At 36.7% G+C, this 61,593-nt stretch overlaps 8 protein-coding genes and 1 non-coding gene across 14 annotated transcripts in view; 7 read left to right on the plus strand and 2 right to left on the minus strand.

The window, feature by feature from the left end:
• Positions 1 to 2,849, plus strand: part of LOC111801995 (elongator complex protein 2) — a 6,276-nt gene extending 3,427 nt beyond the window's left edge. The window contains exons 8-10 of the mRNA XM_023686256.1: positions 326 to 543; positions 1,032 to 1,209; positions 2,279 to 2,849. Of these exons, the coding sequence (XP_023542024.1) occupies positions 326 to 543; positions 1,032 to 1,209; positions 2,279 to 2,769 (887 nt within the window). The 3' untranslated portion in view covers positions 2,770 to 2,849. The remainder of the gene's footprint in view (positions 1 to 325; positions 544 to 1,031; positions 1,210 to 2,278) is intronic.
• Positions 2,850 to 6,703: 3,854 nt separating this feature from the next.
• On the minus strand, positions 6,704 to 9,347 carry LOC111801745. The gene is made up of 2 exons (XM_023685882.1): positions 8,038 to 9,347; positions 6,704 to 7,893 (listed from the first exon to the last, which is right to left on the minus strand). The coding sequence occupies exons 1-2, from the start codon at positions 9,255 to 9,257 to the stop codon at positions 6,996 to 6,998; spliced, it is 2,118 nt and encodes a 705-aa protein (XP_023541650.1). The 5' UTR covers positions 9,258 to 9,347; the 3' UTR covers positions 6,704 to 6,995.
• A 7,873-nt stretch (positions 9,348 to 17,220) lies between these two features.
• Positions 17,221 to 22,083, plus strand: LOC111802184 (lipid phosphate phosphatase 2-like). The gene is made up of 9 exons (XM_023686451.1): positions 17,221 to 17,394; positions 17,463 to 17,681; positions 17,905 to 17,992; positions 18,104 to 18,213; positions 18,829 to 18,919; positions 19,113 to 19,301; positions 19,390 to 19,449; positions 20,713 to 20,829; positions 21,884 to 22,083. Exons 1-9 carry the CDS (start codon positions 17,350 to 17,352, stop codon positions 21,958 to 21,960), a joined length of 996 nt encoding a protein of 331 aa, XP_023542219.1. The 5' UTR covers positions 17,221 to 17,349; the 3' UTR covers positions 21,961 to 22,083.
• A 1,195-nt stretch (positions 22,084 to 23,278) lies between these two features.
• On the plus strand, positions 23,279 to 29,449 carry LOC111802751 (lipid phosphate phosphatase 2-like). Of its 4 annotated transcripts, XM_023687236.1 has the most exons (10): positions 23,279 to 23,446; positions 23,677 to 23,770; positions 25,349 to 25,576; positions 25,689 to 25,776; positions 25,877 to 25,986; positions 26,115 to 26,208; positions 26,930 to 27,118; positions 27,203 to 27,262; positions 28,835 to 29,060; positions 29,179 to 29,449. In XM_023687236.1, exons 3-9 carry the CDS (start codon positions 25,361 to 25,363, stop codon positions 29,011 to 29,013), a joined length of 936 nt encoding a protein of 311 aa, XP_023543004.1. In that variant the 5' UTR covers positions 23,279 to 23,446; positions 23,677 to 23,770; positions 25,349 to 25,360; the 3' UTR covers positions 29,014 to 29,060; positions 29,179 to 29,449. The 4 variants fall into 4 exon arrangements, with proteins under 4 accessions (XP_023543004.1, XP_023543002.1, XP_023543005.1 ...); XM_023687234.1 differs by having other exon boundaries at positions 28,835 to 29,377; XM_023687237.1 differs by lacking the exon at positions 23,677 to 23,770 and having other exon boundaries at positions 28,835 to 29,377.
• A 2,056-nt stretch (positions 29,450 to 31,505) lies between these two features.
• LOC111802760 (amino-acid permease BAT1 homolog) lies at positions 31,506 to 34,797 on the plus strand. Its single transcript, XM_023687251.1, has 8 exons — positions 31,506 to 31,848; positions 31,952 to 32,212; positions 32,596 to 32,614; positions 32,713 to 32,932; positions 33,007 to 33,188; positions 33,269 to 33,558; positions 33,646 to 33,775; positions 34,143 to 34,797. The coding sequence occupies exons 1-8, from the start codon at positions 31,757 to 31,759 to the stop codon at positions 34,488 to 34,490; spliced, it is 1,542 nt and encodes a 513-aa protein (XP_023543019.1). The 5' UTR covers positions 31,506 to 31,756; the 3' UTR covers positions 34,491 to 34,797.
• Positions 34,798 to 36,765: 1,968 nt separating this feature from the next.
• LOC111801815 lies at positions 36,766 to 39,738 on the plus strand. Its single transcript, XM_023685987.1, has 6 exons — positions 36,766 to 36,906; positions 37,021 to 37,096; positions 37,279 to 37,346; positions 37,466 to 37,596; positions 38,285 to 38,504; positions 39,394 to 39,738. Exons 1-6 carry the CDS (start codon positions 36,904 to 36,906, stop codon positions 39,559 to 39,561), a joined length of 666 nt encoding a protein of 221 aa, XP_023541755.1. The 5' UTR covers positions 36,766 to 36,903; the 3' UTR covers positions 39,562 to 39,738.
• A 629-nt stretch (positions 39,739 to 40,367) lies between these two features.
• LOC111801814 (putative zinc finger protein At1g68190) lies at positions 40,368 to 43,379 on the plus strand. 2 transcript variants are annotated; one of them, XM_023685985.1, is made up of 6 exons: positions 40,368 to 40,688; positions 40,963 to 41,518; positions 41,749 to 42,105; positions 42,189 to 42,416; positions 42,693 to 43,009; positions 43,087 to 43,379. In XM_023685985.1, the coding sequence occupies exons 2-6, from the start codon at positions 41,051 to 41,053 to the stop codon at positions 43,205 to 43,207; spliced, it is 1,491 nt and encodes a 496-aa protein (XP_023541753.1). In that variant the 5' UTR covers positions 40,368 to 40,688; positions 40,963 to 41,050; the 3' UTR covers positions 43,208 to 43,379. The 2 variants fall into 2 exon arrangements, with proteins under 2 accessions (XP_023541753.1, XP_023541754.1); XM_023685986.1 differs by having other exon boundaries at positions 40,370 to 40,497.
• A 596-nt stretch (positions 43,380 to 43,975) lies between these two features.
• Positions 43,976 to 44,049, minus strand: TRNAN-GUU. The gene has a single exon. It is a non-coding gene; the product is annotated as a tRNA-Asn (tRNA).
• Positions 44,050 to 50,114: 6,065 nt separating this feature from the next.
• Positions 50,115 to 61,566, plus strand: LOC111801315 (DExH-box ATP-dependent RNA helicase DExH5, mitochondrial-like). Of its 2 annotated transcripts, none has more exons than XM_023685261.1 (20): positions 50,115 to 50,546; positions 51,230 to 51,384; positions 51,474 to 51,561; positions 51,858 to 52,100; positions 52,831 to 52,926; positions 53,837 to 54,025; positions 54,116 to 54,275; positions 54,350 to 54,480; positions 55,183 to 55,350; positions 55,435 to 55,707; positions 55,988 to 56,182; positions 57,458 to 57,661; positions 57,818 to 57,887; positions 57,988 to 58,136; positions 58,928 to 59,233; positions 59,517 to 59,576; positions 59,707 to 59,859; positions 59,999 to 60,109; positions 60,464 to 61,010; positions 61,310 to 61,566. In XM_023685261.1, exons 1-19 carry the CDS (start codon positions 50,223 to 50,225, stop codon positions 60,929 to 60,931), a joined length of 3,543 nt encoding a protein of 1,180 aa, XP_023541029.1. In that variant the 5' UTR covers positions 50,115 to 50,222; the 3' UTR covers positions 60,932 to 61,010; positions 61,310 to 61,566. The 2 variants fall into 2 exon arrangements, with proteins under 2 accessions (XP_023541029.1, XP_023541030.1); XM_023685262.1 differs by having other exon boundaries at positions 61,316 to 61,566.
• The last annotated feature ends 27 nt before the right edge of the window (positions 61,567 to 61,593 follow it).

A 61,593-nucleotide genomic window follows, 5' to 3' on the forward strand; every position in this document is an offset into this window, starting at 1 on the left:
CCCCCCCCACGCTAGATTGTGTTCATTCTGGATAATTATGATGTACAAGTATTTTTCAATATCTTCGAATCTACATAATGTACAAGCTGCAAGAATTTTTAGCCTAATACCATTTACCATTAGAGTAAGAAATTTAAGCTTGAGGCCTTTTACCTTCAATGCTTCATTTGTTCACAGAGATCATTCGGAATGTAGAACCATTGCTTGATGGTGAAATTTTCTATTATATTATCCTACAAAATTAACTATGGGGAAACTATGGGGCAAGGGTGGATGCACTTGAGTACAATTGAAATGTTCTAATCAGTCAGTCATCTTTGTGCAGCTGCTAATAAGACTCCGGACAGGAGTGGAAATGAAGGTCTTGACACCCTTGAAACCATTCCCGATGCAGTTCCTGTTGTTCTGACTGAACCTCCCATTGAAGATCAACTAGCATGGCATACACTTTGGCCAGAGTCGCACAAACTTTATGGTCATGGAAATGAGCTATTTTCTCTTTGTTGTGATCACAAGGGGAAGCTTGTTGCTTCATCCTGTAAGGTATAATCTATCTGTTCGTTTATTTTTTTATTTATAGAAAATATCTATTCATTTCTATTTAAATGTTACCCGAAAAATGATGTCTTTCGTTTCTAATCTTGCATGAACAAAAGACAATAGTTTTATAGATGTTGTATCTGGTCATATTGTTGCTTTGTCTATTTATTTTTCTTTTATTTGAAAGGGTGAATGTTTTATTACTAAACGCATATGAAGTTCTTACAATTTAAATCGATTCACTATTTGACTAAGAATTTGTTAGCATGATTAAAAGTTTAATGTTCAATACAGCTAGAGGAAACTTAGTGCAAGAAGAGCGGTGATTTGGGGTTCTTAATTGTGATTATGATATTGAAGAGAGAAATTGTGGAGCCTATAATATTCACATTCCAAGGACACACTGCTTTGGAAGAAATTGATTTGCTGCTTTGATAATCATAAGAGTTACGTGTAGTTTATACTAACTTGAAACTTTATAAAATGAACAGGCACAAACTGCATCAGTAGCAGAAATATGGCTTTGGGAAGTTGGTTCGTGGAAGGCAGTTGGTCGTCTGCAATCGCACAGCTTAACAATAACACAAATGGAGTTTTCCCGTGATGACAGCATGCTGTTGGCAGTCTCAAGGGATCGCCAGTTTTCTGTTTTTAAAATCCAGAGAACAGGTACCTCTGACCTACTTACAACGTGTAAAGATTTATACTCTTTTGGTTAACGCTGCAAATCTCTAATCTCCAGCAAGACTGTCGTGAAGCAAATAACAGTTTCTTTCGGTCTGAGATAATTGCATAGACATTTTGACTATGGGAGATGAGTAAGCTAGCCCTTTATGGTTTAATGCTCTGAAATGATTTGATTCGTCTCTCTCTGTAACGGCCCAAGCCCACCGCTAGTAGATATTGCCCTGTTTGGACTTTCCCTTCAAGGGTTTTTTTAAATCACCTTTGCTAGGGGGAGGTTTCCACATTTTTAGAAAGAAGGCTTCGTTCTCCTCCCCAACCGATGTGGGATCTCAGAATCCACCCCCTTCAGAGCCCAGCGTTCTCACTGGCACTCGTAACCTTCTTCAATCTATGTGGGATTTCCCAATCCACCCTCTTTTGGGGCCCAGCGTCCTTGTTGGCATACCGCCTTGTGTCTACCCCCTTCAAGGCTCAGTCTCTCGCTGGCACATCGCCCGGTCTCTAGTTTTGATATCATCTGTAATGGCCCAACCCCACCACTAGCAGATATTGTCCTCTTTGGGCTTTCCCTCAAGGTTTTGAAAACGCATCTCCGGAGGTTTCCACTGTTCTCCTCCCCAACCGATGTGAGATCTCAAACTCTGTCTAGGAAACTAATAGTATTTTAGATAAGGATAGGAATACGAGGATGAAAATCCCTATTAGCCAAAGGGATTTACTATCACTTGGTGTGAATAAGTGCATATTTTAGTTACCAAAATAATTGGGCTGCAGGCACATCTGACCAAACCAGGAAAACACATCCAAGGGATAGAGCATCTGAAAATCCTTCAGCTCTTCTCCAACCTACGGCTTCCTAAATAGGGTAAAAATGGCACCAATCCGAGTGCGATGGCTCCTCCCTTCATAAAGATGGCATCATAAAATTTACCACACCCTTCCAACTTCCACCTTTTAGAACCCAATCTATAGTTCATAGAAACTCCTTCCATCTTATTTCTCTCAAACAATTTTTGTTTCTTTAATATAATTATATGGTGAATCCGTTCAGGCTCTGATGAAATCCACCATGAGCTTATATCAAGGCAGGAGGCACACAGAAGAATCATATGGTCATGTTCTTGGAATCCATTTGGTCATGAGTTCGCAACAGGCTCTAGGGATAAGACTGTGAAGTTATGGACTGTGACACCTGATTCTTCAGTGAAGCAACTAGCAACTTTGTCACAGTTCAAATCTAGCGTCACCGCCTTATCATGGGTCGGTCTTGATCCTGAGAGCAATGGACTCCTTGCAGTTGGAATGGAAAATGGCCTCCTTGAGCTGTGGAGTTTATCTATCAAAAGAACCGAAGGAGTTAGCTCAAATGTGGTTGCTTCAGTCGTAAAACGTCTCGATCCATTTGTGTGCCACGTTTCCTCGGTCAACTGTTTGTCATGGAGGGAACCAGAGGAGGAGATGGAAGAGTGCAGGAAGCTGCAGCTTGCTTCCTGTGGGGCTGACCACTGTGTTAGAGTGTTTGAGGTAAAAGTTTCTGTATGAAAATGGATGTATTTTTGTATAATAGGATGAAATATTGCTCATTTCATAAGTTAAAATATACTCTTTTTTTTACGGTTGTATTTTTGGCTATTGATCCATATATTTACTTCCATTTCTGATTTTTTATTTATTTATTTATTTATTTTTTTTGGAGGAAATAATTATCATTCAATAACTTCACTTCTAACAAGTTTAGTTGTCATGCTCCATGATATGTCATTTCCGTTGCTTGAAATAAAAAGGGTTTTGAAAATATGTGTATCGAAATGTATTCACGAGCAACCTCTATATCGCTACTCGAGTTAAATATGCATGCATACATACACAACAAAATTGTATAGTAAATCAAGGGACTTGAAATTATTCAAATTTGAATCAATTCCTTAAAATCGTTCGTCTAACTTGGGTTAGGGGTGAAAGACTAATCGAACCGTCTAGTAGCTGGTTCCCTCCGAAGTTTTCCTCAGGATAGCTTGAGACTGCGAGCGAGCTTTATCAGGTAAAGCCAATGATTAGAGGCATCGTGGATGCAACGCCTTCGACCTATTCTCGAACTTTAAATAGGTAGGATGACATGGCTGCTTTGTTGAGCCATGTCACAGGATCGAGAGGTCCATGTGTGTCATTTTTTGTAAGCAAAATTGGCGATGCGAGATGAATCGAAAGCCAGGTTACGGCGCCTAACTACGCGTTAACCTAGTTCCCACAAAGGGTGTTGGTTGATTAAGACAGCAAGATGGTGGTCATGGAAGTCGAAATCTGCTGAGGAGTGTAACAACTCACCTGCTGAATCAAAAGCCCCGAAAATGGATGATACTAAAGCATCCGAACTATACTCGGTCGTCAAGGCAAGTGCTAGGCCCTGGGCGGAGCGGCCATTGGTGCAGATCTCGATGGTCGTAGCAAATATTCAAATGAGAACTTTGAAGGCCGATGAGGGGAAAGGTTCCATGTGAACGACACTTGCATGTGGGTTAGTCGATCCTAAGAGACGGGGGAAGCCCATCTGATAGCGCAATAATGTGAGCTTTGAAAGAGAATTGAATTAAAATTCTTAAACCGGGATGTGGCGACTGACCACAACGTTAGGGAGTCCAGAGACGTCGGCAGGAGCCTCGGAAAGAGTTATCTTTTCTATTTAACAGTCTGCCCACCCTAAAAACAGCTCAGCTGGAGGTAGGGTCCAACGGTTAGAAGAGTACTGCATGTTGCGTGATGTCCGGTGTGCTCCTGACGACCCTTAACAATCTGGAGGATCGAGTGCGTACCACGCCCGGTCATACTCATAATCGCATCAAGTCTCCAAGGAGAACAACCTCTAGTCGATGGAATAATGTAGGCAAGGAAAGTCGGAAAAATAGATCCATAACCTCAAGAAAATGATTGGCTCTGAGGGCTGGGCACGAGGGTCCCAGTCCCAAAATCGCCAGCTGTTGGTAGATTGCTCGAGCTGCTCCCGCAATGAGAGCGGGTCACTGTGTGCTAGCCGGGGGAGGGACTAGGAACAGCTCCTTCAGGGGCCTTCCCCAGGCATCGAACAATCAACTCAGAACTGGTACAGACAAAGAGAAAGCCCAAATAGGACAATATCTGCTAGTTATGGGCTTGAGCCATTACAAATGATATCAGAGCCAGACATCGAGCGATGTGCCAGCAAGAACACGGCCCCCAAAAAGGGTGGATTGTGAGATCTCACATCAGTTAGAGAGGGAAACGAAGCATTCCTTATAAGGTGTGGGAACTTCTCCCTAGCAAACACATTTTAAAAACGTTGAGATGAACCCCGAAAGTAAAAACCCAAAGAAGACAATATCTGCCAGTGATGAGCTTGGATCGTTACAACATAACTACAATAAAGATGAGTACTTAAAATCAATCGAAATTAAAAATTCAAAACGCAACCAAATTGAGTCAAGCATGATGCACAAAATAATTCACAACTTTGTAAGCCTCTAAGAATCAAGGATTAAAATATTCATTTCAATATCGGTAACAAAATTTCAATTTTATTGATATATTGATAAAATATCATTTTCAACATATATTTTCATAAATCAAAAAATTTATAAAAATCACTTAAATTAATAATTACATTTACCGATAAGAGTGTGATTCAAACCTCAAATTCCTTAGTCGAGAGAGCATATCTTAATGAATCCAGTTATGCTTCAGCGAACCTTCAAACTAAGTTATAAATAATTCTTTCATGTTTTATGAGAATTTAGAAAAGACATCATAAATATCATTTAATCTTCGACAGATATGTCGATATACCGAACGATATTTTCATCCTAACCAAACACTTCGTTCGCACCCTATTTCTAAACCTTGGCAACTATAATTAAGTGGCTACAGTCCGGACGAATGATCTAAGCATACGTTTGATTAATTCAAGTTCGACCTTTATATCAATGAATAGCCGTAATGAAATGCAAATGCAAGAGTCTTTACCAGCCGCCAAAGGAGCATTTTCCAACAAGGTTGGCTTGGTCCTCCAAGAATTGATAGACAAACCAATGACGATCGGTGCTTTAAATGAGTCTAATATTGAGGCAAAGTCATGTCTGCGCACACATTAATTAATTCCCCTTTGAATAATATGCTTTTCCTGCGTGGATCCTGCATTGCAAACATTGAATATTAGATCATCAGAGATAAGGACTGAAAGGGAAGGGACCCGGGCTACATTTCAAAAGTCAGATTTATATCACCATTCATCATTGGTGGCTTTGAGTTCAAATTTTCATCATATGCATCAACTTGTTATGTGGTTCATCTGAGTTGAAATTCGATTAGGCCCTTGATCGAGTTTGAGCATCGTTTCACCGATTAGCTGAAATCCGAGTCATAAATCCTGCAAACTGTCTCCATCTGCAAAAACAAAAAACAAACCTCGTACGTAATGTAAGAAAAGTTTCACCAAAAACTAAACCTGACATTTGTATATATTATATGACAATCCGGAAAGGAATCCAAGCACTGAAACAGCAGATAATCACATGAAATTTATAGTATGCAACAACAGATAGCACATGAATGATTAGGATTTCAAGATGAGAATAGTTTTAAAGATGTAGTTGATGCCTGTCAAATTCTCACCTGAGTACCTGATAATCTCAGTAAAAGCAAAGGGCTTCAGTCCAAGAATAATTTCAAACAAGATCTTGACCAAAAAATCAAGTTTCATTGGATTCTGATGTCATTTTAATGAAAACAAAAAAGAACAAAGAGCAATAGCTATGAGATGTATTGAGTAAGAATATGTGCATTAATTGGATACCATACTTTACAGCTTGCGAGTGCCAACAGGTGCCTGACACAGTGTCTGAAGAAGGAAAGAACTGGTTTGGGAAGGAAGTTGAACAGCTTTCGGAGAACATAAAAAGCAGCTTCCCACCAACTTTACCACAAAAGCATGGAAAATATCGATGGGAACAAGCCGGTGGTAAACACCCTTCTAAACAGGATTATACATCAGCCTAATGAACATGAACCAAAGCCGATACGAAGGATTCATGCAACTCAGCTGGACGCATACCTCTCTAAAAAGAAAATGTAACCGTCTAAGCTCACCACTAACGGATATTGTCCTCTTTGAGCTTACCCTTCTTCTCTTCAAGAGGGATCTCACAGAAAACCTACAATTTTAACTTGTTCCACCCTCAGTAAAGCAGATGCAAAATTATCGGCAACAATGAATCTATGAACACAAACAGAGTATAATAAAAGTTTTCAGTCAGAAGAAATGTCGAGGTGAAGGGATTATCTGCCAGGAAAGGATCATCTTTTGTTGAAGCTAACTGGTGGATGCTATGAGCAATTGAGTGGCAGAAAGAGCCTTTACACAGCGAAATACTTGTACAGCAATTAGAAATTAAACAAAACAACCATATATGATATCAGCAGAAATTGTAAAGGCAAGGAAAACAGGAGATTGATGCAAAAACTTGCTAATTCTATAACACATATTGACTGCACAAACACACGATGTTTAAGTTCAGAACTTTTACAGTATAACTATAATCTCCAGACCACTTTTTCATTCTCTATGACAATAAACAAATAATATGGCACACGAAACAAAAGACAACAACAATTACTTATTAACTCTACCTCAGATACATGCACAAACCAATAGATACCAATCACAAGACAGACAATAAAATATAAATTTGTAAACAAAACCAAATACTTTATTCCAAAATTGTTTCTTCTTTCTGAGCAGACTATAATGGTTGAGAAGTTCTCATCTGCTGCTTCATGTTGTCAGTGGGAAGCTGAGCAGAATTTTCAGGCAGCATTACAGCAGGTGCGGGCATTGCTTGGTACTGAGAAGGTGGTGCTAGAGGCTGAGTATAATATATCTGGGAATGAGCAGGCTCTGGAAATTCGTAGGCATAGTTTGCAGGAGCGGATGTAGGTGTGACCGATTGGGATGGATGCTGAATATGAGAGTAACCCTGGTTGTAGCCAACGTATTGTTGTTGATGCTGACTTGTGGGAACCTGAACTAAAGATTGAGCAGGTGTAGTTGTCTGTTTGTACGCATTGGCAACCACTTCGGTTTTCGCAATAGGAGCATTCCTCATGGGGTTGAAAGCTGCACTTGTAACCAGAGTTGGATTGGTAGGGGTTTGGGGCTGGCCAGGAGGAATAGCTGCAACAGCCTCGCTCATGGTAGATTGCTGTACAGGCAAATTGCCATAAGCTTGGGCCTGTCTAGCAGGCAGGTAGTAGACTGGATATTGGTGCTCCATCCGATGGGGAAGATGGGGGTGCTGAGGAGAATATACAGGGAAAAATGCTGGCATGGGCATTGCGCCAGATGGGTGCTGCTGGATGTAGTGAGCGCCCGCATGTATGAATTGCTGTGGTTGAGGTGGGTGTTGTTGCTGTTGCTGAAGTTGTTGCTGAAGTTGATGCTGATCATAATGAGATTGTAACACATACCCTGCTTCTTGGACCTGTTGTGGAATATGAACCCGAGTGTTCTGTTCAGAAATATTGGCTTTTGGATCTGCGGGACTACCAGGAATCCTAACGGCAGAAGAAGGGATTTGATGAACTTGTTCTTGATACATCACAGGTATTGAGCGAGACATCGGATTGTTTATACTACTATCACTGAAGAACCAAAACGTGACAGAAAATGCACCAAATCAGACTAACAACCAATTACTCCTCCAGAATTAGTAATACCAAAATGATAACAAAAGTAAAGCAGAATTAGTAATACCAAAATGATCATGAAAATCATTCAATTGGTACCTTGACATCGAGTCCGGGGAAGGTATATCAACAAGTCCACTTGATTTCTGCTGCAATTGGGGGATAAGGGATTGTGGTTGAGGTGGCAGTGGTTTCCGGTAACCAACCGGCACCCCGTGGTCCGATCTCTCGTCATCGGAGATCGCCCGATTCGAATATTCTCCTACACCAACTCCAACAGCTGCGCTCACAGGAATTGCGGAGCCTGCCGCCGTAGCCACAATAGTTGTAGGCAAAGGAGGCGGCGAAGAGTGTATTGCGAAAGCTTCCTCTTGCTGCTTTTGCCCAACACCACCAACACTCATCTGCGAAAATTGCTCCTCAATTCCCACCTTCTGATCTTGGACTCGGACTGCACCAACACCACCGCCACCGCTATTGCCGGTATCCTCCAAATGAACTCGAATCGGCGGCAAATTCGCCAAAGAAGGCGAAGAAGAGGTGGAACCAAAAGACGAAGTTGTCTCGATCATCGGCGAATCAGGGACAGAATGAACATCCTGTTTTCCACCCTTGCCATTTCCAAACGAACCAGGCTGAGAACCCTCCGCCTCCCTTGTACCTGAATCGAGGTTGTTAACACCAACATCATCATCAAGCCCTAACAAGCAATTGACCGATGCAGTATCCGAAAAACCTCGATTAAGCAAACCGGCACCATTCAAAGCATTCAAAAACCAGTCATCAGAGCTAGTAGAGCTCTCAAGAATTGGGCCAATTGACTGAGAAACATCCGGCTGAATCGGGAACAAAAACAACCTAAGTCGCGAGGGTTTTGCGGCAGAATTAGAAGAATTACTCGCCGTCCGATCATACTCATCAATCATATTCTCCAAATCCTCATCAGTGGTAACAGAAATCAGAGAATCCAAATCCTCATTCGGAAGCTGATATTTCAAGGTAAACGGCCTACCATTGAGAAGCGTCTTCGACAAACGAGCAGTCAGGTCAGATAAAGAGGTATGACGGTCGACAACCACGATCCGTGTCTCACCAGAAACATAGCACAGAGTCTTATCATGAGGACGAGGAACTATATGGCCGCCATAGCTGCACATAAAGCGAAGCCGACTAGCGAGTGCGGCGGGGGCAAGAGGCTCATCCCACGTATCAGCGTTGCGAGACCTCGGAGAGGAGTCCACCGACTCCGGATAGTTCAGATGAGGCGCTACCGCCGACGGAAGCGGCTGAGTTGGCGGCGGAGGCAGCGGTTCCGTCATGGCGAGCGGCGGAGTAGGAATTCTGGAGCACAATGCTAAGAAGAGAGAATGGGAAACCCAAGCTTTTGGTCTTCCTTAAAGAACACGGAGGACAGTAATTAAAAATAATAATAAATAAATAAAATAATCATTTAACGCATTTTCCTGAAAATCCGATTGTGGTACAATTAAAATATCGAACAAATTAGGGAAAAAAAGGTAAATAAAGCTAAAATCAAGGGCTGGTTTGGGAGTTACAGTTCTAATATTTTCCGCAATTATTTGGGCATTTAGTGCAATTCCTTATAAATGTAGGGACCAATTATGCAAATATTTGGGCGAAGTTTCTTCTTTTTTTTTTACTGTGGTAAAAATAACTAAAATAAACCGGGTCGGGTCGGGTCGGGTCGAAGTGGGATGACAGCTAAGCACACTGATTGGTTCCAGTTGGGGTTGCATGGGAAGGTGTGTGGGCTGTAGCTGTTTGCTGAATCATCATTTTTTTATTTCTTTTCTGAATTTTTGCTTTTATTTTCCTTTTTAAATATATTATTTCTTTATTTCTCTTTATATTTTTTTCCACAATAAATTCCACGTGGAAATAGTTGATTGGGATAAATGTATTTTCTTCCCTTAATTTCTTTTTATTTCTCGAAAATACCTTAAAATTTTAGGTCCATAATTTCTCTTTGATTACGCTCTAATTCTTTAAGACACTACAGATTGATGCTACATCCATTACTTCGATGCCTAAGAACAACGGTTTATAAGGGTTTACGAATTTCAGGATAATGTTAGGAATTAGCTCGTGATTCTCGAGTAGAGGAGAGGTACATGAATGAAACGAGACTGCATTCAATTGAGAGAGATCTCGACAACTACCTATTTACCAACTATGTGTCTCTTATTTTCTAGTGGCTCAATCATAAAAACTTCAAAATTAAGCGTAATTTTATGTTAAATAATTTCGTATAAATTTTTTATATATAAAATTTAAATTAATTAAAATAATAATTTAGCTATAATTCAATTAATTAATATATTTTATTTATAAGGTATTTCGTTATGAATTTTAATTATATAACTGCCTTGTCGGAAATTCCAATAAAATAAAAACCAAACGCAGTCTCGGCCGCAATCTGGTGGCGCCGGAATCTTCAAATTAAAATATTAAATTAAAGGACGAAACGAATAAAAGCATAAACCCACACGCAGCATACGAGCATGTATCCACGCGCCGGTATTGGTCACACGTTTTTTCCAAAACTCCCACAAGCGCGTGGCGAAAGATAGCGCGTGGATTCCATAATAGTGTGTTTTGCCAACTGCCAAGCCAATGTTACATTACTTAATTAAGCCTTTTTCTTTTTGCCTCTTTATTTAGAAAACTGTAAAAATGGAGATTCTGGCGAAGAATGGAATCAGGTGGTTTCTGGTGTACAGATCTTTTCGGTGTGACTGACCTGGCCTTGCGCCACGTCATACCTTGGAATTTCAAATCTGCCACCGGCTAGTCAAAGGTACTCAAATGATTCCCGAACCAACCTAGACTACCTAATCCAAATTAAAACTAAGAGTTGGGTCGAGTTAAATTCTTTTCGATTTGGGTTGGGTTCAAATTTTTAAAAATTGAAACTTCGAGTTAGTTTAGTGGTTGACATTTTTTTGTCCGGTCAACTCAACCAATCCAAGATCACAGTCCGACTCTATGCTACTCTACCCTAAGGTTTGTAACGTTAGTGATACGTTGTGACTTGTGCGTGTTTGATATTAATAAATAAATAAATAAATAAAAACTCGACAACCAGGTTTGAGTTGAGTTGGGTCGTGAGCTATTGCTTGGGTCACCATCCCAACCAACCCGAAATTTTGGTTGTTCGGAAAGATTTTTCAAACCCAACTTACGTACACCCTACAACTACCTAATTTTTACCTAAATTCTTTCTAATTATTTTAATGGTAGAGGTTTTTCTTTTTCCTCAATATTTTAAAATTTTGTCTAATGATTTTTTAAAATTATTATCATATATATATTAACATAAAAAAATACAGTTAATTAAGTAAAGCTACTCCAAATTTGAAATGCCTTTTAAAATAATTAATAAGAAACATTAGAAACTGTATTTTTTAAAATAAAAAATTATTATTCAATGAGATTAAAATAATAATAATAATAATAATAATAATAATAATAATAAAATCATCACCAAATACAATCAAATAATTCACTTATTTATTTATAAAAAAATATTTTATTAAATTATAAACTTATGTCATTCACGTAGAATTAGACTCAAATTAAAAATTTCAAAACCTAATTTTTATAATTTTTAAATTTAAATTTGAATAAGATTTAATTTCTTATTTAATAAAATAATTAGCTAAGATAATGTAAAAAAGTCCTCTTTTAAGTGGGGCCCACTCCGAATTATTCTGCTTAAACATTATTATTTTAATTAAATGCACCATTTAAAATTGCTCAAAATTATTTTAGAGAAAGAAAATAAAAATTAATAATAAATTTGCTAAAAAAAATGTATTTTAGAAAATAAATAAATAAATAAGAGAAGAAATATTCTTCACCACAGGGTGGAATGGAAGCTTTGAGCATTTTTTGAATCACAACGGTCAAAATTTGGTCACTTTTTGTTTTTGTATTTTAGTTTTTAAAATTTCTTTTTTTAAAAAAGTTATTTTTAAGTTTGGGTATATAGGTGGCAATCGGGTCGATGGGAAATGTGACTGTGTCTTTAATCTTGTACTAGACGACGAATGAACGAATATTTGGTAGAAATGACTCGAAAAGTGGATAGTATTAAAATGAGAAAGATACGTATGATATGATGATTAAAAATGTTTAAAATGATCGATAGTTATCTGTAACAGCTCAAGTCAAGCTCACCGCTAGCGAGCGGTGTGCCAGTGAGGACGCTGGCTTCCAAGGGGGTGAATTGTGAAATCTCACGTTAATTGGAAAGGGGAACAAAATATTCCTTATAAGGGTGTGGAAATATCTCCCTAACAGACGCGTTTTAAAAAATATGAGGTTAATGATGATACGTAACGGACAAAAACAGACAATATAAAGCATATTGAAACGACAAGTACTGGTATGTTACGATAGTATTCAGTCTTAAAAACGCTTCATTACAAGTAGGTAATGTCGGGTCATCAAATTTGTCATATAATTTGAAATTTTTTTTAAAAAAATTAAGAATTTGAGGAAGAAAATTGAAATAATAGGTAGGAGAATAGCAATAATTTATAATTGACCTCAACAAATAATTGATTACAAGCTTAAATTATAAACATTATCTTTAGTAGGTTTGAGTTGTACAATTGCATTTAATTAAATCAATTTTCATTTTTATAATTTATATTTATTCTTCTAATTTTCATTTTTTTTTTCGTTGTGCCCATATAGCTTAACCTGTGCTCGGGTTGACGTTTCAAAGGAAGTACTAAAATTCAGTCAATACTAACAGTTCAAGTCCACCGCTAGCAGATATTGTTCGCTTTGACCCTTTACGTATTCTCATTCTCCTCGCTATTTTAAAACGCGTGTACTAAAAAGCACCAGGCAGTGTGCCAACGAGGACATTGAGGACACTGACTCCTAGGGGAAACAAGATAGTTAGTGTAACGACCCAGATCCACCGCTAGCCACCCTCCTTCAGGGTTTTCCCTTCAAGGCTTTAAAATGCGTCTGCTAGGAGAAATAAATGGTGAGCTTCCCCATTTGTTCTCCTCCCCAACCACCCTCCTTCAGGGCCCGGGCTTCCCTTCAAGGCTTTAAAATGCGTCTGCTAGGGGAAGGTTTCCTCACCCTTATAAAGGGTGATTTGTTCTAAGGGTGATTTGTTCTCCTCCCCAGCCAATGTGGGACATCACAATCCACCCTCCTTCAGGGCTTCCCTTCAAGGCTTTAAAATGCGTCTGCTAGGGGAAGGTTTCCTCACCCTTATAAAGGGTGATTTGTTCTCCTCCCCAGCCAATGTGGGACATCACAATCCACCCTCCTTCAGGGCCCAACGTCCTTCACTGGCACTCTTTCCTTTCTCCAATCGATGTGGGACCGCCTCCTTTGGGGCCCAAAGTCCTTACTGGCACACCACCTCGTGTCTACTGTTTTCCTCCCCAACCATTGTGGGACACATCACAATCCACCCTCCTTCGGGGCCCAGCGTCCTTCGCTGACACTCTTTCCTTTCTCCAATCAATGTGGGACCGCCCCCCTTGGGGCCAGAGTCTTTACTGGCACACCGCCTCGTGTCTATCCCCGAAGTGTCTACTGTTTTCCTCCCCAACCAATGTGGGACACATCACAATCCACCCTCCTTCGGGGCCCAGCGTTCTTCGTTGACACTCTTTCCTTTCTCCAATCAATGTGGGACCGCCCCCCTTGGGGCCAGAGTCTTTACTGACACACCGCCTCGTGTCTACCCCCTTCGGGGAATAGCGAGAAGGTTGGCACATCGCTCGAAACTTGGCTCTAATACCATTTGTAACGACCCAAATCCATCGCTAGCAGATATTGTCCTCTTTGGGCTTTCCCTTTCGGGCTTCCCCTCAAGGCTTTAAAACGCGTCTATTAGGGAGAAGGTTTCCATACCCTTATAAATGGTGGTTTGTTCTCCTCCCCAACCAATGTGGGACATCACAATTAGGTTCACAAATTCAATTTTAGTTAGGTTCACGTAATCGTATTTAAATTGTATAACGAATAATATTAACAAATTCATAGTTGAACAAACCGAACCCAACAACCCTAAAATGAGTTCGTTATACCAACTCGAGACTCCACGACCCTACTTCGAAACATTAATATAGTTATCGATATAGTTTTTTAAAAAATAAAAAATAAAAAATAAAAAAAAAATAAATAAATTATAAACCCATAGAATGAATGGAGTTGAGTTTGTAGGCATGTAGGGAAGCATCTTGAGTATGAACCCTAGGGTAGGTTTTGTCCTTTTCCTCTTTTATATTTTGTAATTACATAATATGGTGCCTCATTATTCACTATTTGCACAAAAGCCCTCCAATTTTATGAGATTTTACTGACATGACAGCTTTTTTTCTTTTTTTTTTTCCTTTTTTACCATTTTCATATGCAAATTTACCCCTTCAATTTTTTTGTTTTTCTTCTTTTTGCCCTAAGATCCAAATTTATAATTTTAATTACTTAAAATTTATAATTTAGATTTGTTAAAGGACTAAATTGTTAATTTAATGAAAGTTTAGGGACCAAAACATTAAATGATGTGTTTTTTTAAGTCTAATAATTAAATTTAAAATATTTTGTGGAAAAAAAAATATTGGGCTTGGAAATTGTACCATTTTGAAAATGGGAAAGATCCATTTTTGTAATTATATATTATTCTTTTTTTTATTTTTTAAAATAAAAAATCGTTGAATTAAGAAATTATAATAAATTTAATCTTATATAATACTGATTTTCTTTTTAATTATTTTTTTAACAATTTCTTCTATTAAAAAATTATTAAAATAATAATGTTTTTATTTTTGGGTGATAATATTACATTATTATTATTAATGAAAATTTAAAAATATATTTATAATTTATCTATAAAATATTTTGTGAAAAAAAAAATTATTAGGCTTCGAAATTGTAGCCATTTTGAATTTTGAAAATGGAATATATATATATATATATATATATTAATAAAAAATCGTTAAATTAATAAATTAAATCTTATATAATACTAATTTTTTTTCTAATTATTTTATTAACAATTTGTTATATTAAAAATTGATTTAAGTTATTTGTAGGTGATAATATTATATTATTATTATTATTATCATTAATGGCATAATTTAATTATTGGTTTTGAATGAATTAGAGGACATTATCCCATGACTATGATTTGGTATATTTATAATTGTTATTTAATATCTGAAAATAAATTGTTATAAAATACATTATCTGAAAAATATATAAAATAGTTTATATTATTTATTAGGGACATTTTATGTAACTATATATAAACTATGAATTTACAACCTAATTATAATAATGATCATTAATTTTATTATAAGTAGGACAAAATAGGTCACGTGAGCCTATAATTGAGCTCAATAATACTAATAATACATTGAATAATGCGACATTTAAGGATTTTATTACTATTTTATTCAATTTTATTGTCGATAAATAAGTATATTTTCTAGATGTGACAAAGGAGATGTATGGGTGTATGTAGGTCGAGTTGGGTTGAGAGAGTTTTTTGGACTAACCCAAAAGTTCGGGTTGGTTGGATTGGTAACTCAACCCAACCCGAAATTTTTTACAACTCAACTATCTATTTTCAAGATGGGTTCGGATTCGATTGTTAAAAAAAAAATTATTTATTCAAAATTCATAATTATTAAATATAATCTTAGATAAAATATATTAAAAGTTCGCAAACAAAACAAGTCAATTTATATTCATTGAAACAAACAAATTTTTTATCAACAACAAACTAAAATTAAATCATATTAACATAGTTCAACATTGTCATAGAATTACAGTAACTAAATACCGATATTCATGAGTTTAAGTAAGAAAAATAGAACGATGATCCAAATAATAAAAATAATTAATTAAAAATATTTACAACCGTTTGAGGCCCATTTCACTGCTAACATCGTACAACTATAATTAACTGTCCAAACCCATTATGGAATATTATAAGAATTAAATATTAATTAATTATAAATAATTAAAATTTAATCATTATGTTTTAAAAATTAGAACTCGATGACATTTTGTAATATATATATATTATTAATCAACCCTTTAAAAAAAATATTATTACCTATATTATAAAAGCAACGAGCAATTAATTATTTTTAAAAAATTATTATAGTTATTATTTTCTTAATACAACTATGAATTTAGTATTTTTTTGTTATTAATATCCTATATATAATTTTCACGTGTAAAAATGTTTAAAATATTCTTTTTCATGTGATATAATTGAATAGACGAGATACCTATTATTTAATCCCTACCTTTAAATATTTTGAACTATGGTTTATATTTATTAAATTTATTTACATTTTAAATAGATATTTGAACTTCTTATTTATTATACATATAAATAAAAAATAAAATCACAAATTTATTGCACAAATTTTGAGCTTCGTATATAGTAAACATAGAATTTAAATTTAAATTTAATATATAATTTTTTAATTTAAGATAAAATAATTTTTGTGATATGGGAGAAATTTCGAAATTGGAGGATTATGTAAGCATTGACATTTATGCTTCCATATATACCAGCACACTTTATTTTATACTAACTTATTTTACATGGTTTCCATATAAATTATTAAAATTATTTAAATAAAAAAAATATATGAGTATAATTCAACTATATAAAAATATGTACCAATTTGCAAAAAAAAAAAAAAAAAAAAAAAAAAAAAAAAAAAAAAAANCTTCTTTTTTAAATTTATGATAATTTATCACAGTTCTCACGTTTTTTAAAAAGATTTAAATTTTTAGTCAACTGTAAAAAATAGAAAGTAAATTGTTTAAAAGTTAAAACTATATAGTTTAGTTTTTAAAACTTGGTTTGATTTTTAAAAATAGGGTAGAAAATATATAACAAAAAAGAAAAATTGATTATAAGGTTAACTATCCATAAAAAAAAATTAATTAATTAATTTGTTTTTATTTTTTTAAATTGTATTTAAATATTTTTATTTTTGGAATTTGGTTAAAAATATAAATATGAAAATCCATCCGATAAAAAATAAAAACATAAAACTTTTAAAATATTACCATTTTTTTTGGTCAACAACATAAAAATATTTTAAATCCAATCGTTGAAAAAAAAAGTCAACGACTTTGAACACTTCAAATTCCCCGCTAGAACAAAAAAAGCTTCGACCTTTTATAAATCGCCCAACGGTGAATCGCCGTTATTCTCAACGAAACGCCGTCGTATCGTCCGAACAAGAAGGGAAAAAACCATTTTTTGGACCAAGTCTGAGCGACCCATTTCATTTTATTCGTAGGTAAACTCTTTCTTCATGTCTGGTCAACGCTTTCCGACCAATTAAACCCCCGATTTGTTCAGAGAATCATTTCTGTTCATCAATGGCTTGCTTCTCTTCCTTCCGCAGTTCCTCAAGTGGATTTCAGGTTAGTAAAAATTTCAAAAATGGCCCTAAACTATCTGATATTTGCATAACGATCCTTCATTTTTGTAGCGTTTTCAGGGTGTGGATCCTCCAGTTCATACCATAAGATCCCATGGAGCCAATGTTGCTAAGAATCATTTGCTTGATTGGCTGATTCTGCTGATTCTTGTCGTGGTTGAAGTGATTTTGGTCTCTGTTCATCCGTTTTATCGCTATGTCGGGAAGGACATGATGACAGATCTTAGGTTTCCTTTTAAGGATAATACTGTTCCTGTCTGGTCTGTCCCTGTAAGTTTTTTGATTTTGCTTCCACAATTTGATGTCTTCTATGGCATTAGAAACAACCCTTTTGTCGGTTTTTCGAGTTTTTCGAGTTTTTCGATATCGATTTGGTTATAGCATTTGATGAATCCTTTGTGTTCTTGAACAAAAAAGATTAGAATTGATGATTGAGCTACTCAAACTTCAGTGCAATGCTTACCAGTGTTTGTTTGTTTTGTTTGTTTGTCAGTTGTATGCTGTTATACTACCTGTTTTGATATTCTTGATCGTTTATATACGACGACGAGACGTCTATGATTTGCATCATGCCGTTTTAGGTACTTTTGTGTGTTATAAAGACGAGTTTCGTGTGGAAAAGATTACGATTTGAGTCGTGTTTTATTGATGGTTTCGTGTTTATTTGTTTGTTTGTTTGTTGTTGTGAGTAGGGCTTTTGTTTTCGGTGTTGATCACTGCTATTATCACTGATGCTATTAAGAATGGCGTTGGTCGACCTCGACCGAACTTCTTTTGGCGTTGCTTTCCTGATGGAATAGAGGTACTGAACAACTATTTTGATTGTACAATGTGTTTGTGAGATCCCACGTCGGTTGGAGAGGGGAACAAAGCATTATTTATAAGGGTGTAGAAATCCCTCCCTAACAGATGCATTTTATAACCGTGAGATTGACGAGGATACGTAACGAGCAAAAGCGGACAATATCTGCTAGCGGTGGGTTTGGACGGTTACAAATGGTATCAGAGCTAGACACTGGGATATGTGCCAACGAGGACGTTGGACTCCCAAGGTGGTGGATTGTAAAATCCCGCATCAGTTGGAGAGGGGAACAAAATCATTCCTTATAAGGGCGTGGAAATCTTTCCCTAACATAAGCGTTTTAAGACCGTGAGATTGACGATAATACGTAACGGGTCAAAGCGAACAATATCTGCTAGCAGTGGGCTTGGACTGAGACATTGTCAGTTAAGCTCCGGAATAACTATGGGTAGACTCAGAAAGTTTATTTGTTTCTTAATAATCATCGGATATAGATTCAAACTACTTTTATAGTTTATCTGTCTCGTTTTTCCAATAGTGTAAAATTGCTAACCATATTGTAGTGGCCTCCTCCAATAATTATTTTTTACGAAAGACGTTTTTTTTTCATTTCAGGCATACGACCGAACAGGAAACGTGATATGTCACGGGAAAGAGAGTGAAATAAGGGAAGGACACAAGAGTTTCCCAAGTGGCCATACTTCATGTATGCAACTCTTGCATCTACTTAAAATATCCGTTATATTGAACGACCAAATCACGTTTTCTTTCATTTTTAGCTCAACAAGGGCGCGTAGAGGATCAAATCTCTAGCTGCACGATCGTTGTTATAATGCATTAACAACCTAAGCTATGCTCGGGTTGACAACCGTTAACCGTTTATGTCCTCTTTTTCACAGGGTCGTTTGCGGGCTTAGGATTTCTAGCCTTTTACATATCAGGAAAAATCCAAGCATTTGATGGGAGAGGTCATGTAGCAAAACTTTGCCTGGTGTTTCTCCCTTTGCTTGGTGCTGCACTTGTTGGAGTTTCTAGAGTGGATGATTATTGGCACCATTGGCAAGATATCTTTGCTGGAGCCATTATAGGTTTCTGCTAAACAATGAGCTGATTTAGACTGACAACGATGAGTTCATGTGTTTTAATGATTGTTTTTGCTCTGTTTTTTTGTGACAGGATTGGTTGTTTCTGGATTTTGCTACCTTCAGTTCTTCCCACCTCCCTATAGTGGCAATGGTATGTAATTTTTCAATTTAGTCCTTATTGTCTGTCTTTCTTTGAATTATGCCCTTGACTCGGAATAACGTACGTGGTATAATATTTAGTGAGTTTGCGGTAACCATTCAAAGACTAAGTTTTTTAATTGTTAGCTCGATATGTATGTTAGGAACCACGACTCTCCATAATGGTACGATATTGTCCACTCTGAGCTTAAGCTCCCGTGGCTTTGCTTTTGGTTTCCCCTGAAGGTCTCGTACCAATGGAGATGTAATCTTAATTAGGCTGTGGGACTCCTCTCCCAACAATCCTCAATAATCCTCCCATCGAACAAAGTATACTATAGAGCCTCCCCTGAGGTCTATGGAGCCCTCGAACAATCTTCCCTTAATCGAGACTCAACTCCTTCTCTAGAGCCCTCGAACAAAGTACACCATAGAGCCTCCCCTGAGGTCTATGGAGACCTCGAATAGCTTCCCCTTAATTGAGACTCGACTTCTTCTCTGGAGTCCTCGAACAAAGTATACCATAGAGCCTCCCCCCTGAGGCCTATGGAGCTCTCGAACAACCTCCTCTTAATCGAGACTCAACTCCTTCTCTCGAGCCTTCAAACAAAGTACACCATAGAGTCTCTACTGAGGCGAATGGAGTCCTCGAATAGCCTCCCCTTAATCGAGACTCGACTCTTTCTCTCAAACAAAGTACACCATAGAGCCTCCCTTGAGGCCTATGGAGCCCTCAAACAATCTCCCCTTAATCAAGACTCGACTCCTTCTCTAGAGCCCTCGAACAAAATACACTATTTGTTCGGCACTTGAGTCACTTTTGACTACACCTTCGACGCCCACAACTTTTTTGTTCGACATTTGAGGATTATATTGACATGTTAAGTCAAGGACATGTCTCTGATGTCATGTTAGGAATCACAAACCTCTTCAATAGTACGATATTGTCAACTTTGAGCATAAGCTCTCATCGTTTTACTTTTGGTTTCTCCAAAAGGTCTCGTACCAACGGAGATATATTACTTATAAACACATGATCAACCCTTTAATTAGCCGATGTGGGACTCCTCTCCTAACAATCCTCAACAATGTATGCATTATTAAGTTCACCGTCGTCACTTACCAAATTTAACACGCACCACCAGTAACGGGCATAACTGAAAAGCGTTACAACGTAAAGAACCAAACTAAAACGTTTCAAAAAAACAGGGACTAAATTGAAAAAGAGAGACTTTAAAGACATATTCTAACCTTAAAATGATTGTGTTTGTCTTAGGATGGGGTCCATATGCATACTTCAAAGCACATGAAGAGCACCATGCAAGGGCTAATGCAACAGCTCGATCTGCAGCCATTGTTGATGATGTTCCTGTTGAACAAGAACAGACAAGACCAAATGGCGACACATATTTTGTTCCAACACCTTTGCACAATCAAACGTACGNACTCAACTCCTTCTCTAGAGCCCTCGAACAAAGTACACCATAGAGCCTCCCCTGAGGTCTATGGAGACCTCGAATAGCTTCCCCTTAATTGAGACTCGACTTCTTCTCTGGAGTCCTCGAACAAAGTATACCATAGAGCCTCCCCCCTGAGGCCTATGGAGCTCTCGAACAACCTCCTCTTAATCGAGACTCAACTCCTTCTCTCGAGCCTTCAAACAAAGTACACCATAGAGTCTCTACTGAGGCGAATGGAGTCCTCGAATAGCCTCCCCTTAATCGAGACTCGACTCTTTCTCTCAAACAAAGTACACCATAGAGCCTCCCTTGAGGCCTATGGAGCCCTCAAACAATCTCCCCTTAATCAAGACTCGACTCCTTCTCTAGAGCCCTCGAACAAAATACACTATTTGTTCGGCACTTGAGTCACTTTTGACTACACCTTCGACGCCCACAACTTTTTTGTTCGACATTTGAGGATTATATTGACATGTTAAGTCAAGGACATGTCTCTGATGTCATGTTAGGAATCACAAACCTCTTCAATAGTACGATATTGTCAACTTTGAGCATAAGCTCTCATCGTTTTACTTTTGGTTTCTCCAAAAGGTCTCGTACCAACGGAGATATATTACTTATAAACACATGATCAACCCTTTAATTAGCCGATGTGGGACTCCTCTCCTAACAATCCTCAACAATGTATGCATTATTAAGTTCACCGTCGTCACTTACCAAATTTAACACGCACCACCAGTAACGGGCATAACTGAAAAGCGTTACAACGTAAAGAACCAAACTAAAACGTTTCAAAAAAACAGGGACTAAATTGAAAAAGAGAGACTTTAAAGACATATTCTAACCTTAAAATGATTGTGTTTGTCTTAGGATGGGGTCCATATGCATACTTCAAAGCACATGAAGAGCACCATGCAAGGGCTAATGCAACAGCTCGATCTGCAGCCATTGTTGATGATGTTCCTGTTGAACAAGAACAGACAAGACCAAATGGCGACACATATTTTGTTCCAACACCTTTGCACAATCAAACGTACGACCAAATGGAAATGGGAGCTAGATGATCTTGTTTGTTTGTTCTTTATTGTATATTTACGGCCTTGTCCCCTTCTCGTACCGTTTAGTTTCTAACGTTCGGGTATTTAAAAAAAAACATTTAATTTACTCCCTCGTAGTTTCAAAATTTATCATGTATACCCTTTTCAGTAAAATTTCGAAAACGGAGCTAGACCACCAAAAGAGAAATTGAATGGTTTAATCTATGATCATCTGAATTTTTGTAAACTCGTTAATTGTCACGTAAATTTGTCTTTAGGCAATTTTAACGCTATAACGGAAGGACCTATAGTTAAAAATTTAAAATATAAGGGGATGAATTGAAAATATTTAGACAACTAAAACCCGATTGAAAAAAAAAAACCGTTTAGTTCTAGAGACACGTGATTTTCTTAGCGTGATGACTAAGAATGATATAGTTTATTTTAGTGTGTTCGGTAACTTACTTTCTTTACAAAGCGTTTTGTCAGCTCACTAACTATTATGTCACGTAAACCTCTTCTCGATCAATTTCAACACTTAAAACGAAAAGGGTATATTCGATATAAAAAATATATATAAGGGTTTGAACTTGCGAACATCGAGGACTAAAAAGAAAAAAAAAATATTTAAATTTTAAGGACGAAAATATATATTAATCCTTTTAGATAAATCACATTAAAAAACATAAAGTCACAAGACAAGAAACCAAACATTCCCTTGTCTTTTCCTATAAAGCAAATAATTGCAATATATAAAAAGAAAAAGAGACAAAATAAGACCAAGCAAGGAATACTATGGAGACTTTGAATAAAGCTCTTTTGAAAAGTAATTTTCCCTTTAAATCATTAAAAACTAATTTTAAAAAAGTTTAAAGTACGCGATAATTTTATTTAAACATACACCATTATATTTATAAAATTTACGAGAAATTTGCTGACTCACGATCATCGACCATTACTGTCCTATCAACTTTCAAGGTTAGAACAGTAATTTACCATGATGGTAACGAGTGATAAAGAATTATTACGTTCAAAGAAGGCAACAAATAAGGAAACTACTCAGTCCCGAGAAGACAGACCGAGATCTTCGATTCAAATAAGGTAACAAAAAGAAAACTGTTTAATTCCGACAATGGAAGACAGAAACAATATATAACAATATCGAGCTTTTTGAGTATAGTAATCATAACGAGTGAGTCGAGAATAACCCTAAACCCTAAACCCCAAAAAAAACACGAAGGATTAGGAAAAAAAAAAAAAAAAAAAAAAAAATATATATATATATATATATATAGAAAATGAATTATTTAATTATTTTTAATTTAAAAAAATGGTTGGTTTTGGATTTGGGTTCAGCAAAGGCAACTCTTTACCACGGTCGGAGTTCCCACCCGTCTTTAGCGCGACGCGGTTTTGTATTCAAATTCCAGACGGGATTTGGTTCATCGTCTTCTCTCCCTGCCTTTTGCTTTCCCTCTCCGTTCTTCATCTTCCTTCGAACTTGAATCCACTGGTAATTTCTCTCTTCTCCACCATTTTTCATTCTCTGTTACACTGCCGGTTTGTTCTTTCATTCCATCGCTGGAACTGGAAATGTGTTTGTTCTTCGATGAAACGAAATGAAATGCGGTTAACTCTGTCCGAACTAGTTGATTTGCTGAATTACTCACAATTTTCAGTTGTTCTTCTCGTTTTCTGCTTTATTTCTCCACGATGAAGTGTTGTGTTTCTTGTTCCTTGCTGATTGTTGGGTGTTTCTTTTAGTGTCTTTCTCTTCCACTTTTATGTGGTAATTTGAAGTTGTTTTGGACTATTCTGGATCGAATCAGGTGATTTGGTACGTTTTAGTAAATCTAGAGTTGAGATGAGTTAGGGAGGCTTGGTGTTGAGTTTGAATGGTTACTGGAATCTATGTTCAACTTGTTGTGTGTTTGTGTGTGTGTGCGTGTGGCTAAATGAATTTCAATTTGAAGATTTCTTGACCGATTTTCTTCTTACAAAGAGCCTGTTTTACAACCACAGTAATCTCACGGTAGTAGTGCGTGCTTTTTCATCCTTGTTCTATTTAGTGTGAATAGTCACTATTAGGGTTCTAGTGGAGAGTTTTTTTTAGTCATTTTTACTTAGGAAAATTCCTTGTGTTATGTGGGATTCATGATAGATTTCTTGGTTATTCTAAGATCCCACTATCGGTTGGGGAGGAGAATGAAACATCCTTTATACGGGTGTGGAAAGCTCTCCCTAGTAGACGTGTTTTAGAAACCTTGAGGGGAAGCCCAAAGATACAATATGTGCTAGCGGTGGGCTTGGGCTATTACAAATGGTATCAGAGCCAGACATCGGGCAATGTATCAGCGAGGAGGTTGAACCTTGAAGGAGGTGGACACCGGGCAATGTGTCAACGAGGAGGTTGAACCTCGAAGGAGGTGGACACTAGGCGGTGTGCCAGCGAGGACGCTGTTGAGGATTATTGGGATTGGGAGTGTCCCACATTGGTTAATTTAGTGGAAGATCATGGGTTTATAAGTGAGGAATACTATCTCCATTGGTATGAGGCCTTTTGGGGAAGCCTAAAGCAAAGCCATGAGAGCTTATGCTCAAAGTGGACAATATCATACCATTGTGGAGAGTCGTGATTCCTAACATGGTATCAGAGCCATGCCCTAAACTTAACCATGCCAATAAAATCCTCAAATATCGAACAAAGAATGGCGAGCCTCGAAGGTGTAGTCAAAAGTGACTAAAGTGTCGAACAAATGGTGTACTTTGTTCGAGGGCTCCAGAGAAAGGAGTCGAGCCTCAATTAAGGGGAGGCTATTCGAGAGCTCCATAAGCCTCAGGGGAGGCTTATAGTGTGCTTTGTTCGAGGGGAGGATTGTTGAGGATTATTGGGATTGGGAGTGTCCCACATTGGTTAATTTAGTGGAAGATCATGGGTTTATAAGTGAGGAATACTATCTCCATTGGTATGAGGCCTTTTGGGGAAGCCTAAAGCAAAGCCATGAGAGCTTATGCTCAAAGTGGACAATATCATACCATTGTGGAGAGTCGTGATTCCTAACAGACGCTAGGCTTTGAAGGAGGGTGGATTGTGAGATTTCACATTTGTTGGGGAGTAGAACAAAGCATCCTTTATAAGGGTGTTGAAACCTCTCCTTAGTAGACGCGTTTTAAAAACTTGAGGGAAAACCCGAAAAGGAAAGCCTAAAGAGGACAATATCTGCTAGCGGTGGGCGGGCTTGGGCTGTTACAGTTATGACTTCACTTCTATTCATAATTTTCTTTTTGTGTACATGAGAACACCCATTTAATGTATACTAAGTCATTTGCACACGTGATTCTTTCTTATTGATAGTGCTTAAATTACATCAATATGTTTTCTTAACCAATCGGGTTCTTCTCCTCGTGTTATCAGTTCACAGACAAAATGCCAGAAATTCAATTGGGTACTCATACTGTGAGATCCCATGGAGCTCGATTATTAAGAATCCACATTCAAGATTGGTTGATCCTTTTGCTCCTTATCGTGATAGAGGTTGTGTTAAACGTTATAGAGCCATTTCATCACTTTGTTGGACAGGAGATGATGACAGACCTGAAATTTCCACTACAAGATAATACTGTTCCCCTTTGGGCAGTTCCAGTATGTTTGAAACTTTCATTTATTTGTGTTATAGTGAAATCCATGGTAGTTTATTTTTCTGACATTATTGTGGAAAGTAAACGAAATAAGTTTTTTTTTTCTTCTGTAACAGATAATTGCGATATTGATGCCCTTTGTTGTATTTATTATCTACTATTTCATTAGAAAGGATGTCTATGATCTCCACCATGCCATATTGGGTATCTCTCTCCTTCTCTCATTTAATAATAATTGGAGATCCTTGTAATTCCGGATAATCTTGCCAAGCATAACATTTAATGATTGATCATGTTTGTTCAGGACTTCTGTTTGCTGTTTTAATATCTGGAGTAATGACTGATGCTATTAAGGATGCTGTTGGTCGGCCACGTCCAGACTTCTTCTGGCGCTGTTTTCCTGATGGCAAAGGGGTTTGTTTTTTTTCAATTTTTTTTCATGTTTGTTCATATGCAAACATCTTTCGTGCTCCTATGCTCCTATCTTTTTTTATATTATTATTATTCATACTCATTATAAGATTAGTACTTGATATGTGCAGGTATTTGATAAAATCACAACTGGTGTTTTATGCACCGGAGATAAGAATGTTATTAAAGAAGGATATAAAAGTTTCCCGAGTGGGCATACTTCCTGTAAGAAAGATGTGTTCTTCTGAATTATGTTATTTGATTGTGACTGTCTATTTTTACCATTTTGTAATCATTACATGTGCACTCACAGATTGATTGAATAGCAGTCAAAAATCCTATACTCTGGTAGATGATTGAATAACATTAGGCTTTTATCTTTCTTAAATTACCAATCCAGTCGCACATTGACGATGTTATCCTAATGTACAAAGACTTGATACTCTGTATCCATTGATAAAGATTAAGCCATTGATAAAGATTAAGAAATTATAATATTCAAGCAAAAACTGTTAAGGCTTAGATTTGTTCACTGTAACGTCATATCACATTTTGTGGGGACTGTTGAGGATTGTTGGGAGAGAGTCCCACATCGGCTAATTTAGAGAATGATCATGGGTTTATAAGCAAGAATGTATCTCCATTGGTGTGAGGCCTTTTGGGGAAACCCAAAGCCAAGCCATGAGAGCTTATGCTCAAAGTGGACAATATCATACCATTGTGAAGAGCCTTGATTCCTAACAAGGAGAACATACACTAATGAGTTAATAAGCTTTTGTGCTAGCATTGGTTATTAGTTCATTAGTTCATGTTGTGGGTTAATGCATACAAATGCTTATTTGTGACATGTATTACCTTTGTTCTTTTTTTTTTCTCCATTTCAGTTTATTTTCTCTCACTTGTGCTTCTTCTAAGCTTATTAACAAGGGAAGCTGTCTATATGCAGGGTCTTTTGCGGGCCTTGGATTTCTTGCTTGGTATTTGTCTGGGAAAATAAGAGCATTTGACCAAAGGGGCCATATTGCAAAACTCTGTATTGTCTTCCTACCCCTGCTTGTTGCAGCTCTTGTTGGTGTTACTCGAGTTGATGACTATTGGCATCACTGGCAAGACGTTTTTGCCGGGGGTCTTCTTGGTCAGTCGATCCAATACCTTATTCATTTGCTCTTACTTTCATATGATTTTTTTTTCTCATGTCTTATCCGAACCTTCTGTGCAGGGCTGACAATTGCTTCCTTCTGTTATCTGCAATTCTTTCCAGCACCTTATCACATTGATGGTATGGCCCACAATATCATTAGTTTCCTTGAAAGTTGTGCATTCTACTTTTATGTTAAATGAAGCAATGATTTGTCCATGGTAAATTCATTATTTCTTTTACCCAAGAACCAATCTTTTAATATTTCTTCCATGTTAGTCCTACTTTTGAATCTTTGACCGTGCATTGAGATCCATCTGGCCTGGTCAAAAGTAGTTTTTTTTCTTCTTTGTTTTTAAACTTTAGAACCTTGTTAATAGAAAAATTGATTGGTTAGATTCTGGGGCTCATTAATCATCTCAGATTTCATTTTCCCGACTATGTAGCAATCCAAGTCTACCGCAGATATCGTCCTTTTTCGGCTTTCCTTTCTGAGCTTCTCCTCAAAGTTTTAAAACGCGTCCATTAGGGAGAGGTCTCCACACCCTTATAAAGAATTCTTTGTTCTTCTCCCCAACCAATGTGAGATCTTACAATCCACCTTCTTCGGGGTCTAGTGTCCTCGCTGGCACACCGCCCCTTGTCTGTCTCTGATACCATTTGTAACAGCCCAAGCCCACCGCTAGCAGATACTGTCTTCTTTGGGCTTTCCCTTCCGGATTCCCTCTCAAGGTTTTAAAACGTGTCCAATAGGTAGAGGTTTCCACACCCTTAATTAAGAATTCTTTGTTCTCCTCCCCAACCAACGTGAGATCTTACAATCCACCCCCTTCGAGGTCCAGTGTCCTCGCTGGCACATCGCCCCGTGTCTGTCTCTGATACCATTTGTAACAGCTCAAGCCCACCGCTAGCAGATACTGTTCTCTTTGGGTTTTCCCTTTCGAATTCCCTCTCAAGGTTTTAAAACGTGTTCACTAGGTAGAGGTTTCCACACCCTTATAAAGAATTCTTTGTTCTCCTCCCCAACCAATGTGAGATCTTACAATCCACTCCCTTCGGGGTCCAGTGTCCTCGCTAGCACACCGCCCCGTGTCTGTCTCTGATTCCATTTGTAACAGCTCAATCCCACCGCTAGCGGATACTGTCCTCTTTGGGCTTTCCCATCCGGATTCCCTCTCAAGGTTTTAAAACGTGTCCACTAGGTAGAGGTTTCCACACCCTTATAAAGAATGCTTTGTTCTACTCCCCAATTGGTGAGATCCGATCGTTGATTTTTATGTTGTTGACTAGAAGAAGTCTTTAAAGACAGTTGTTAAGATAAATGAATTAAAAATGATACTTATCTGTATACATGTGCGCATACAAACAAGACAGGATTTGTCTACTTTCTTTCTTTCATTGGTTGCAGCTAGTTTTTCTTTTCCGATGTATTCTGATTTTCTGTCCACGTCCATGTGAACAGGAAAGTTGCTCCTCTGACCTTCCCATTCTATTGTAGTCAATTATAGCTCTAATGATTCAGTAGTTGACTTTCCCTTGACCTGAACTTTAATGTCAACTTCAATACTTCTGAAGCTGGATCCTAAGCTATGCCCACTTACTTCATTAGAACCAAAATGTTACACAAATGTCATATATGCAAGTAGTCCTGATTCTTGAGCATTCATAGCGTTCTCGAACTGACGTTTTCGAACTTTTACACCTTATCTACAGGTTTTGGACCTCATGCATACTTTCAGATGTTAGCCGAGTCTCGCAACGAAGTTCAAGCATCATCGCCGAATGCCAATAACATTCATGCACAACCATCAGAAATTGAAAGTGTGTACATTCAACCTCAGCATGAAATGAGATTCAATACACAGGACTCAAGCCCCATGCTGAACAGATAGAGAGCCTGGCACAAGAATCTGATCTTGAGCTCTGATTGGGTACATAGGTAGGGATGATGTGTTAGTCTTCTGAACCAAAACACTCTCCTAGATCTGCTTGAAATGAAGATATGATCGCTTTCTATATTTATATTCTTTGATTCTTTTTCTTCATTTACTCTCTAGTTGTGAAGATTGCTTATCTGAGATGTCTGGCTTTGAAGTGTGGGATTGTTTTGATGACAACTTGCTCTAGAATTCAATTCATTTCGTGCCTTGTACGTATCTGTGCTGACTTGCATGCGTTCATATGTGGTTTCACATTGACAACTAGATGTGTTATGACCCCTTTATAGGAGGTGGAAGAACAGACACGTTTTACTGGTTTTTTTGGTTTGTGGGTTTGAATTAGATTAAGCAAAATTCATTGATTAATAATGTTTGTTTCTTGTGACAACCCGTCTTTCTTAATTCGAGATCTTTTATTGCAAATAGTTCCCGAATCGGAGAACATTAATTTATACCTTTATAAGTATATCTGTAGTAGTTCAAGTCTACTATTAGTCAATATTGTCTGTTTTGACTCTATCAGCTTTATGGTTGAAACATGTCTACTAAGGAGAGGTTTCTAATCATTATAAGGAATGTTTCGTTCGTCTGTTTTGGCTCTATCAGCTTTATGATTGAAACATGTCTACTAAGGAGAGGTTTCTAATCATTATAGGGAATGTTTGGTTCTTCTCTCCACTGACGTGGGATCTGACCATATTCATTTAAACCTTCTATCAAATTTAATTTGTAAATCATTAGTTTAATGTTCCGAACTGTATAGATTTCTTAAAAAAGATCTAAACCCTCCATTTGAAAATTGTTAAATATTTGAAACGATGGATTAATGGATTTGAATGTTTAGTCATTTAATTGATATAATTAATATTAACTTTAATCATTTATTACCCTACCTTTTTCTTTTATTTTATTTCTTATATTTCAAAATATCTAAAATTATAAATTAAATTAAATTTTAAAGACAAAAAAAAGTTGTTTTAAAATTTTAAAGACCAAGTTCAAATTTAAAAACTATTAAAAAAAACGAATATTTGACTGAAAATTTTAAAAATATTAAAAATATTATTTATTTATTTTATTAAAAATATTGAGTGGGTCTAAAACGACAAAACCGACCCATCCATGAGCAGCAGTTCATAACATTAGAAAACGACATGAGAGATATTTTCGCATTTTTTAAGACATTTTCTGAATAATAATATAGACATAAATACACTTTTTTAACCCAAAAAAAAAACTATTTTATTAAAATTATTTAAAATTTTACACAAAAAAAAAAATGTATAAACAAATTAAAATAAGAGAAAAGCTAGTTACCCATTCAAATATTTTTTTGCCGAATCACAGGATTTGTAGATATTGTTCTATTTGAACTTTCCCTTTTGAGCTTCCACTTAGTTACACAGTAGAACTGGTGCTCATCCAGTTGAAGGGGATGAATTATGATGTCCCACATTAGTTGGGGGATGAATTATGATGTCCCATGTTGGTTGGGGCGGAGAACAGAACACTCTTTATAAGAGTGTGAGAACCTTCCCCTAGCAGACGCGTTTTGAAGCCTGAGGAGCTCGAAAGGGAAAGTTCAAATAGGACAATATCTGTTAGTGGTGTGCACACTTTTTATAAGGGTGTGAATGCGTTTTAAAGCCTTGAGGGGAGCCCGAAAGGAAAGTCCAAATAGGACAATATCTGCTAGCGGTGTGCTTGGGCAGAACACGCTTTATAAGGGTGTGAATGCGTTTTAAAGCCTTGAGGGGAGCCCGAAAGGGATAGTCCAAATAGGACAATATCTGCTAGCGGTGTGCTTGGGCAGAACACGCTTTATAAGGGTGTGAATGCGTTTTAAAGCCTTGAGGGGAGCCCGAAAGGGCAGAACACTCTTTATAAGAGTGTGAGCGCGTTTTAAAGCCTTGAGGGGAGCCCGTAAGGGAAAGTCCAAATAGAACAATATCTGTTAGCGGTGTACTTGGGCAGAACACTCTTTATAAGGGTGTGAATGCGTTTTAAAGCCTTGAGGGGAGCCCGAAAGGGCAGAACACTCTTTATAAGGGTGTGAACGCGTTTTAAAGCCTTGAGGGGAGCCCGTAAGGGAAAGTCCAAATAGAACAATATCTGTTAGCGGTGTGCTTGGGCAGAACACTCTTTATAAGGGTGTGAACGCGTTTTAAAGCTTTGAGGGGAGCCCGAAAGGGAAAGTCCAAATGGGACAATATCTGCTAGTGTTTGGGCAGGAGCCTAGACAGGTCAGTAATGTGGTTGAATGAACCAAAACTACCTTCCTTACATGCTCGTATAGAATAAATTTTTATAACTAAAAAAGTACCATAAAAGCATTTTTAAAAAAAAAAAAAACAGAAAATAAAAAAGATTCCCTTTTCATCCAAAATAATAACAATAATAAAAAGGCATCGAAATTGAATGGCTATAATTTATAAATATTAACAATCAATGAGTTGGCTGTTAATGCTCGAAAAAAGGGGAAGAACGGCAATGGGCTGACCCAGAGCATGCAATTTTTCGTCGCGAATTCAATTTATATCTTCCACTCGTCCCATTAATGGCGGATTCGAATTCAGCGTCTTTCGTTGACCGAGGAATCTTTCTCCCATTGAAATCGAATCTCGTTAAGCTTGAAGTGGGAGAACTCATTTGATTGATCCACCTTTCGTCTCTCTTTTTCCGAGTTCTTCCTGCTATGCTGGCTTCAAACGGCGATGTTTTGCTTGATACTGGTCATTCTCGTCTTAATGAGCTTGGATACAAACAAGAACTCAAGCGCGACCTCTCGTAAGTTTCATGAATGGTTTAGTTTGTGTTTCTTGTGATTGTGATGTTTTTGCTGTTTGTGCGTTATGAATCTGAATCGCTTCAATCGTTGCTTTAATTGCAGGGTGTTTTCTAATTTTGCGTTTTCGTTTTCGATTATCTCCGTGCTCACTGGTATTACTACTCTTTACAATAATGGGCTGAATTTTGGTGGCCCTGTTTCGTTGGTTTATGGATGGTTGATTGCTGGTGTTTTCACTATGTGTGTTGGATTGTCCATGGCTGAGATCTGTTCTTCGTATCCTACTTCTGGAGGTCTCTACTATTGGAGTGCCAAGCTTGCTGGTCCAACTTGGGCTCCTTTTGCCTCTTGGATGACTGGCTGGTAATCATTTCTTCTTCTTCTGCTCAAATTATAACATAATATCAGTTATGGATCAATTATCGGCATTTCTTAGTCTTGGTATTGGTAGATTTGTTTGAGAGTTGCACAAGATTTGGATTTAACAAGTTTCAAAGCTTTCTATTTGACCAAATGAGAATATGTACATGGTGGAATAGTTTGAAGAACATTTCCCCCCTGCTCCTTGCTTGTTCTTTAAATCTTTTGAAGTTTTATGGAGCTTAGGAACACGATTTTCTTGTTCGTTATTGTTCGTTATTGTTCGTCTTGAGAAACTCCAATTACGTTATTTTCCTTGCATTTGTGTATTCCATTCCATCTTAACATGTTCTGATTTCTTGCAAACAACTTTAATCTTTGCACAGGTTTAACATTGTTGGACAGGTTCTTCTAAAGATCTTATGCTCAAAGTTCAAATTCTTATAACCAGGTTAAGCTTTTCGTTTAATATTCCCTAACTCGTGGAAGTGATCTGTATGCAGTGGGCTGTCACAACAAGTATTGATTATTCACTTGCTCAGCTAATTCAAGTGATAGTTCTGCTTAGCACAGGGGGTATAAACAATGGAGGATATGAGGCATCTAAATATGTAGTGATTATTTTCCATGGTGGAATTTTGTTGGTACATGCTATCATGAACAGCCTGCCCATTTCATGGTTGTCTTTCTTTGGACAGTTTGCTGCAGCATGGAACTTTTTCGGTATGAAGGTTCAAGTTTCTCTTTCTTTGAGCTCTTCATGAGCTTACATTTCTAACAGGATGTCGAATTCTTAGGTGTTTTTCTTCTTACATTTCTCGTTCCCTTGGTGGCAACGGAAAGGGCCAGCCCCGAGTTTGTCTTCACTCATTTCAATGCCGATAACGGCGAAGGAATTAACAGTAAACTTTACATATTTGTTTTGGGACTTCTGATGAGTCAATATACCCTAACTGGATATGACGCTTCTGCTCATATGGTATGTTCTCCTCCACCTCGGTTTATGCATAACTGTTAGATAACTTGCAATGTAATCTGCGTCTTCGTACGACATTACAGACAGAAGAAACGATAGAAGCAGATAAGAACGGACCGAGGGGAATTATTAGTTCTATTGGGATATCAATTGTTGTTGGTTGGTGTTACATAGTCGGCATCACCTTCGCCGTTACCAACATCCCGAACCTTTTGGATAAAAACAATGATGCTGGAGGTTATGCCATTGCTGAAATATTTTACCAAGCATTCAAGAGCAGATATGGGAATGGAGTTGGGGGAATTATTTGCTTAGGTGTGGTAGCTGTAGCGATTTTCTTCTGTGGAATGAGCTCTGTCACTAGTAACTCCAGGCAAGCTGACTAACTGTTCTTGTCTTTTAAACACAATGTATGTGTTTTGGCTCACGGTTTCATATTTCGTGTAATTTTTCTTCATAGGATGGTTTACGCATTCTCCAGAGATGGAGCGATGCCATTATCGTCAACATGGCATAGAGTGAACCAAAACGAGGTCCCCATAAACGCAGTTTGGCTCTCCGCTTTAATATCGTTTTGCATGGCATTAACGGTACGAACATTTGCATTAAATTACTATAGAACTCCATTTGTTTCACTGCATCATAATCTTGTTACAATACCGCAATCATGCCTAATAGTTTTCTGTAACGGCTCAAGCACACCGCTTGCAAATATTGTCCTCTTTGAGCTTTTCCTTTCGGGTTTCCCCTCAAGGCTTTAAACCCGTATGTTAGGGAAAGGTTTCCACACCCTTATAAAGGGTGTTTCATTCTCCTCTCCAACCTAGCATACGGGTTTGCGAGCACTCCATTTTCATTTTAGGGTGTCTGAAGTGTTAATGTTATTGCCACATAGAAAACAATGCCCTTCATATGCAGGAGGAGGATGTATTTATACTTCTTGTTAACTTATTGCAGTCTCTTGGAAGCACAGTGGCCTTTAACGCCATGGTCTCTATAGCAACAATTGGTCTGTACATTGCATATGCCTTGCCCATATTTTTTAGGGTGACTTTGGCAAGGAGATCCTTTGTGCCAGGACCTTTCAACTTGGGTCGCTATGGGATCTTCGTTGGTTGGGTAGCAGTTCTTTGGGTGACGACAATTTCGGTTCTCTTTTCGTTACCTGTCGAGTACCCGATTACGAACGAGACTCTCAACTACACCCCTGTCGCCGTTGGCTGCATGTTGATCGTTACCATTTCTACCTGGATCTTGAATGCTCAACATTGGTTCAAAGGGCCTGTAACTAACATACCAACTTGAAACTGTACACTATGCAAATGGTACTCCCTTCTTATAGTAAGATTTTTAGATTAGCAATAGGGCTCGAGTTTATAAGTTTTATTTGGTTTGGGTCAACCCGAGGTTTTTGTCCTATGAACTCGAAATCGAACCGAACCGAGTTAATTCGAGTTTAGGAAAAATAACCCAACCCAACTCCTATATTTCGAGTTGGGTTGGTCCGGGTTGTCCGGTGTTGGATGTACGCCCCTAATGTTTAGGAAGTATAGAAAAGAACTTATGTTGTAGTTACTCTGGTATTTAATACATATTCAAACTTTGTTCATCATCTTTTTCCTGTATTGTAGTTTTAAAGCTTATTGAGAATATATCCTCAACCGGTTAGAATTTGAATCTCTTTGAAAGAAAATAAAAAAGTATTGTATAACAACCCATCTCTAATCAAATAAGTAGCCACAGTTAGGGGTGTACATCCAACCCGCTGCCCGAAAATCCAACCTGAATTATAAGGGTTCGATTGAGTTTAAAAGGATTTTGGGTTTGGGTTGGGTTCGTTTTTTGGAATCTGATCCGGTTCAGGTTGAGTTTAGGTTCGAAATTCAATTTATTGGGTTAACCCGACCCAACCTGAAAACCTTAAAAGGCTCGAGCCCCACAACCCAAGCCCATGAATCATCATTTGCCCCGGGCGTGTCTGCACTTTGCAGACTGTCTCTCTTCTCTTTGACCGTGAGTCCGAGACTTTGCCTCGCAGTCTCACGTAGCGTTCATCTTCGACCTCGAGGGTAATGGGGTAAGTGAAATGAAGTCTCGGCTCTCGCACTCGCAGTCTCACACACTCTCATCACATCGTTCGTTGTTCGACTCCTCTCGACTTCTCTCTATGTGTAGTCGTTCGACTTCTCAATTCTCATCTCACTCTCGTCTCGTCTCTGTGTGTCATCAAACGTCGACGTCGATCGCCTCTTTATTCTCCATTGGGCTCTCTTCTCAATTCTCATTTTTCCGCTCAACCTCAAGGCATAGGACGATTTTGAATATGCCAAAATATTTTCAAAGGTAGTATAGGACCATTCAAGCACATGAGTAGTTGTAATTGTTGCAGGTTGTCTGCCATGTTAGAGCAATAATTTGAAGAGCCTAATATGTTTCTCATGCTATTCCGCTTTGGAGGTAACTCTTGAAGTGCTATTATCCATTGTGTATCGCTGTCAGCCTCACGGTTTTAAAACACGTCTACTAAGAAGAAGTTTCCACACCCTTATAAGAAATGTTTCGTTCCACTTTTAACCGAGGTGGGATGTCACATGCCAAATCTCTGAAAGTTCGTACTAAGTTCCAATGAACATGCCAAATAAAGTGGGCCATACACGTAAATACACGCTTTAACCAATAGGCAGTCGGGGTAAAGATAAGGTGGGATTTTTATGAGTTGGGTTGAAACATTTAAGTTCGATAGGTTGAAGTTATTCGAGCCATTTATTTAAATTTGTTTGTAATATGCATCCAATCTCCAAAAAAATCCCAATTGTTTAGAACTTTCTGTTTTTGGAATGGAATATTTAGGGAATCCCCATGAATAGGATCAAACCTTATTCCATGGTATTTACATGAGATTCCTCTTTCTTATTCTTAAGCAAGTCCCCGAGAGGGCTTGGCTTAGTTGATCCATGATTTATGTTTCGTCTTTCGTTTCCTTTTCGTTTGTTTCGAGAAATATATCGATCAATTCCGATTCTTTCTTTTTCTATTGATTCTTTTCCGATCGAGATGTATGGATCCATGGGCCTATGTGTCTATATAGATCCTGTTCATGGATTAACGAAAATGTGCAAAAGCTCTATTTGTCTCTGCCATTTTATGAGTCTCTTCCTTCTTACGGTATCGCCACTCCCTTTGTCACCATCCACTAATTCAGAACTTAATTTGAAAGCCATATTTTGACCCTGAACGTTTTCGGGATGCCCGTAATAACATTTATTTAAATTTGTTTGTAATAAAAATAAAATGGGTCTTTTTTTTATTTTTTATATTGAATTTTATTTTTAATAATGGATGGAGAAAATAATTAAAAATTATTATGGAAGGAAATAAAATAAAAATAAAAATATTTATATATTTATATACTTAAATTGTAAGAATTTAAAAAAAAAATTAACAATATCCTTCCGGTCAAACTAATTTGTATCCGATTTATTACATTTGTTTACATTTAATCGGGCAGCGGCAGACAAACTGGGCCGACCCGAACCCGCTAAAACTATCTGGGTATATAAAGCCGACCGACCCGTTAATACGAAAAGGGAAATTCAGTAAGGTGTGGCTAGGTAACGCTTGGACGGGAAACGGACAGTCGATTTGAATTTCCCGGCCGGCTAGGACGAAGATTGATCGGAGAAGAAAAGGAGGAGTTTAGATTTCGAGGCCTTTGACAATGGCGAGTCTCCTTCTTTCTTTAATTTCATCGGCACGGAATTCTTTTATGTATCATTACTACTCATGGTTTTCCCAACACACTTCGTGATTCTTACTTTTGAGTTTTTATTTTCAGGCGGATTCCGCTGAGGAATTTGAGCCCTTGTTCGATTACAGCCGCGTTCAGCCTCGCTCTGTTGTTTGTCTCGATGGTAATCGTTCTCAAGCTTAGGTTAAATTTGAATTTCATGAAGTTGGAATCTTCCATTTCACTGTGTTTGAAGTTTTTATAACTATCGCTTCAGAGATAAATTTCGAAATTGATTTTCCTTGTGCTCGTAGTCATGGTTGGTAACCTGGTGTTTTATTTTTCTTCTGCTTGGACTAAAATCAGACGAGGATTCGGACGTAGAGGAGTCTCGTGTACCTTTTTCAAAGCGAACGAAGATTTCAAATTCAGCGGTATATAATTACCTTCATGTAGTGAAATTGTGGACTTTCTGTTAGCAGAGGATTAATGTTCGTTGGAACAGTCAGTAAAGGTAGTTTTATGTGATTCTTTTCTTTCAATCAATATTTAGGTTACGAATTTTGTGGAAAATCCAGTTGTGGAAATTGAAGATAAAGAGGAAGATTGGCTGCCCCCTCCACCAAAGGTGTCTGTTGATGCAAAAGATATGTGTGGGGAAGATTCGACATTGAAGAAGTTAAGGTATTCCAACCTAGTAACATGCATCTATTGCTTGATTGATTCACTTATATTCCAACATGGAAACCTTAGGGCTTGTTTAGTAGGCAGTCTTGGCAATGAATTTTATAAGCAAGGGATTCAACGAAAATAGGGTTGTATTCAGATATATGTTTGATAGCAGATTTTGAAATTGAATTCCAATTTAAACAATAATTCAAAATGTGCTCTATAATATGGAACTAGTTGTACTTACAAAACTGAATATTAGGTTGAATATAAATCACTATTAATTGATTTTTTATTTATAAATTTTGTATAATCATTATTTTACAATATCATACAATTTATAATATATGTATTTTAATTTAACAAACATAAATTGAGTTTATAATATGAAATAGTATATTTTCTTAAGTTTTATCTTTTTTAATATAATTTTGCATTTTAAATTTTCAAATTCAAAATCTGGATACAATGAAAACACAAAAAAGTTGTTTTTCAAAATTTTTTATTACATAGTTGGTAAACAATTTTCGAAAACACATACGTCAAATGCATACACTCACTAGACTTGGTGAATTGAAAAACATGAAGCAGAATCGAGATTGTCTACCAAAAAAACCGTTATTTTTTTTTTCTCTGCATAGGATTCTATGGCATGTCTCTTGCCATTTTGCCTTGGCATATCATATGTAATCTGCACTGATAGGTTAAAGAAACAAGAGTTGGCCTCGGTTGCTCTATCGGCTAAAAACTTGTTGCGAGAAGTGGAGGAATCTGCGAAAGTGGATGTTGGAACCACGCCCCATGTCTCCCTGGAGCCTGCTGTGGATGACCAAGCTCCAATTGCTTCTAAAGAAAGAGAAAAGATTGTTATTTCTGTACGAGATAGTGACAAGGAAGAGCTCCAACAGTTTCGCCTGTTTGTGGTATGTTCTTGTGCATGATTCCATGTTATCCACAATTCAGACTTTGCATTCTTCAAGTACAACCATCCTGTTTTGTCAACATTCCTCATGATTTGCTATAGCTGTTTTTGATGTACTCTCAAGATGCCTTTAATTTGCCCAATAATCTGGTTGGCATGTTTAGAATCATATCTAGGGAAATGAATGAATTTGATGAACTATGGTAGATTGCTAACATACGTATCATGGTTCATATTATACATCAGCTAATCTTGAAACATTGATTTAAAAAAAAAGAAAAGAAAAAAGGTGAACAAATTTGAACTTCGTCCTTTAAATTCCCATCTTGGGAGAGGTAGTTCCTTTAGTATCTGGGTTCATGACTTGGTTACTGTATAATTGTCAATAGTGATGAGCCGCATGTACCCTTTAATATGATTTTTTTGTCTTTCCTTTCCACGTTATGATTGGCTTAACTCTCTCCATTGTGGGGTGTTCATTAGATTTGAACCGAGATGTTATTCATTACTTTTGTTACATTAGTGTTCTGTTCTTTGAATTATTGTACTTTCTATGATTCATACTCATTTAGACTATGATGAAAGTGTTATGAGTCTCCATTGGTGATGGTAGTTCAGACATTATTTGATTGAATTACTTTAGAAGAGTCCCCTGATCTTCATATTTTCTGTCATCATATCAGTTAGATTGCTGTTGAAATTATCTTTCTTTTGTCATTGCCTTCGGCAGGGGAGCGCCGCCATAGGCCCTTAGTATTTCAAGCATGTCTGAGATGATTTTGAAAATTATTGTGCAACCACCTTTTTCACCTTCACAATCATTCCAAAACATGAGCATAATGACACTTCTTAATGTGTGTTCCATGTTTAAAATTTGAATGTTTTTACAGGATGACAAGTTCGAGCGACTTTTCAAAATGTACGCAGACAAACTTAAAATCGACCCTAAGAGTTTGGTTTTCGTCTTTGATGGGGATAAAGTCGGGCCAGATGATACCCCAGTCAGCCTCGGCATGGAAGATGATGATATGATTGAAGTGAACATCAAGTCGAGTTGAATAAAAAGGTGTCTTTTCAATGTATATTTGAGGATTAATTCACCAGTTATGGGACGCAAGACTTAGTAGGATGGAAGGCTGTCGAGGTCCCTTTGTCTGGTAATAACAGTCGTTTGGTATGCACATTGAGATCAATGGAAAAATAAAAATTATGGAGAATATGAATTTTTATAGATATGTTCTCTCTCTCTCTCTCTCTTCCTCTCCTCTTCCTCTCCCCTTCTCTCCTTCTCCTCCGACGTCATCCTCTCCGCTGCTCCCTCCACCGGTCACCGGTGACTTAATCATGTAATTACACAATAAAATTGTATTAACCTTCCATTTCTCTCTGTACCCTTTTGATTACAAAAGAAATTTCGATTATCGACTTCTTTTTCCGAGTAAATTTCGAGTCCATAATCGAAATCTCGGCTGGAATCTCAGTAGCTTATCAATATTTCTCTCTGAAAACTTCCTATAAAAAATCAGATTCGATTAAACCAGCACAGATATTAGAGAATTTGGTCATGAGCTTTTAAAATTAACAAAAGCTTCATGTTTATGACTATTTGTGTGCGGGACCTCTTGGTTTAGGTATGGAGGCGTAATTCGAAAGCCCTGTTATCCAATGCCAACTTGGGGGGATAAGATTGTCGATCACATAATCTAACGTGTGTCCTTTGGTGAATGGATCTTCTTAGGTCACATGCAGTTGGATAACTTGGTCGATCATGAAGAATTATGGGTCCCCATTTGCAGCCACGTGCCCACCTCCATTCTGGACAAAGCTTCACGGCTACCTCGCCCACGTCACTCCCCAAAAGTGCCAAGCCGTGGACCTATCTCTTCATCTTTATGATGATAATAAAGGTAAGAACCAGGCTTCGCTTCAGATTCAGAAGCTCTCTCAACTTCTGTTCTTTTCCCAACTCTGACTCCCACTCTGCACTTTCCCGTGTAAGTTTTTAAGATCTTTCTCTCACAGTACTCATAAGGGTCGAAACCCACCTTTTTGTTGAGCCATCTTTAATGCTCACCGTCCTGAATTTCCTTACTTTTCTTGTTGTTTGATGTGATTTCTCAACTGGGTCGATGCTGGTTTCTGTTCTTTCAATCTTGCTGGCTCTGTTCTTCTGTTTTGATTCGAGGTTTGGTTCTTCTTGGCTGTTGATATCTTGTGGAATGTCTTTTTGACTGCTTGTTTGTGTGTTTGAGTTGAATCTTCTCTTGTTTTTGTTGTGTTTCTGTATATGAAAACTCACTTTCTTGGATGTCTTGTGCTGGTTAAATTTTGATTGCTTGTGGAAGGTCTGCTAGTTTAAGTGTTCATGAGCAAGAAATAGGCTTCTTTGGTTTGAATTGTGATGAGTAAGCTGTGTTTTTGTGTCAAAACATCACATGGATCTTGGAAAATAATGGCAGGTTTCTCTTCAATGGCGGATCGGCTCGACTCGAAAGAAGATCAGTTCATGTAAGGACATGAACTGATAGAGATTTTGAACATGAACCAATGGAGAGAAGTTGTGAATTCTGTGCTGCACTAAGGCCAATTATTTACTGTACGCCTGATGCAGCTCACCTTTGTCTTTCCTGTGATGCAAAAGTTCATTCAGCTAATGCACTTTCGAGTCGACATCTTCGGACTCTCTTGTGCGAATCGTGCCGAAGTTTCCCTTCCTATCTTCAGTGTTTAGATCATCGAATGTTCTTGTGTCGTAGCTGTGACCGAGCGCTTCATGTTGCCTCGTCCCAACACCAGAAAAAGATTATCAGAGGATACATGGGATGTCCTTCAGCCAAGGATTTTGCACAACTTTGGGGTTTTCATGTCAATGAAGTTGACAAAGATAAGTTTGTGTCCACTTCTGCCTCTGATACTTCCGGTGTTATGGCTTTCGACACAGCGGGACGAAGCTGTTCGCGTATAGCTGGAGTGGCTCGAATGAGCTATCCCCCTCATACTGAAGCTGAAAACAAGGTTGGATCATTGTCCCAAACTACACAAATTACAGCATTAAGCACTCTTTTATTATGGGTTTGTCCTTTCGTCGTAGTTTTTAAAATTAGACGTAATTTAGGCGATCGATCAGTTTAGATCTGTCGTGATTGTGCAGTTCAATTGATGAACTGCAGACCTTTGATTCTTTTATGAGTATTCTACTGTATTTTCTTGATGAAAGAGGGACTTAATTCTGGTTTCTACTGCAGATGCTTTACAAAGGTCAAGAAAAGAGCAGTTCATTCATTTTTCAACAAATTCTAGACTTGAGTCGTCTCCAGCTTATAAAGAAGAATAACGATTCGCCTTTGATTCTTGGTGACGAAAAAGATGGCGCATTTTCTTTAAGGCCTTGTGCGTCGGAGAAGTTCGAGCGATCTCTTAATCAACACCTGCACCCTTCCGAGGACCGGGGTACTGAACTTCAGCAAAAGGACGGTTCACTTCAGGAGCAGAAAATGATATCGTTTACTCAGCTCGAGAATTTTCCATTGTCATCCCCTATTTTGATTCCTTTCCATGGAGAATCCCTTTGGCATTGTAAAAGCCCAGCTGAAAGTAGTCAGGTATGTCTGTTGAACAAACTCATGGATTTTGGTTCTGAAATTTTATGTTCTTTTTTCTCAAACATGTTTCAAAAACTTGGCAGCTATGGTCTCAAAATATGCAAGATCTTGGAGTTTGTGATGAGCTTGTTTGTCGCGATGATTTCAACATACCTGAAGTCGATTTAACGTTCCAGAACTTCGACGAGATATTCAACAGTGATCAAGATCCTATGGGAGGATTGTTTGATAATAAAGATGAGTCATTCTCCTCCATCGAGAAGGATATGTCGTTCGATAAAGAGGATAATCGCCATGGAAAAGGGATGGAGGTTCGAAGCGTTTTAAATTCTCTCTTTTCTTTAGATCCGTGACAATGAATAATCAAGTTCCATTTTTTAGTTTACTTTATTGTAACGGTTCAAGCACACCGCTAGCAGATATTGTCCTTTTTGGGCTTTCCCTTTCGGACTTCTTCTCAAGGTTTTAAAATGCGTCTGCTAGGGAGAGACTTTCACGCCGACGTGGGATCTCACATTTATTCTCTTAGCTTCTGCTTCTTCTTCTTGTTATTGTATTGCCAATTCATATAAATCTGTGTGTGACAGGCAAGCTCAGGTAGGTCGACATCTTACATCTTCCCATCGGATCTTATGGACAAAGATAGTGATGATCCCTCAGGTGAAGCTTGTAAGCCTCCCACGAGTACAACCACGGAACGTGCTCGTCCAATCCGACCCTCCTTTTCAACTTTGTCATTTGTTAATTCAAGGATGAGTGTTGACACTGCAAGTACTGGTTGCCCTGATGGGGCTGGAGGCGAGCCTTCATGCAGCTCGCCTTACCGTCGTGAGCGTAAACAGTCCGTGCCCCTCAACGACCACGCTGCAACAAGAGGGTACAAAGAAAATCAGCAATCTCAACAGTAAGTTTCAAAAAGTGCATACATTTCATGAGTTCAAAAGATCCAATACAATACAATGAATCCTTTGCTATTTTCAGGCAAGAAGAGAAACAAATTCGACGAAAGGGCAGATCTCTCATGAAGAAACGAGTAAAGGGTCGATACGAAGAAGGCGAGCGATATGACTCGAATGTCGTTGCTATCAGTCGAAGTTACTGAGCTTCGGGTTCGTGTTTCTTTTTGTACATCATTTTCAACCTCAGAAGGCATTTCTCTTCACTTTAATTCTTTTGAATCAGTTCTTTCAATGTGGATTGGCTACACTTTACCTAAGCTTAAGAGAACAAAGCTTTGGGCAAGCCTTCATAATTCATTCTAATTAACAGTGGAAGAAGCTATTCATTAAAGAAACTAACATAATTTAGGCTCAACTCAATTGTTCGGGTTTTAAATATTTTCAAGCAAAATAATTTAACCTTAACTCAACTCAATCATAAACATTTTTATTTATTCAAATTTTTATTTTTAATAAAAGAAAAATATTAGTTTATAAAATAATTATTCATTTATTTTTAAATATTTAATTAAAATTTAAAAATTAACTTCCATTAAAAAAAATTGAAAGTTCTATTTTTAAAAAATAATTATTAAATTAAATAAAAATAAAATAAATAAATAAATATATATATATATATAATTGGATTAATCGTGTTTTTTTTTGGGTCATCAAATTTTTTAAACATTCTTACCCTATTCTTTATCCGTTATTATATTTTTTTCTCTTCTATATCAAATAATATAGTTTAAAAAACGTTGAAAATCAAACAAAAGTAATTAAAATTATTAAAATAGTAATTATCTTATCTATGTTTTCTCTTCTATATCAAGTATAAAAAACGTTGAAAATCAAACAAAACTAATTAATAATATGTAATATAGTTTAAATTATCTTAAAGTAAATGAAAGGGGAGAAAAAGAAGAAAGATACGCTAGAAGGAGGGCTTGAACCTCCGACCTTGTGGTTAACAGCCACACGCTCTAACCAACTGAGCTATTCCAGCCTCTGGTACTACGTTCATTTAGTATTATTAAAAACTAACTACAACCGGCGAAAATTTTAAAAAAAAAAAATCAAAATAATCTAACCGACTTAATGGTCGCATTTTTATTTAATTTTGAAATTTGACGAGCGAGTTTTATAAATAATAATTCTAAATTAAATTTTCATATTTTACTTTCTAAAAAATTTCTCATTATGCTAATTTTATGCACCACACCACACGTCCACGGTTCTCTGATCGAGCTTCAAAATTTGAATGACCTCGGTATGCTTCTATAACATGATCACATTACTTAATTTTTGTTTCCAAGAGTGAAACTATATCTACAGACCGACATGCATGCTTTGTCATCATTCATATGCTTCCTAGAAAATAATATCGGAAAGTCGCCAAATATAAAAACTGCACCTTATTGATATTGATATATATAGAAAATTATTATTACTATTGTTTTACTTAATTTGATAAAAATTAACTTTTAAATTTATTGAAAGTAAAATACTACCTTCGAAACTTGAATGTATATGTATAATAAATGACATATAAAGTAAATTGTTACATACGAACAAAACTATATGATATGAATTCAACTACTGACCCTTTGCATGTATGTGAAGGACCGATTACAAAAGGTTAAGAAGATTCAAGAGGCCTATACATCGCATATTCAAAGGCATAATCTTTACCGCATTAACATGTCAAATCAAGAAAATAATGGAGTGGCAATAAACTCCACCTGACATTGGAAAGTGACTACTAATTAAGACAATTTATGTCATGTCTTGTTTTTTTCAATTTGTATTTAGTATATTTTATTCGTAGGTGTAGTTTGCTGTAGGTAGATGAACTTCATTATGTTTCGGTTATCTTTTTGACCTATTCAAAGGCATGTAATATTCATGTTGACAATCAATTCATCCATACAAACAAAACCTTTGTGTTTTCTTGATACTTTTTCGGTGTTATTCGTTTTCAAACCTTACTTTGAGTTTGATGTTTAAACCGATTCATTGGATTAGTTTTGATCAAGCTAATTCTGGAGTGAGTCGTCTTGGAATCTAAGAATGACCATTATAGATTTCAAGTTCGATCTAAGAGTTATTCATCCTCTAATCAGCTCTCGAGAAGAATCAATTCTTACAAAATCTAGCATGGTAGGCGCCTATCACTGTATATATATATATATATATATATATATATACCCCGGAGTTTTTAAAATTTTTTTTTCTTTTAATATTTAAAAATAAGTCTCTTTATCTAAAATATGTGGCTAAGTTTATTTTTTATATATTTTGACTTTTTTTATAAAGAAAAAAATCGTGGGATCCGATGTGCACGCGTGCATTGTACGCCGCCCGATTTGGGGCATGAACTTCGGCGAAAAGATTTGGTACGTTGGATTGGATTTGAAACGGATCGCCGTGCGGCGTGAAACGCTACAAGATACGGCATCGAGTCTCACGCGCCCAATTCCCCCCATTAAAGGACACCAATTGGACACCCTTTTTTGGAATTTCGCACCCCACTTTCCACATTCTTCCTTTGATGGGGGTCTCGAGTATCCAATGATTGTTCCCCTTTTTTCCGCTTTTGCCCCTTCTCCAACATTTGCGTTTCCCCACGCGCCTTTTATTTCCTAATAAATTAATCTTACTTACCTGTCTAACACCGTATGTATGGGATTAATTAATTGTGATTGAATAATTTTTTTTGACGTCCGAATGACGTGTTGGTAATGTTGGACATAGCAACGGTTCTGATGCTGCCACGATTTACATGGACGACTGAGATTGATCGGAAATTCCACGTGGCATTTATGTTTTAAATAATACTTCATATTTAGGCGTTTGAACCCTAATTAGGCTTCACATGCTACAAAAGAAAGACTCCATTTAGCTTATTTATTCCTTTTTCTTTTATTTTAATAATTATAGGGACGGAAATTGAATGATACGAACTCGAGCTTCAGTTTGTCCTATCACTCGTAGGCAGAATCGTGAAAAGAAATGAGAAATGGTCTCGATGACAAAGACCCATTTTGTGGACAAACCGTCTCGTCTCTTTTTTCTTCAAGTGGTGGATTGAACTGCAATTAGGTCACGAGAGTGGATTCAGTCGAAAAAACGAAATATTATCTCAACGACAAAAACCCATTTCGCGAGTGGACGTTTCGTTTATTTTCTCAAAATAGTAGATCAAAATTCAATCGTGTCACGAGAGTAGATTCAGTCAAAGGAAATAGAAAACTGTATCAATAACAAAAACCCATCTCATGGGTAGATAGTCTCGTATCTTTCTTCAAAGTAGTGGATCGAATGTCAAACAAGTCAAGAGAGCAGATTCAATCAAAGTAAAGGAAAAACGGTATCAATAACACAAACCCATCTCGTGGGTAGACCGTCTCGTCTCGTCTCGTCTCGTCTCGTCTCTTTCTTCAAAGTGGTGGATCGAACTTCAAACACGTCACGGGAGCAAATTCAGTCAAAGTAAAGGAAAAACTGTATCAATAACACAAACCCATCTCGTGGGTAGACCGTCTCGTCTCTTTCATCAACATGGTGGATCGAACTTCAAACACGTCACGGGAACAGATTCAGTCAAAGTAGAGGAAAAACTGTATCAATAACACAAACCCATCTCGTGGGTAGACCGTTTCGTTTCTTTCTTCAAAGTGGAGAACCGAACTTCAATCATGTCACAACAGTGGATTCAGTCAATCTCGCCAATCTACTTAACTATACTAAAGTTGATTTAAAAAATTTCGTATAATCTCTTCTATTATCTTATATTCAACACTCATATCCGGTGAGAACTGTTTGACTTTTTAAAACACGTAAATTTCAGCTTTTAGTAGATATAGTTGACAAACACATAGTAAAGTCATTACAAGGCGTGTCCCACTTTTTTAAAGTGGTCGTGTCTTTCTTGCCTCATCGACCGTTACCACTTTTTTTTCTTTCTTCATGCCCATTGTGAAAATTTTGACTTTTTTACCCTTCTCCTTTTGCTTTTTTTCTTTGATTTTTCCTTAATTTTCCCCAACTTTTTTTCTCTAATCATTTTTAGGAGTTTAATAGGGAGTTAATGTATATATTATGAAAATCTAAGACATGACTTAAAGCCGGGGAAACAGACCGCTGTCCAACGACTAGGACTCGTGTACGAGGAGTTTTGAGCGTGAGCTACCACTCATGCAGCAGCAAAGACTCGTAACTCTCGAAGAGGAAGAAGACACCAACCGCTCAAATCACTGTAGCAAACCCTCCCTTCATTATCAACCAAGGAGAGTCGGTCTAAATATACGTATAAGCTGATTTAACTAAAACGTTACAAATTTATATAAGTCGTAGGTTCAATTTTGGGACGGAATATTTAGGATCCCATTCATTAGATTTGTAGAGTCAAACCAGCTTAAAGAGACGAGGAATAACGGCTAAAACAAGGGAAAATTTTATGTTATGAAGTTCGTAAGGACGTTTGATGACCCAATAGAAATTTGCACACATGAGAATGGAGATTGATAACAAATGGGTCGAGACCCATTTATCAGCTAAGTTGCATACATAATTTTGGATGAAAGTCCCACATCGGTTAATTTAGAAAATAATCATGAGTTTATAATCAATGAATATTATATACTAATAAATGAAAAATATTTATAAAATACAATATATATATAATATATAATATAATATTCCACCTCTACCCGTCGCCGTCGTGTTTCTTCCATTGAAATTTCCATTTCCATTGCACAGGGTTCTATGTGTGGTGTGGGTCCCACATCCCAACCCTTTATTTTCTTTTATTTTTTATTTTTTTTCTTTTATTTTTTTCTTTTTCTTTTTCTTTATCCAATCCTCCTTCAAAAGTGGCCACCAAAATTTATATTCTTTCTCCCATCAAATTATATTTTCATTGACTAAATTATATATTGAAATTTAAAAAATAAATTGAATAATTTAATATGTTTATTATATTATTTTCAATTATTCAATTAAATATTCAAATTGCAAATTTTAATTTTTTTTAAACAAAATTCATTTTTAAACATAACTTAATAAATTAAAATTTTAAAAATGGTAATTAATTTATTTATAATTATAAAAAAATAAAATTAATTTTTTATTAATATAACCTTTTGAATTTAAGAGAAGCTAAAGATGGGGCATTGCTCCCATCTTTCCTTTTTCTTTCTTTTATTGCCTTTATTCTTACATTTATTTGAAAAAGAAAAAGACAAATAGGCCCCTACTAAAAATTTTGAATAGTAAAAAACACGTGTTGAAAAGTTTCATGGGGGCAAAATAGTATTTTCCTCACATGTCATTATAATTTTAATTTTGAATAATTAGAATTTTTATATTTTATTATTATTAACAACCCCCAAGAAAAGAAGCTCACATGCTGTGTCGAAATTGAAAAAATAATAATAAAAATTATATGACGAAACAACCCCTCCCCTCCTGCCCCTCGATTTCCGGGCAGTGGAATTTGTTCCCATTCCCCACAAACATGCCCTGACCGATCCGTCCCTTTGCCCAACAATTCCCAAACCAACCCTACATTTCTCCCTCTTTATAAACCCCCATAGTTCCCCCCTTTCTCCTCCGCCATTAACCCATCTTTTTTTTTTCCTTTCCTTCTTCGCTCCGCCGCGGCTATGCAGTCTCCGGCCACCGTATACGGCGGCGTTCGCCGGAGGAATCCCAATGGGGGTGGCTTGAAAAGGAGAAGAAAATGTAAAGGGAGTTTGTAAGCGCAGAAGTGGGGGAAGGTGAAACGACGTCGTTGCAGCGCGGGGAATTGAGGTGTAGCGGTCCGAATTATTATAAAAATTAAAATTAAATAGTTTTTGGATTTTGTTTGGATGTAAGAGATGCATACGACGTAGCTTTGTTGTAATAAAATGTGTATTGCCGCTGCTGGAAATGCATCGCTTACACTTAATTATATCATCCAAATTACTTTTTTTTTTTTTTTCTTCTCATGGCATTATTTTATTTTATTTTTTAATCCGATCTCGATCGACTGAGAGATTAGAGCTCGAGTTCTTGCAATCTCACACGTTATCAAACTAAAAAAAGTGAATTTTCTCTTAGCTCAGTTCGAAGATCTAGAAAAATGGATTACGGAATGATTTGTTTGGTATACCTAATTCTGCAAAGTTTTTCGGTATATTAGCGATATAAAGATAGTCAAAGTTACTAATGCGACCTTGGCGTGCAAGATCTCATATCAGTTGGAGATAGTAACAAATTATTTCTTGTAAGACTGTGAAAATCTCTCCCTAATAGATGTGTTTTAAAGTTGTGAGGCTGATGACGATATGTAACCGACTAAAACAGACAATATTTGTAAGCAGTGAGCTTGAGTTGTTACATGGTTAGATAATTGAATGATAATTTACTGGATAGAGATATAATTCTAAGTTTTTTTTTTTTTTTTTTTTTTTTTTTTTTTTTTTTTTTTTTTTTTTTTTNATTTTTGAGGAATCTTTTCTTTCACAGTTCTCTTAAAATGCAATTTTAAACCTTATTATGGCGATGTTTCATTGTTTTCGAGTATACAATATTTTAACTCAATTTGATTTATTTTTACTGAGAAAATATTTAAAAAAATATATTAGGGTATTGTTAAGAATGAGAAATAGAAATAAATCTTGTAAATAAAATAAAATATACTGCTAATCAAATTCCAAGATAAAATATACTACTAACCACTCCAAAAAATAAAGAAAAATATTAATTAAGATATACTTCATAATTAATTATTAAAATATATTCCTCAAATACCATATTATAAATAAATTAACTTATTCTCTGTCAAAAATATTATAAGAAAATAAAAGGTCGATTACGAGTTTAATTATTATTATTATTATTATTATTATTTTGTCTATTTTATTATGTTTAATATAATTTGGAGTCTAATAAATTTATTTTTTTTAAAAAAAATGAATTAATTAAGATTTATGTAAAATATAATTTAAAAAAATCCACGTCGGATCGAGGACTCGTGAGGAGCAGGGTCGACTTCGGCTTTACACCGAACTCAGGAAACGAACTCGCGCCTCATTCTCAAATGCTCAGACCTTCGTCTTACTCCTTCCCTTCTTCACTGTCTCCCGCTTCCTCCGCCGCCATTTTTCTCAGCTTCTCATTCTTCTCCCTCGCATGCCATATCCTCATCTTCTTCCTTCTCTTCAATTCTCCAAACCTCCAAAACCCTCCCATTCTTTTCCTCATTTCGCAATGAAGGACCGCTCTCCTTCCTCCAATGCCGCCGTCTACGTCCCTCCTCACCTCCGTCTCCGCTTCGTTCTTACTTCTTCCAATCATTCCCCTACTGTTTCCGCTGTTCACTGCAAGATTCGCCAGGCGGAGGCTCCTGCTCCGCCTTCTCTGCACGCTCCTTCTCAGGAACTGTTCGATTCCGCCTATCGCAATAGGGCTCCGGTCGAGAGTCAGGATTGTAATTTTGAGTTTTCGAATCAATCGGTGAGATTTTGTTCTTTTGCTGTGTTTACGTTTTATATGGCCGAGAAGTTGATTAGCGGCGTATTCTCAATTATGTGAAATGACTGCGTGTATTTGAATTAAAGCCTAATATTCTCTCGTTACTTGGATTGAGGCTTCTTTTTTCTGGATTGGTAATTTTTTTTTATTGAAGTTTAAGCCTCGATTGTTCTGTTTTCAATGTGAAAAATTGCGGCTCCGCAATCTCGGTTATTTAATGGATGATTTAGATTGCTGGCTATGGCGTTCGTTAGATAAAGCCATGTTGAAGTCGGGCTGCTAGTGACAATATTGAGTAGACTACTTGTTGTATCATTGTTCTTAACCAAGGAAATGTTGGATAAACTTTTTGATACCATCAAGATATTTGACTGGCGCGTCTAGAAGTACATGTAAATGTTTCTACTTGTTTTTGGTACTAAATTTTAGAAACAAAGGTCGATCTGTTTAGAGCTCTTGATTGGCACTACTTGTTTTTGGCACCTCTAAGAGTAGATGATCCTTTCTTCTTGAATGGATATAAAACTATTTCTTGTACAAATGCGTGTACATATAATCGTGTTGCATGTATGTAGTATGTGAACATGTACCTTGATTTGATACGTTTTCTAGTTTTTATTTACTTTCTTACAAGATTGTATGATAATTTCTTGAAATATTTACAGGGTGTTTCACCTGCCGTCAATATTGATTTGTGGAAAAGAAAGTTGGCATTACTCTTACGTGACAAGGACATGCAAGAGGTAGTTTCAAGGGAAAAAAAAGATAGACATGATTTTGAGCAATTAGCTGCTTTGGCGAGTAGCATGGGACTTTTTAGGTAACTTTTGGTTTCTTTGAATCTGCAATGTGTTTATCACTAAAATAGATTGTTGTTTTTCTAAATGTTCTGGTTGTCATTCTTGGTAGCCATCTATATGCCAAAGTTGCGGTTTTTAGTAAGGTCCCATTGCCGAACTACAGATTTGATTTGGATGATCGGCGTCCACTGAGGGAGGTATTAAGTGTTGTTTCATTATACACCCCATTTTTGTTTCACATATTTTAGAAGCCATCGGCACATGCTAGCTATCGTAGTTTTTTGATTCCTCTGTTTTCTTCACATGGAAGCCATATTTTTGTTTGCATCGTTGCCAGCTTCTTGTTAATTTATGATGTAGTGCATCTACATCACAAAAATGAACAGTTGTATTGGTGCCTCGTTTTAAAATGTACAATTTTTGGGTTTACTTTTCCGTAGTCTGATTTTGTGCATATTTTTCTAGAAATTGAAGCTTTTTGAATGTGAAACAGGTCTCTTTGCCTCCTTGGTTGCTTAGAAGAGTAGATGAACATCTGGGAGAGTTTCTCTCTCAGAAGTCTAGGTTTGAAGGTTTTCAAGATATCTCTGACTATAGATCAATTAGCAGTGGTGGCATTGCTACAGATGAAGGGCTTTTTGAGCAACCTGAGCTACAAGCATCTAGTAAGGCTGTGATGGAACAAATTCTTCGGCGAAGAAGTTTGCATCTGCGTGAACAACAGCATGCTCGGCAGGTCCAATTTCCCTAGCACTATCTGTTATCGATATCCTTCAAAGCATTTCATTTGGTTGAGTATTTTTTGAACTCTTACATTATAGGTTTGACTGTTCTGTGTGGTCTATGACTAGCATGATGCTCTTACAAATTTTGCCGAATACTTGTGCAAGATCTTTTTGGTTCTCTAAGATGCTTGCGTTTGATCTTATAAATATAGTTGTAGTACTCAAAAGGTTACACAGAGCTTATTTTATAGTTGAGAAAACAAGTGACTTTGAGGTCTATTTGATGCATGAAACAGCATTTAGTTAAATTAGGAAGTACTGGAGTGTATTGGTGAACATTTGATCTGACAGTGTAGAGTTCTTATAAGTGCACTTGTTAAAGAAATTCCATTTTTTGTTCATAAGTTCGTATGATTTGAATAATGACATGTAAATTCTTTTTGCGAGGTCAAATTAAACTTTGCAGGCTTCTCGTTTTGAAATGAGTTGTGATGAATTAGTGGGATTTTACATTTAGACAAAAGTTTTTGTGTAGATACATTTATATCTTTTAGCTAGAAAAAAGTTTTATGCACACATCCATATTTTTTGGAAGATTTTTTTTTTTTGATAAATACAGTATACATTTAGATATGGTTACCACCTAGGTTGTAAGTCATTTTTCTCATGGCACATAATGTTGATTTTTTTTTCTGGTATTTTTATTCACTTTCTGCTTCATACATTACTTTGGAAAATCAGTCATCTCCTGAAGGAAGAGAAATGCTGGAGTTTCGGAAAAGTCTCCCTGCTTACAAGGAGAAGGATGCAATATTGACCACAATCTCACAGAATCAGGTGCTCATGGTTCTATATATTAATATATCATGTCTTTTTAACTTGCTGTGGCATGCTAACATGTCATTTCATTATAAGCTGTCATGGAATGGCATTCTCATAATCATAAATTTAGTAGCCAAAGCTGCAGTTCATTACCCTGTACAACACATCTATCCTAGAGGAAGGGCTAAGGTTCTTTGGATCAACTCCATTTCTTCAGTTGTTGGTATCTCTGGACGGAGAGGATGAGAAAACCATTCCAAACTAAGGAATGGAATCTTGAATACTTTTGGGATATAATCTCTTCAATTTTCTAGTTGGAGTTTCTTATTATAACTTCTAAAATATAAATTAGTTACTCTTTCTTTGGAGAGCTTCTCTAGAAGTTCCGTGGTGTTTTATGGGTCCCTTGTAATCCATAGTTTGTATCTGTATACATCTTTTCAAAAGAGTTATTATTTCTTCTGATGATATGATGGGCTTGGAAAGTTCCTTCTCTGTTAAATGGAAAAGAAAAAGAAACTCTATTGTTATTTTTAAAAAAGTCCACCATTTTGAAAATTTTGTTCTATTTTTGTTTAATAATCCAGAAATTTTCTAATCTGTGTATTTTTTAGAATAACTCGTAAACTTCAGTTCTATTGTACCATCTTCAAAATATATATGTTGATGAAAGCTATTTTCACATTATGGTTTTGAAAAAGAATATTGGTTCATCTTCTCACCCATATTATATTAGATTTGTTTGTCAGATCTGCCTTTATGTGAAAAGTTATTACTATTTTTTTTTTATATTTATTACGCCCAAAGTTCTATTTTTTTGTTATTATTTTATGAGGTATCATTGTTGGTGTATACTGCAAAAACAAAATTAATAATTTTTCAAGTGTATATTTGCCTTGTAACTGCTGGATTTTGGATTCTGCAGGTTACTATTATATCAGGTGAAACTGGTTGTGGCAAGACTACGCAAGTTCCCCAATTCATTTTGGAATCAGAAGTAGAATCACTTCGTGGAGCTGGTTGCAGCATCGTATGTACACAGCCAAGACGAATATCTGCTATGTCTGTCTCTGAGAGAGTCGCTTCTGAGAGAGGGGAGAAATTGGGTGAATCTGTAAGCCGCTCAAAGTCTCAAACCAAAACCATTGCCATTTAACGTCATGGATTATGATAAAGTTTCTATTTCTTCATATATTTAATCAAGGTTGGTTATAAAGTGCGGCTGGAGGGTATAAAGGGGAGGGAGACTCATCTACTCTTTTGTACCACGGGCATCTTGTTGAGAAGATTGTTGGTTGATAGAAATTTGAAAGGCATAACTCATGTTATTGTTGACGAAATCCATGAACGTGGAATGAATGAAGGTGAAGAGTAATTCATATAGGTGATTTTGGTCTATGAAGCTATAACTTCTCATTCCATATATTTTTCATTCTAGATTTTCTGCTTATTGTCCTGAAAGATCTCCTTCCTCGGCGGCCAGAATTGAGGTTGATTCTAATGAGTGCAACTTTAGATGCTGAACTTTTCTCATCCTACTTTGGCGGTGCTCAAATTATTCACATTCCGGTAATAATAATATGAAGTTCGTTATTCTTTTGGAGAAGAGAATTCAATGTTATGGAATCATGCCTGCCGTTCAGTCTTATTCCTCTATGAATGAGTTTGAAAGATTACAGGCTTGGCTCCAGTAACTAATAATTAGATTTGTATTATCTATTGCTTCTTTCTTGAAAACATTTTTATTAACTCCATGGATTGAGCATAGTTGTAAAGGAGATTGATCCATTTAAGTGAAATCACATCGTTTGCAGAGTTTCAAACCTTGGACTGTTTGATAGTTTTTATTATTATTATTATTTTTTTTTTGGCAAATCAGTTTTTAGGAACTCAATATTAAGGTTATTTTGCAATTATTTTCAGACCTTCATGTTTTTGTTAGAGAGGAACTATCCGTTCATTCCCAGAGAGAGGCATTTTGTGAGATTAACTTGAGAAGTGGCCATTTTGGAAATTGCAGCTCTGGTCATCAGACTAAAGAGTTGAACTTATTTCTTAGATGTTAATAACCCTCAAAAGGCTATATTTCTTAATGTCTGGTTGTTTGAGTTGGATAATAAGTGGAAATTTTGATGAATATGGAACAATTCCAAAACCCTCAATTTGTTTTTTTTTTTTTTTTTTTTTTTTTTTTTTTTTTTTTTTTTTNCAATTCAAGACTGGAAATTTAGTTGAATGCAGCGCTGAGTCCTTTCCTTTGGTCTGCATTAGGGATTCGCACACCCTGTCCGAACTCATTTTCTGGAGGATATTCTAGAAATGACGGGTTACAGATTAACTCCATACAATCAAATAGATGATTATGGTCAAGAGAAGACATGGAAAATGAGCAAACAAGCACCAAGAAAGAGGAAAACCCAGATTGCCTCCTCTGTTCAGGTATGCAAAGTTTTTGGATGCTCTAGTACTTTTAAAAATCCTAATCTGCTAACACTTTTCCCCACTTGAATCTTTTGTTATTAGGAAACACTTATGGCAGCTGATTTTAAGGAGTACAGTCTTCAAACTCAGGAGTCTTTATCGTCTTGGAATCCTGATTGTCTTGGTTTTAATCTCATTGAATATCTCCTAGTCCGCATATGTGAGAGTGAAATACCTGGAGCTATTCTTGTTTTTATGACTGGGTGGGATGACATCAGTTCTCTGAAAGAGAAACTTCAGTCTCACCCTTTATTAGGAGATCCAACTCGTGTATTGTTGTTGGCTTGCCATGGTTCAATGGCCAGTTCAGAGCAGGTAATGATTGTGGAAACAGAATGATTTGATTTGCCACATCTCTCTCTCTCTCTCTCTCTCTCTCTCCCCTCTCCTGTCTGCGTGAGATATTAGTTAGCATGATATGCTCTTTTCCTTCTGCATGACATAGCCAATAATTTTCATCTTTATTGAGAGTGGAACTGTGAATGCATGAATGTGCTCCTCTACACTCTATGCTCTTTCTTCGTTCTTTCTAAAATTTTATTTCCCAAATTTGTATATCCATCAACACTTCAACTTTAATGTTAAATGTCTGCAGAGGTTAATATTTATCGAACCTGACAAGGGAATGAGAAAGATAGTGCTTGCAACAAATATTGCTGAGACAAGTATCACTATAAACGATGTTGTGTATGTTCTGGACTGTGGAAAGGCAAAAGAAACATCGTATGATGCTTTAAATAACACTTCTTGTTTGCTTCCCTCATGGATATCCAAGGTTTCTGCTCAACAAGTAAGGTTATATTCTCTTGCTAAGGATATGAGTCACTTCCCTCGAATGTTAGCATGTATGAGGAACCATATGGGATTTCCATTCTATTTTTTGTTTGAATGTTTCTCTATGTATGATTGATATTCCAATTATTTTACTCATGCATTTTTTCCCACCTCTCCTTTGTTGGAGGGATTTTTTTTTGCAGACAGTTGGATGATGGCTGCCTTCTTTTATTCTTTTAACTAATCCTTCTCTGGCCCTTTAGGGGCCTCCAATAAAATTGGAACTAATCCTTTTTTGTCCTCAGAGGCCAGAGCATTGTTTCCAATCACTTAATAAGGCTGCATTATAACATTAAATTTAGTACCCGAGAGGCTGGTTATTTATTAGTAGATACTATTTAGTGACTTCATTTATTTGATCTGAATTATAGGAGGTATCATGCTTATGTTTCCAGCTTTTAAATTATTTTTACTAATTGCTAACCTATGATCTGAATATGTTCTCAGAAATATCCTTTTTAATCAAACCTAACCAAGTATCAGGATGATTCTTTCTTAAACTTTTTTAACTTGGGAAAGACCCACTTTTCAAGAGGCTTGAGCTACTGACAGTCACTTTTTGACGTGGAATATTTGAAAATACATATAAATTTAAAACATTTAAACACATACATGCACATCAGAAATTTAATTAAAATAGTAATAAAAATTTCGATTTTTACAAAAGACAGACAAAAGACCACTAAAAGACATTGCTACAAGTTCAGATTATTTCAAATACACGAAATACAGGAATTAAAAGACAAATATGAAAGAGAGTAATCTGATAAAAGGCTTGATTATGATGACCTGTGGATTTTTGCCTTCATGGTTTACAATGACCTGGTTGTACCTATATGCTTAACATGGACGGCCTAATGAACACATAGTATAATGGAATAAGAAACAAGATAAAAAGCGAATGCTAGTAATTGGAAGCAATCATAAATAGGAAAAAGTTATAATTCTTGTATATCTGGCCTAGAGCTTCATGTTGCCCAATACTTTATTCCTGAAATATATGTAATCTGCAATCAAATATGTCACAGTTCCGGGCGTGGGGTTTCTTTTGCCATGTCATTTCCATGTCTTGACTTTCTTTTTCCTTGTCTATACATCCTTTTTCTAAAAGTTTGACCATGGATGACAATGAGATCTGTGTGTGCATGCGCGGAGGTTTGAACATATTTCAAGTATTTCAAATCTTTTATAGTCTGTTAATTTTGATTTTTTTTATCTTCCCACCTTGTAGAGAAGAGGAAGGGCTGGCCGTGTTCAACCAGGCGAATGTTATCATCTATACCCTAGGTGTGTGTTTAATGCTTTTGCGGAGTATCAGCTGGCAGAAATTTTGAGAACACCTTTACAGTCCCTCTGCTTGCAAATAAAAAGCCTAAAGCTTGGAAGTATATCGAAGTTTCTATCTAGGGCTTTGCAGTCACCAGAGCCCCTAGCGGTTGGTCTTTTTCATTCATATTTTGATCTGGAAACAAATAATGAAGTTAATGCATTTAAATCCCACATTTCGTTGTCTATGATCCCCCTTTGCATGTTTATCCACCTTACTTTTTCATGTTTGCTGGAATGATTTTTGGTCAACTATTGTTTGCAGGTTCAGAATGCTATTGAATATTTGAAGATCATTGGAGCATTTGATGAGAATGAAAATCTTACTGTATTAGGTATGTCGTAGGGTTTAATTTATTATTTCTGTCTTGAGGATCTATGGCCTCGTATAATTTGTAATATGGAACAGATGACCTCATTCAGTGCTTTTGACAGGTCGTTATTTGATTTTGCTCCCAATGGAGCCAAAACTGGGAAAGATGTTGATATTAGGTGCTATTCTCAATTGTTTGGATCCAATTTTGACCATTGTTGCTGGCCTCAGTGTGAGGGACCCTTTCCTAATGCCACTGGAGAAGAAGGATGTAAGTGTGCTTGCTCATGGTATATTATATTATAGGCTTTGCATTTGCTTTAGTTTTTAACAGGTCAAATTCGTTATGTTACCTGGAATTTATTAATGCCTCGGGCATTTAGTACTTAGGCTTGGTCTTATTCTTTTGGATTGAAATCCAATTCTGTAGTTAGGTTTTCAGACTCCTTTTTGTGGACTAGTTTGTACTTTATGTCCTTGTATATTCTTTCATTTTGATCAATGGAACTATGGTTTCTTAGCCAAATAATAATGATAATAATAACCTCCTCTAACTCTTTTATGTGTATATAGAGCTCAAGCCCTCAAGACTACTTGTGGCTGACAGTAATTATTCAAAAGAGGATGTCAAAAAAGCTGAGGAATGTAGGTGTTTGGCGTTTTATAGCTTCAGTATGTAGGTTTTCCCTTCAGGGTAAACTAAAGTCGAAGTGAAAAAAAAAAAAAAAAACTCTCTTTGCTATTACAGCGACTGTTCTGATGGAGGTTCTTTCGGTTTAAACCACAATCATTTTTTTAATGGTAAACAAGGAGATCAGATAAACATCTTAAGAGGAATAACACAGCCTAAAAGCCTTTAGGATGAGGAATCCCTAAGCCTAACAAAGAGGATAAAGGAATAGGGTGATGTCTTATCTTCTTCCTCTTCAATATTGCTCATCTACTGAATACAAAGTTTTTTGCAGAATTGAAAATTAACGACAAGCCATATAAATCTACAATCAAAATAATAGAAATAAAAACAGTTCCCTCATTAATGTATTCTGTTTTATTTATTTTAAGGCTGCAGAGGCTGCAAAGTCCCAATTTTCACAAGATCATAGTGATCACCTTGCTATCATCCGGGCTTATAGGGGATGGAAAGAAGCAGAGAGGAACTTTGGTGGATATGACTTCTGTTGGAAGAACTTCCTTTCTGTACAATCAATGAAGGCTATTGATTCACTGAGGAAGGAGTTTTTCTCCTTGCTTAGAGATACTGGCTTGGTTGATGGGTACTTGGACTCCTACAATGCTTGGAGTCTTGATGAACATCTCATACGTGCAGTTATTTGCTATGGCCTATATCCTGGAGTTTGCTCTATTGTGGTATGTTGTTGTCCTTACCTAATTTTAACCAACCTTTGGTCTTCCTGTTTCTAATCCTTTTGTGTCAAACAAATTAATACATTTATCGTTTGTTATTTCCATTGTCGAGGTCAAGTAACTCTATTACAACAGAACTAAAAAAAAATTACCCTATTACAATAAATTATCATTTGGTTGGCCGAATCATCTTCAAGCATAACTTCTTTGTGCTTGCTCCCAAATATGATGTCACCTTGTTCGTTTCATTACATTTTTAGTGTTCACTAACATTAATGGCATACAGCATAACGAGAAGTCATTTTCTCTCAAAACTATGGAGGATGGCCAGGTGCTTCTCTATTCGGTAAGCATGTTGTTCAACTGCTAGTATTTTGTAGTATGCATTTATTTTTTCTTTTGACTAGAAATGTAGTCAAGTTATTACAATTACTTATTATCACCCTTTTAAGTACCATCTTAACTTTGCTGTATAGAACTCGGTCAACGCCCGAGAGTCGCGGATTCCATATCCATGGCTAGTATTCAATGAGAAGATAAAAGTGAACTCTATTTTCCTTCGAGATTCAACAGCTATTTCTGACTCAATGCTGCTTCTCTTTGGTGGAAACATCTCAAAGGGTGATCATGTAAGTATTCTACGGAATCAACATTTTCTCCTGCAATACTTTTTGCAGTTGTTTTTCTGCTGCATTTCTTTTTTTTTTTTTTTCTTTTTTTTTCTCCAATTATTTTTCAACCATCATACGTGAACTCTTGTTCATGCAGGATGGACACTTGAAAATGTTGAGCGGTTTTTTGGAATTTTTTATGAAACCTGATGTAGCTGAGATGTATCAGAAATTAAGATTGAAACTTGAAGAGCTTATACAGAAGAAAGTAAGTGGAATATCGTTTGTCGTGTGTTGATAGGACTTTTTGCTTTTGTTTTCTTAGTTTTAGTTGATAATGTGTTCTCTAACTAAATTTTTTACTACAATTAATTTAGATTCCATATGATATATCGTTCTGTTTTATAGCTCTTACAATGAATTCATTTAAGTAACAACATCTTTAATTTACTTTCAATTTTTAAAAGTTATTAAAATCTCAACCAAAATTAAAACCACTAAAAAGGGTCAAACTTTACAGTATGTTGTTAAAATATAAAAAATATAGAAACGGAACTTCATAACGTGAAATGTTACTAGACAATACTAAGTGCTTCTATTCATTGATCTGGTCAATGTGCAGCTACTAAATCCAAAGATGGACTTGCACTCCCACCATGAGCTCCTATCTGCTGTACGCTTGCTTATTTCAGAAGATCAGTGTGAAGGTCGATTCGTTTTTGCACGCCAGATCTTTCAGCAGCCCTCCATGGCATCTACTACTTTGGCAGCGGCACCAACTTCTGTTTCAAGAACTGAAAGTCGACCTGGTGGTGACAATTCTAAAAGTCAGCTCCAGACATTACTAACGAGGGCTGGATATGCTGCACCCACCTACAAGACTATGCAATTGAAGAACAATCAATTTCGAGCAACTGTGGAATTTAATGGACTGCAAATTATGGGACAACCTTGTACCAACAAAAAGAATGCAGAAAAGGACGCAGCAGCTGAGGCTCTTGAGTGTTTGATGGGTGGAACTCGGTTGGGGCACGAGTATATCAATCAAATGTCTCTGATGCTAAAAAGGAACAAGAAGGATCATAACTAAGTCACTCATCTCCACCTTTTTTAACGGCAGCGTAGTTTGAAAATGCAGTAAAGACAGAGCACAACCAATGAAAGCTCAGGTATTGCTCGTCAGTTCACTGTCCTAATCTCATGAAGATACTTCAAAAAAAAAAAAAAAAAAAACTNAAACAATGTGTAGTCCCCATAAACAGTCATGTGAGGAGGGGTGAAAGATGCAACAGTACAGCAGAGAGTCTGCATCTTTCCTGACTCTTCTTTTAAAGACGCTGGGTCCTTACACAGTCTGTGACTTTTCCTATTCTTCCTTTTCAAGATGGTTGGGTCCTTACACCTNCTGGCAAACTTTGATATTCTTGCAATAACTATATCACGTGACCTAGGTAATTTTTTTCCTTAGTAACAGATTTGGAGAGGGAGGAGCAGAATTCGCTGTTCATGAAAATACAAGAACATTCATTGGCTGGAACTTGGATCGATCATAGGGCTGAGGTTGAAGGCACTGGAGTTGAATAATGAGAGGACGAGAAAAGTCATGTGTGTGCAGAGATGGAGAAAGCGATGCTATTCTGCAAGGTTCGGTTCAGGAACTTACATGTGATTATTTTGTATATGAATTTATAGACCCTATTCACGTTACTCGTAAATAAATAAAAAGTGTTTCGGATACAATTACAAAAAAAA

The sequence above is a fragment of the Cucurbita pepo genome, chromosome LG09, assembly GCF_002806865.2.
Source record: "Cucurbita pepo subsp. pepo cultivar mu-cu-16 chromosome LG09, ASM280686v2, whole genome shotgun sequence".
Classification (NCBI taxonomy): domain Eukaryota; kingdom Viridiplantae; phylum Streptophyta; class Magnoliopsida; order Cucurbitales; family Cucurbitaceae; genus Cucurbita; species Cucurbita pepo.

Coding starts and splice junctions, on each gene's coding strand:
- LOC111801745 (XM_023685882.1), bottom strand. CDS start 9,257: ATGACGGAACCGCTGCCTCCGCCGCCAACTCAGCCGCTTCCGTCGGCG. Junction 7,894..8,037: donor TCCCCGGACTCGATGTCAAG/GTACCAATTGAA, acceptor TTGGTTCTTCAG/TGATAGTAGTATAAACAATC.
- LOC111802184 (XM_023686451.1), top strand. CDS start 17,350: ATGGCTTGCTTCTCTTCCTTCCGCAGTTCCTCAAGTGGATTTCAG. Junction 18,920..19,112: donor CCCAAGTGGCCATACTTCAT/GTATGCAACTCT, acceptor TCTTTTTCACAG/GGTCGTTTGCGGGCTTAGGA. Junction 19,450..20,712: donor ACCTCCCTATAGTGGCAATG/GTATGTAATTTT, acceptor TGTTTGTCTTAG/GATGGGGTCCATATGCATAC.
- LOC111801815 (XM_023685987.1), top strand. Junction 37,347..37,465: donor CGAAGATTTCAAATTCAGCG/GTATATAATTAC, acceptor ATCAATATTTAG/GTTACGAATTTTGTGGAAAA. Junction 38,505..39,393: donor AACAGTTTCGCCTGTTTGTG/GTATGTTCTTGT, acceptor ATGTTTTTACAG/GATGACAAGTTCGAGCGACT.
- LOC111802760 (XM_023687251.1), top strand. CDS start 31,757: ATGCTGGCTTCAAACGGCGATGTTTTGCTTGATACTGGTCATTCTCGT. Junction 32,933..33,006: donor TGCAGCATGGAACTTTTTCG/GTATGAAGGTTC, acceptor TCGAATTCTTAG/GTGTTTTTCTTCTTACATTT. Junction 33,189..33,268: donor ATGACGCTTCTGCTCATATG/GTATGTTCTCCT, acceptor ACGACATTACAG/ACAGAAGAAACGATAGAAGC.
- LOC111801315 (XM_023685261.1), top strand. CDS start 50,223: ATGCCATATCCTCATCTTCTTCCTTCTCTTCAATTCTCCAAACCTCCA. Junction 51,562..51,857: donor ATCGGCGTCCACTGAGGGAG/GTATTAAGTGTT, acceptor AATGTGAAACAG/GTCTCTTTGCCTCCTTGGTT. Junction 54,481..55,182: donor CTCAAATTATTCACATTCCG/GTAATAATAATA, acceptor GGTCTGCATTAG/GGATTCGCACACCCTGTCCG.
- LOC111801814 (XM_023685985.1), top strand. CDS start 41,051: ATGGAGAGAAGTTGTGAATTCTGTGCTGCACTAAGGCCAATTATTTAC. Junction 42,417..42,692: donor GCCATGGAAAAGGGATGGAG/GTTCGAAGCGTT, acceptor TGTGTGTGACAG/GCAAGCTCAGGTAGGTCGAC. Junction 43,010..43,086: donor GAAAATCAGCAATCTCAACA/GTAAGTTTCAAA, acceptor TGCTATTTTCAG/GCAAGAAGAGAAACAAATTC.
- LOC111802751 (XM_023687236.1), top strand. CDS start 25,361: ATGCCAGAAATTCAATTGGGTACTCATACTGTGAGATCCCATGGAGCT. Junction 27,119..27,202: donor TTTTGCCGGGGGTCTTCTTG/GTCAGTCGATCC, acceptor CCTTCTGTGCAG/GGCTGACAATTGCTTCCTTC. Junction 27,263..28,834: donor AGCACCTTATCACATTGATG/GTATGGCCCACA, acceptor CCTTATCTACAG/GTTTTGGACCTCATGCATAC.